This window comes from Nicotiana sylvestris, chromosome 4 (genome assembly GCF_000393655.2).
Source record: "Nicotiana sylvestris chromosome 4, ASM39365v2, whole genome shotgun sequence".
NCBI lineage: Eukaryota > Viridiplantae > Streptophyta > Magnoliopsida > Solanales > Solanaceae > Nicotiana > Nicotiana sylvestris.
This window is the reverse complement of record NC_091060.1, coordinates 28,805,231-28,877,319: the sequence shown is the minus strand read 5'-3', so window position 1 is coordinate 28,877,319 and position 72,089 is coordinate 28,805,231. Positions and strand designations below refer to the sequence as shown.

Here is a 72,089-nt window from a genome sequence, read left to right as displayed (position 1 = left end):
CAAATTGGGAAGACAAGTAATTATCAACCGGAGTGTGTTTTCTCTGAAGAATTCTTGAGTCAACTAAGCACAGGCCTCAGCGAGAGGCTCGGATTCGCCATTCCCGTAAAGAATAATCTTTAATTCTCGGATTGACTTGCTTAACTCCATCATCTGCAGATATGCAGTTAAGAAGAAAAAGTGTATAACAAACACTATAATAAACATAATCAAGAAAAAGCATAACTCATACAAAAGTGTACTGCCATATATCTATCTCAAATCATAAAAATAGGGGCATTGTCACTGATGATTCAACACACAACTCCAGATCACATATTTGAGAAATCGCCTGAGTTCAATTACCAATTCTACTGCATATCACATAAAACTCTTATCCACCACTTCCATTGTTCACTTAGCAATTGGTGTTATCAACAAATTCACAGAATTAAAAAATAAATTCTGATAACAAGAAAATGAACCAGATCCAAATTGGGTTTACTAAAGCTATCCCATTTGTGAAATTTTTTCCAAAGCAAGCTAATTCAAACAATTGAACCAAACCAATCAACTATGAATTCCCTATATCTGTTCCACTCTATTCAGATCTCTAATTCATAAGCTAAGCTAATTCAGAAGTCTCACCCCATCAATCAATCAATCAATCAATCATCAACTATTCACAATTCCAAACTAGTTAGGACAGAAAACACAAATCCTTATATATTTTCACTCTGTTCGAGTCCGATTTTTCTTCCGATACAAGATAAGAAAGGTAACATTTTTCAGTAAGAATCAATTAACTGCATCTCAAACCAAACTAGTTGAGCTCTACTATATGAATCCTTTGTATCCATTCCACTCCATAGTCCATTCACATCATTAATCCACAACTAAGCCATTCAAAAGTATCAGCCTAAAAATCAATCAATCATGTCAAGTATGCATCAATTCCAAACTAGTTATCTGGCCCTTTTTCTTTTTCTTTTTTTTCAAAAATAAGAATAAACATCAACCTTTTCAGGTCACTAATTCACAAACTAAGCCAATTTAAAAATCTCAACCCAACAATCAGGCAATCATCAACTAGACCTCAATTCCAAACTAGTCTGAATCGAAGATGCAAATAACTATATATGAGATCATGAGAATGAGATGAGACTTACAAAACTTACAAAAGTAGTGAAGTTAACCGGTGAAGATGAGATGAGACTCGAGCTCGAATGTCGACTGGTCGTAACTCGACTCGCACACTGATATCCTAGAGTTGCAGTAGATTCTCGTCTTCTTCTTCTCGTTCTCGATGATATCTCCTAAGTCCTAAGCACCGCGAACGCCCACGGCCCACCCCTACCGCGAAGGCTGAACTGAAGCAGTAAGCAAACCCTAATGCTAATACCCTATGTCAAACTCGAATTCTCGATGAGTCTGAGAGTCTGAGTGTTGGGAGTTGGGTAATTGGGTTTGGGGCGCAGGCGCGCAGCTGGGCCTGGGTGTGGGCGTGTGGGCTGTGGCCCAAAATCAAATAAAATAGGTAATTCATAATTGTGTTTGGAGCTTTGGGGTTTGTCCTGTATAATATATTAGCAAATTTCGGTATTTTGGTATACCGAAATAATTCACTTATAAAACCGAAAACCGAACTGAAATACCGAAATTCACGTACCGAATTAGACCGAAATACCGAAAAAACCGAAACCAAAATACCAAATTAATTTGGTTCGGTTCGGAATTCGGTTTTTCGGTTTTTTTGCCCACCCCTAACTGCATGAGGCTAATCCCTGCCTCCCTATTTGCTTGAGTCTAATCCTTGCCTTCATAGCTGTATGAGGCTAATCCCATCCTCCCTATTTTCATGAGTCTAATCCTTGACTCCATACCTGTATGAGGCTAATCTCTACCTCGCTACCTAGATGAGGCTAATCCCTTCCTCCATCCTGCATGAGGCTAATACCTGCCTCCATATTTGCATGAGTCTAATCCCTACCTCCATCCTACATGAGGTTAATCCCTGCCTTCATCCTGCGTGAGGCTAATTCCTGTCTCCCTACCTACATGAGGCTAATCTCTGCCTCCCTATTTGCATGAGGCTAATTCCTACCTTTCTATTTGCATCAGGACTAAGAACTGTCCCTTTTTGCACAAATTTTGCTTTATTTCTAGCACTATCTATTTGCTCTTATGTCGGGCTAAACTTAGCCCTCCATTTTGTAAGACTGAGCCTTGTCTTGTTAACACCATATTATTGCATATCATGGACTGAAATATTGCCAATCTATTCAAAGGCGTCATAGTCTAAAAGCATCATCCTCATAGACAGAAAACACTATGCCATGGCCTGAGGATCTCTCGAACTTGCATATCATTATTCAAAGGCGTCATGGTTTGGAGGCACCATCTTCATGGCCCAAGAACATCATTTCATGGCCTAAAAATCCCTCACTAAGAAATTCATGGCCCAGGAAGACATGGTCCAAGGACATCATCCTTAACTCTCCAAAGACAACCTTCATGGTCCAAAGGAAATCTGCATCACGTTTAAATTTTCGCAAATACATGTTTGTAGAATCTTTTATCTATAGGTAACTAGTAAGCAACCGCTATCCTAGCAGGAGTGATCTTGCTCCAGTTCCTTCAAACTGTCCTAAGCCTTAACCGCTCACCATAGCCGCTTCTGCATCGCATGTCTGTTTTTGCAACAATTTCATCTACATATTCTGCAGATGAATCCAGAACCACACACGGCCTGATTCTTGTAAAACCAGGGATATGTAGGCAACCCAAAGACTAGAGTCCGGCCTCTGTCTTTCAAAACATCTCGCCCGATCAAAATTGACCATCATTTCTTTACCCGAAAATTCTTTCATCCTTTTCGGGTAAAGAGGGGCAGCTGCAACCTAATTTTTTCTACATATTTTTATAGACATATATACTTTCAAAATAGCATATATATGCAAATATAAGCATGCACATGGTTTTTATAAAAAAAATTTAATAATTTTAAAGGCTTTAAATTGATTTATTTCTTCCCCTTTTACTTATAAAATTTCCAATAATTATCCTTCAAATTATTGTTGTGGTAATTTAGCCATCTAAATCATATATTTATGCCAAAATATTGCCTAAATATATTTGTACATTTTTTTTATAATTGCATTTATATTTTTAAAGCCAATTTGCATATAATTGCAATATTATTAATGTACAATTACATTTTATATGCATAAAATAATCTTCTATATTTTTAAAATGTTAAATATCTATTTTAAATCATTTTAGTACACGAATTTATTTTTTATAAATCACGTATTATTTATTATAAATTATATAGGGTTAAATTGGTTATTTAAAACTTAGCCAAATTTTATTTCAATTTTAGCTTCAATTAAACCCAATACCCCAGCCCAATTTTGGATTACAATACCCGGCCTAGGCCCTAATTACACTTACCCGACCCAAAACCCATCAGATCCTGGCCGTTGATCTAAAAGATCAACGACCCTCGTTCATTCTTTTTTTTTTTTTTAATTCTAAACGACTCCTAACCCTAACCATTTCTCTACACACCGCCGCCCTAAGATCCTCTCTGCTCTCAAAACACTCTCAACCTAACCCTAATCTTCAACCGCCGACCTCCCATCTCCAGCCATCTTCGGTGACCTCTCATCGTCTCTTAAGCCTCCAATGGCTCCTCTCATGCCATGCTTGCCTTCTCTAAGGTCTTCAAGGGCCCAGGCCATGCCGACTTGCATCTAGGGTTCGTCACCCACCTGTTCTTGGCTACTCCAGTGTGATTTCAAGCAAAATCATGTTGTATTTGCTACGATCCTTGGGTTTCTGGATAGGTTTCTTCGTATCTATATGGGTTCTTTCGAAACCCTAGTTTCTTTTTTATACCTCCTAGATTTGTATAGATCTAGGACGATTTGAGTTCATCTTGACCGTTCAATACTTGCCTCTCTCTCATCGAATCAATATTATTTTACTTTTGTGCTTGCTAGAGTTATGTGTCGAACTTTGGTTATCTTTGTCTTACTTTATTTATATGCTAAACACTGACTCATGACTCTCTATTTGATTGATTCTGAGTTTCCTGTTTCTTTGCTTGATTTGAAAACTTTCCTTTAGACCTTCGATTGTTCCTGTTTAAATCTGGCTTATTTGCTTATTCATGGGAACCTATGTTATTCTTCTTAAATCAGTATTATTTTGAGTCCTTGATTCACTGATTTGATATATGCTGATTCTCGATTATTTCCATATTTTGCAACCTCATTTAGTTTTCTTACCTTATTTGGTTAACCGTGTTATTTGCTGATTCTCTCATTCTAGCCTTATTTTCTACATGTTTTCAAACTATAATTACCCTGCTCTTTCATTAACACAACACACGAACACATTGGTTCAAAACTCTCTCTCTCATACTCAAAGCTTTCTATTCTCTTTTGTGTTACTTACTACTGTTCTAAGTTAGCCGGCTGCAAGCCAAGGAGAACTATTGGGTTCTCTTTCACTTTGTGTTTACTATCTCTTTACTAGTATGTTCTAATTTTAATTCAAGTCCCAAAACAATATGCTTCTCTTACTACTTCAATTTGTCATGTTTCTAATATGCTTCTATCTATGGTTTTGTTGTTCAACCTGCAACTAACATGTCTACTTCACTGCATGCTTTTAATATGCTTTTACTGTATGCTTCTGAATATACCCCCTTAGGATTAGCCTCCTCATGAATCCTTTTCTAGTATACCCCAATGTGACTATGTTTCTCTGATTTCTGGCATGCACCTTCCTGTGTAAAGTAGTTGGCTATCCTAAGTCTGTTTGATTCTGTAATAACTCTGAAGTTCATGCTGCACCTTAAAATCTCTTGAACCCCTTTCAAGGCTTTTCTGATTCTATACCCATGTCCATCTGTGCTTACTATGTGCCCTATACTTACCCCAAAACCCCCCATTACCCCTGAGTGAATGTGTGTACCTGTTTGATTCCATGTATTGAAGTACTGATGAACCTCTTCTGATTCTGTATTTGGTTTGTTGATTGTTGATCACCTTACCCTTTTCAAAATTATCTTATTTAATAACTCCCTATATTGTTTTTTTACAAAACTATTTCAAGCAAATCTCTTTTAACATTGTTTTCCTACTGAAACCCTTTCAAACTATGTCAAGCAATATTACACTACTCCTAAGTCCCTAGGTTCTGCCCCCTCTAATGTGTGTACTGCCTTGGGATCCTTTTGAGATCCCTCTAAACTCTGGCACATTAAGGCTGGCCCTTCCACACTGCACTTACTCAATTTGGTTACAAAGTCTAGGTGTGAGCACTGCCCGGGATCTTTGAGATCCTTAGGGAACTCTGATGTACCTAGACAATGATATTGTCTATGAAATTGGCATTTGAGGCTATTGGAGGTTTGGGAAATCACTTGGGCCTGCTTAGGCTCCCTATAGTTGTCACGACCCGGATTTCCCATCCTCGGGAGTCGTGATGGCGCCTACTAATGTAAGCTAGGCAAGCCAATTCTTAGTTGCTACTTCATTAACAAATTACTTCTTTTGACAATTATCAGTAATATCATGAAAACAACGGAATTAAATAAATATGCGGAAGACGTAAATTAAAGAAACTGAACAATAATGCGGAAATCAACATATGCCTCTACCCAAGAACTTGTGTCATATTACTCATGAACTTCTAAGAGTACTAAATACAACCGTTTGAAAGAAAAATATAAACTGTTTGTCTCGGAAACATGAGATAACAGACTGAAATAAGAGATAGAGGAGACGTCGGGCTTGCGGACGCCTGCAAGGCTACCTCGGTGTCTCACTGGACTGAAGGCTGGCTCCCGCGCTACTGCTGCTGTCCAAGACTTAGATCTGTGCAAAAGAGCACAGAGTGTAGTATCAACACAACTGACCCCATGTGCTGGTAAGTGTCCAGCCTAACCTCGGCGAAGCAGTGACGAGGCTAAGACCAGACTCCAAATAAACCTGTGCAGTTCATATATATATACAGCGGGAAAAATATACAGGAATAACCAGTCAATACGGGTAGGGGAAACATGCTGCGGGGGTGAATATAGTTCCGAATAGAAAGACATCAAGTAAGGAAGGAAACAACATAACTAGAATATCAAAAAGGAAGCAGAAATCAACAATTTGCATGGCATCACCCTTCGTGCTTTTACTCTCGTTCTCACCAAAACAATACACGGCATCACCCTTCGTGCTTTACGCTCTTCCTCACCCAAACAACAATCACAAGGCAAATAGGGTAAGGAAATCTAATACCTTGAAATAATCAAATAACAGCAAGTAATAAAAGAAACAACATAACTCGGATATCAACAAGGAAATCAGAAATCAGAAAATGCACGGCATCACCCTTCGTGCTTTTACTCTCTTTCCTTACCATATAATCAATAAAATCGGCACGGAATGGTACATCGTGCGGCACAACATCACCCTTCGTACTTTAAACTCTTTCCTCACAATGTCATCAATAAATATTGGTACGGAATGGTACTTCGTACGACACGACATCACCCTTCGTGCTTTACACTCTTTTCTCACAATAGCAAACAATGCACGACATCACCCTTCGTGCTTTATCTCTCTTCCTCGCCCAAACAACAATCACAACCAAGGGGCAAGGGATTAAACAAATAATAATAATAGAAATCCTGGCAAGGGAATACAATTAAACAGCTAAGTCTCGGCAAGGGAGATATTCAACAAAAGCAACAAGCATCCCGGCAAGGGAACAATTCAATAACTCTTTCTCTTTCTTTCACTTCTTACTTTATAACTCACTTTACCACTTGAGCCAATGCTCCAAAGGGTTTCATTTATCTCATATACTTTCACAATTCGTATTACCACTCGAGCCAATGCTTCTCGAAGTTCAAAGATCACAATTTCTTTCACATGTTTTTTACAACATATAGAAATCATCATTTAGGCACGAAAGATACAACAAGATTAGAATGTCCGCAACATAAAGACTCACGGTCATGCTAGACACCAACGTATAGATACTCGTCATCATGCCTATACGTTGTACTCGACAGTTAGCACGTAGCAAATAAGACTCAACTCCTAATCCCTCAAGCTAAGGTTAGACCAAACACTTACCTCGAAGTTTTGAACACCACTCAAGCCTCAATTATAGCTTTACCCCCTTGATTCCACCACCAATCCACTCGAATCTAGTCACAAGTTACTTAATTACATCAATAAGTGCTAAATGAATCAACCCCAATGCATGCAAATGAGTTTTCCCAAAGTTTTACTCAAAAAGTCAAAAATCACCCCCGGGCCCACGTTGTCGAAACCCGAGGTTCGGACCAAAACCCAATTACCCATTTCCCCACGAATCCAAATGTATAATTTGTTTTGAAATCGGACCTCAAATTGAGGTCCAAATCTCCAATTTTGGAAAACCTAGGTTCTACCCAAAACACCCAATTTCCCCCATGAAAATCTTTGATTTTAAGTTGAAACCATGTTAAAAGATGTTAATGATTGAAGAAAACTAGTTAAAAATGACGTACAATTTATTTGGAGAAGAAAGGTTGTTTGAAAAATCGCCTCTTATGTTTTGGGGTTTTGAAAAGTGAAAAATAACTAAAAATACCGTTTATTTGTACCCCTCTCAGACCCTCACCGTAGACCGCATAAAAAGGATCGCGACTGCGGAGCTCCACCGCAGACTGCATTAAATGGACTGCGGCCGCACATGCCTCCCTGAAGACCTGCAGTTCAGCACCCTATACGGACCGCACAAAGGCGACTGCGGCCGCACAGCCTCCACCGAGAACGCCCCGCACAAAGGCGACTGCGACTGCGCTGGCCCCTCCGCGGTCGCACGCGATTTCTCGCGGACTGCACTAAAGGGTTCAGAGACCTGCAACTTCCTGAACCTGCAACTTTTACAAGGCAAAAACCATTCCGAAACACTCCCGAGCCCTCGGGGCTCCTAACCAAACACATGCACTAACTCAACAACATCATACGAACTTATCCGTGCGATCAAATCGCCAAACTAACCTCAAAAACAATGAATCAAACCTCAAAATCAAGAGTTTTTCCAAAAACTTCATCAAGTTCAAATTTAAGATTTCAAATCCGAAACACATCAATCGACGTCCGATTTTTAACCAGACTTTACAAAAACCTCTTAAATCACATATAAGACCTGTACCGAGCGCCGGAACCAAAATACGGGCCAGATACCAACACGTTCTAATCAATTTTCATTTCAATTTTTCGTGACAATTTCAGAAAAACAATTTTACTCGAACATTCATTTCTCGGGCTTGGGACCTCGAAATTCGATTCCGGGCATACGCCCAAGTCCCATATTTTCCTACGGACCCTCCGGGATCGACAAATCACGGGTCCGGGTACGTTTACCCAAAATATTGACCAAAGTCAAATTTATTCATTTTAACATCAAAACTTAGCATTTTTCACAAAATTTCATATTTAAGCTTTTCGGCTACGCTTCCGGACTACGCATGCAAATCGAAGCGACTCTAAATGAGGTTTTCAAGGCCTCGGAAGCACATAATGGGTAAGAAAATAGGTGATGACTCTTTGGGTCGTCACAATAATGTAACTTCTTCTTTTTATTTTATCTATTTATGTAATTCATTCATCTGGTTTGTAATAATTTGTAAACGAATATTAGGGTGATTAGTGAAAAAGTCTGGGTAGTTACATATTTGTGGGGTAATATGGGCAGAAACCATGCCTATAGGATTTGATATTTGCTATGTTTGCCTTACCATGTTAGAAATCATGCCTATAAGTTTCAAGTGGTTCCGATAATAGAAATCATGTCTATAGGTTTTAAAATCAACTTTCACAAGTAGATACCATGTCTATAGAATGTGATCCAGTTCAACTTCTATTATTACGAGTAATTATATTTGTTTTCATTAAATATCATGCCTACAAGTTTCTAACATCAACTCTTAACAACTACATATCATGCTTATAGGGAACAACATAAAAAATTCTTCCTATAAATCTAAAATCAGTTTAGCTTAAATAAGTCAGTTCAATTCATGTTAGTTTACTTTGAAACTGGTCTAATAAGTGGTTTGTTTTCCTTAAATGATTTCTTTCGAGTACTGCCCTAATTTACTATTAGAAAGCATGCCTATAGGAATTTAAGAGCATGTTTTTAAAATCTTCCTACTGTTTTACTATCAAACGTAATTATCATGCTATTGGGATACCATTATTCAGCGTTTAGGAAAGCCTATAGGGCGAGTTTAAATTCCGCAACTCCGAAACTATATTTCTACTACTTGAAGTTGTTTAGATTTAGCAGGTCTAATCAGTAGGCAAGTTAAATAGGATCCTTCACATATTGGCCTAATTCAGTACTTTATAACCTCTGCTCACTTAGATGTCATGTTCTAGGATTTGTTTTCTTAAGTGTTTGAATGTTGTTTGAAGACATGCACTTATGTGATATGCTTGAGGAGGTAACTGTGAGCCTCTAACTTGCTTTATATGCAGTCCTAAATTGTTCTTACCTGTCGCCTAGAATTTTCTCCTTTTAAGCACCTTAGGGATTGTCTAGAACTGCTCAGCTTTAGAGGTCCTAAAATACCTCCTAGACCACAAGGACGGGACGGGAAGTGCACGCGTAGGACATTGTCACAGTTATTAGAATGCTTTAGGCTATGACCAAGGGGGGGACTTAGGTAGAATGGGATATGATGACTACGCGCTAATATCACGTGTAGCCCCTCATTGGGGAGTGTTTACCGGGCATTGCGTGGGGTGATCCTGTAGGCTAACCAACCTAGGACCCCTCTTCCCAAATCCACTTTGCTTAAAGACTTTACCTTTTTATGCACACAACTTGTTCAAATTCTGTGTCTTATTATTTGAGTCATATAATGCCCAATATGCTTTATTTATTTGTTTCAACTACTTATCTGTTAAAGGACTAACTCATAAATATAAGTTTGGCCGGGATCCACAGTTGTGGACCAAGAGGGGTGCCTAACACCTTCCCCTCAAGGTTATTTCGAGCCCTTACCTTAAATCTCTGGTAATGTAAACCAATCCAAGAGTTAATCGCTCTAGATGCCCTAACGCACCATAATTCATTAGGTGGCGATTCTTCAAAATACCCAATTTCCAAAAAGAAATGAGTTATTACCCCTCATAAATGTCAAAAACCCGGACCTTTTCCTCCCCGTAAAAGGGGAGGGAGAAAAAGGGGGTGCACTAATTATTATTTGCTCAGTGGTCGAAGGCAGAAGAGGCCTAGGGTCTGAGCTCCTTGGACCGGAAACAACAATGGGGGCTGAAAAGAGATAATCATCATTCTCTACCAGGTCCATCTCACCCCAAAGTGCCTGGGTGAGATTTAGAAAAACAACACAAACATAAAGTAACGCTAATTATATACATTTATTTCTTCAAAGAGATTTGGAGCTCAAAACAAAATGGTACGGCCATGAGATTTTTCAGATCAAACGATAAAAGAACTGTTATGAAGATTACAATATGATAGTAAGAGTAGCATGTAATTTTATCATAATAATTTCCTTTGATTAGAAATATCCAAACATGGATAACTGCAGAGTCTTTAACAATTCCCCCACCAAATAACACTATAAAAGTTTAATGGCACCCCCTGCTCCCCATCTCAATTTATTTGACAATTTTTCTGTCTTAAGATTCAAATTATAAGAACTTTAACTAACATTGTAAAATATATTTTGTTATCAAATTGGCATGCGAAGAATTGCACTTTATAGTACTTTTGCATAGATTTTGAACATGCAAACATTAAGTTTAATTCTTGAGTTAATCTATTTCTATATAGCTTCAAAGATTAGTGAAATTGAATATCGAAAAGCAAAAAGTATCACATAAATTGGAATAGAAGAGTAGAATATTTGCACCAAAATTAGCAGCTCCTCAAACTATTCAAAAATTAATGGAAACATCAAACCATTCACCATCAAAGAAACAAGAGATGAGAACTTCTCATATTTTCAATAAAAATGCCCCTAAACACTAGGATAGTCTGCCAACACCAAGACACTATAAAGGGTACTTAACAGCCAAACAATAATGGATGGAGTGAAGCAAATTGGTCTTCAAAACATAGCGAGGAAGTTACTTACCAGTATTATGTGTTAAAACAATAGTATTTTCCAATGAAGGAAAATATGCATGTTTAGTGGAAGAATATTAATATTACATGGGTGTGGCACAATTGCACGAACATCGTCTTTCCCTCCATTCTAATTCTAAGATTAAAACAATTGCTGTCCAAGCAGACACGTATCACGTCTTATAAGATCCCCACCTCAACTCTATCTTCCTCAATTGCTGTTCAACACATTTTGTTATGAGGAGCTGTAGCGGAGTCACAATGTACGCGTGCACAAAATGCATGGCAGTTAGATGACGACTCTATTAAGTTAATTTGTTAGGAGTAGTTATTCAGTCAGTTAATTAGCTAGCTAATGCTTCTTGTATAAATACAAGTTCTTAAGTAATAGTAAGAGATAGACAATTATCATTTCTCTCCCAAATATTCTCTCTCTAAACTGCTGCAGAAGTTTCCTCCATTGGAGAGCTTGATAATTTCTCAGATATTAATCACTTTTATCATGGTATCAGAGCATCCGATACAGGCGACGGACGCGAATTGACTGCTTCTTTCTCCTACTGCTCCGGTTTTTAATTTCTTTTAATTTTGCGTGAATTGTCCTGAACAACAATGGCGGATTTGACGATTCCATACAGTCATCCACTCTATCTAGGTCCATCAGATACTCCCACGCTGTATTGATTCCGGTGAAGCTTACCGGATCTAAAAATTACGGGCTTTGGAGTAGGTCGATGAAGATAACTCTTTTGGGGAAGAGAAAGTTAGGGTTTGTGACCGGTGATTGCAAAAAGGAGTCATGTGAGGATGATTTACATGAGCAGTGGGAGACCTGCAATGCTATTGTCCTCTCATGGCTCATGAATACGATTTCAACAGAGCTTCTCAATGGTATTGAGTATGCATCGAACGCTCATCTCGTTTGGGAGGATCTCAAGGAGCGATTTGACAAAATCAATCGAATTAGGAATTTTCAGTTGCACAGGGCCATTTTGACTCTTTCTCAAGGTACTAGTTCTATTTCAGTCGACTTCACGCGACTGAAGACACTTTGGGTTGAATATGATGCTATGGTTCCATCTCCAAATTGTGGATGTGCTAAGTCCAAAGACTATGTTGATCACTTGCATCAACAGAAGTTACTGCAATTTCTCAGTGGTTTAAATGATTCTTATTATCAAGCCAGAAGACAAATTCTTTTGAAGACTAATGTTCCATCGATCAATCAAGCATATGCCATGATCATTGAGGATGAAACTCATAACTCACCAAATCTATCTGGTGTGAGTGAGAAGAATGATCCACTAGCCATGCAGGTCAATCGAGGTCAAGGTTACAAAAGCAAGAAACCCTTCATGAAATGTGATCACTTTGGGATGAAAGGACATCTTAAGGAAAATTGCTACAAAATAATTGGGTATCCTGATGATTTTAAGAATAAGAAAAGGCAGGGTCATGGTGCTTCTGGAGGACAATTTGGCTATGGCACTTCACAGCCTTTGACTGCCTCTAATAATGTGTCTTGGAGTGTTGACATTCAGCCTCAAGGTCAAGCCAGTACTGGTACTGAAGGGAGGTCTTCATCTTGAGGGGCAGGACATTACTTTACAGATGATCAATACAAGCAAATTCTGAATTTGCTGAACAAGGATCCTAGTGAAAGTCAAGCAAACTTGGCAGGTATTGTTACTTGCTTCATGTTAAAATTACCTAAAACTGAGTGGATTGTGGACACTGGTGCTTCTCATCACATAGAATCCAATAGATCCTTTCTTAATGATGGTCCTAGTGTAGAGACATCACATAGAGATATAGTATACCTACCAAATGGTGACAAGGTTGATATTTCCTGCACTGGTCATGCTCCTGTATTTGAAAATGAAGATGTTAAAAATGTGCTCCTTGTCCCTGACTTCAAGTTTAACCTCCTATCAGTCTCAAAACTGACAAGAGAACTATCCCGCTATGCCACATTTTTTCCTGACTTTTACGTGTTTCAGGATCACTACAATGGTAGGATGAAGGGGATTGTAGAGAAAGAGGAGGCTTGTACATTTTTAAAGGAAAGCGTGGCAGAAATAAAGACAAGGAACATAGAGTAGCAGCTGCTGTTTGTAAAGAGGATTGCAAACTATAGCACATGAGGTTTGGACATCCTTCTTCTCTAGCTATGCAACACATTGATGTAGTAAAAAAATTATATTGATGCTTCTACATTGAATAATTGTCCTGTTTGTCCTTTAGCAAAGCAGACTAGATTGTTCTTTCCTACTAGTATTTCAAGAGCTAAGTCACCCTTCTTTCTTGTTCATATGGATCTTTGGGGACCTTATAGAACTGCTACTTTTGATAACAAATTCTATTTTTTGACTGTTGTAGATGATTATAGTCGATATACATGGATTTATCTCTTACAACTTAAATCTGAATCTATAGTAGCTATCAAAAACATTCCGTCCATGGTAAAGATCCACTGTGGTGTCATGGTCAAGATTTTGAGGTCAGATAATGGAATCGAATTTTTTAATTCACAGTGTGTAACACTCTTCTTCAGGACCTAGGGATAATTCATCAGAATAGTTGCAGTTACACACCACAACAGAATGGCATTGTTGAGAGAGCACATGCATATTTTAGATATAGTAAGAGCGTTGAGATTCCAGTCTCATATGCCTATTAGATATTGGGGTTTTTATGTTAATACAGCAGTATACTTATTCAATAGACTACCATCTTCAGCTATTAAGGGTAAAAGTCCCTTTGAGATGTTACATAAACACTTGCTATCCTTATCTCATCTGAAGGTAATAGGTTGCTTATGCATGCACCTGTGGTTCCTAAAGGGGATAAGTTTGCAGAAAGAGTAAAGGCAGCTGTCCTCATAGGATATTCTGAAACACAGAAGGGATACATCTTAATGGAATTGTCCTCTAAACAAATCTTTGTCAGCAGAGATGTGGTATTTAAGGAGACAGAGTTCCCTTTTGCCAAGACACAAGGTGCACTTCAGACTTTAGCTGATGATATGAAGCAGCAATCCAATGATTCTCCATTATCATTTACTTGTGCTCCTCAGCCAGTACACAGGGATAGTAATCCACAAATGCAAATCAAGGTATTGAATAGTTGTTACCTGCATCTGAGCCAAGTTCTGAGACCAATCAAGAAGCTCAACCAGGGGAAGAATTGGAAGATATTGATGGAGCCTCTCAAAATATCCCGAACTTGAGATTAGAAAATCTGGAAGGGAGTCTAAACAACCTATATGGATGAGGGACTATGTGACAACCAGTAAAACAACTCGCCAGTACCCATTATCAAACACTTTGTCTTATAACAGGACATCTCCAAGTTATTATAGCTATCTTGCAAAGTTCTCTACATTAGTGAAACCTCAGAGTTTCAAATACGCAATAAAGGATGAGAGGTGCATGAAGCCATGAAACAGGAGGTTAATGCTCTTGAAGATAATCACACATGGAAGATTGTAGACCTGCCAAAAGGGAAGAATGTTGTGGGATCTAAATGAGTATACAAGATTAAATATCAGGTGAATGATGAAGTTGAAAGGTTTAAGGTAAGGTTGGTTGCTAAGGAATACAGTTAGCAAAAAGGACTCGACTATCATGACACTTTCTCGCATGTGGCAAAGATGGTGACTGTCAGATCCACCATTGCTTTAGCAGTATCAAAGGGCTGTACATTGTACCAAATGGACGTCTACAATACCTTTTTACAAGGTGATCTTTGCGAAGATGTATACATGGAGCTGCATGAAGGTTTTAGAAGACAGGGGAGCATAAAGTTTGCAAGCTGCTCAACTCTTTATATGGACTCAAACAAGCATCGAGGCAATGTAATATTAAATTGACTAATGCATTATTGGAAGCTGGTTTTGTTCATAGTAACCATGACTATTCTCTATTTACATTGAGAAGACATGAATGGATAGTGATTATACTTGTATATGTTGATGATCTACTCATCACTGGTAGTAATGAAGAGCTGATTACTGAAGCTAAAGGTGTGTTACATCGGAAGTTCAAGTTGAAAGACTTGGGTGAACTCAAATACTTCTTAGGGATTGAGGTATTACGGTCCAAAGCTGGAATTATTCTGAACCAAAAGAAGTACATTCTTGAACTGATATCAAATATGGGGCTGAGTAGGTCTCGAACTGCTATTACTCCCTTGGAACCAAATCTAAGGTTAACTACAGTGGAATATGATTATGCTACTGGGGCTACATGGGATGAATTACTACAGGATGTTGGGAAGCTAATGTATGTCACAGTCACCAGACCTGATCTATGTTATATAGTACAAACGCTAAGCCAATTTATGCAGAAACCTAAGAAGTCTCACTGGGAATCAGCAATTAGAGTAATCCGATACTTAAAGAATACACCGGGTCAAGGCGATTGGCTGAGAGCTGATTCTACTCAAGAGTTAACTTGTTGGTATGACTCCGATTGGGCGGCTTGCCCAAATACCAAGAGATCTGTAACAGGGTATGTGATCAAATTTGGAGAATCTCTGATTTCATGGAAAAAAAACAACAAACTGTATCAAGAAGTTCCGTTGAAGCTGAGTACCGGAGCATGGCCTCAGTTGTGGCAGAAGTTACATGGCTTCTTGGTTTGTTCAGAGAACTGGGTGTGGACATCAGGAGACCCGTGGCAATCTTGAGTGATAGTAAAGCTGTGATGCAAATAACTGCCAATCCCATATTTCACGAGCGTACGAAACACATTGAAATCGATTCTCACTTCATTAGAGACAAGATTAAATCTGGCATGGTGAAGACTTCATATGTTCATACAAAGGATCAGTCGGCAGACTTGCTGACCAAAGGCTTAGGACAGGTTCAACATGCTCATCTGTTAGGCAAGTTGGGTGTACTTAACATTATGCACCCAACTTGGGGGAAGTGTTATGAGGAGCTGTAGTGGAGTCACAATGTACACGTGCACAAGATGCATGACAGTTAGATGACCGCTGTATTAAGTTAATCTGTTAGGAGTAGTTATTCAGCCAGTTAATTAGCTAGCTAATGCTTCTTGTATAAATACAAGTTCTTCAGTAATAAGAGATAGACAATTATCATTTCTCTCCCAAATATTCTCTCTCTAAACTGCTGCAGAAGTTTCCTCCATTGGAGAGCTTGATATTTCTCAGATATTAATCACTTTTATCACATTTCGAGGAGAACCAGCCAGTTCCAATCAAAAATAATAAAATTATGACAGCTTAGTGCAAATATTATATCACAAACATTAACAACATAAAAATAAAGACAAGAAATCCTCATAATCATTTTCAGTCATACAATGCCATTATCTTTGTTACATTCGACAACATTATAAAAGTAGTATTTAACAATAACTAATAATTCTAAATTCCACACTAATTAAACAAAATATGCATACATTGTGGAGTTGGCACATAATGAGTGAATACTTAGTCCTACTACCTAAGAAAAGAAAATTGGAGGGAGGAGAAACAACCCTCAATAGAGAGAAAAGAAATTGATGAAGAAAGGATGACACTTGATGAAATTTGAATAATATATTTCATCCCGACTTATCTTATTTGCAAGCTTCAACCATCAAACGTTACGGTCGGTGGTATATAATTCCATTCTCAATCAAAGGTCTCGAGTTTGAGTCACGAAATTAGTATTGCCATTGGCAGGGAGCGGTTTACCCCTAAAGTGGAACTTTCTGACATGAATCTAATTAGTCGAGCCCAAAGTGAGTACCAAATAGGAGACGGAAACCCCCCCCCCCAAAAAAAAAAAAAAAAAAAAAAAAAACATAGCTCAACTATTGCTTATGGTTTGGCCGGCAAAATTGTTAATGGATCCTTTCAAATTTTTATTGCCGTCTAAACTGTCCATCTTCTACATAAGGCAACATTTATCATTATATAAAACGGTATTTTAATAAAGGGAATTTTTCATAAAGCACCATCTTTTTGGTCTAATTAGTCATTTATAGATACCTTTTGCTAATTACGTGTTATAGATACCTTTTATGTTTTTATACAATGTATTTCATGTATTTAAGCTGTTGTATTCATTAATACAACAAAAAATATAGGCGTAAAATCTGGAATTCCAGCTAAGTTTGACATGTATTTAGCTGTATTCAAGCGACATTAACATTAAATACAGTAACATATTAACGCTAAAAACGGAAGGAAATAAAATCACATGATATTCTCCTAATTTAACTCAACGAACTAAAACGATCCCTCATTAATCTGTATTTGAAAGATACATAATAAAGATTATAGCTGAATAAAGAGAAATACATATGAATAATACAGTTGAATACAACAAAATACACCTTAATTCATCTGAATAAAACACTTGAATACAACAAAAATACAACTAAATAAACTCTTGAATGCAACAAAATACAACTAACTTCTGTTGAATAAAATAGATGAATATAACTAACTACAACTGAATACAGTTGTATAAAATACTTGAATACAATTAACTACTACTGAATAAAATAGTTAAATACAACTGATTAAACCTGAATACAAGTGAATACAGCTGAAGAATACATTCGAATACAACTGAATACAAATAGGCGATTTGGGCGATCTAGAGAGAGAAACAGCCCTATGGCTTCGCCGGCCGGTGGCCAGCCATTAATTCCGGCTTGTCAGCCCCCTAACACATCTACAAAAACTCCAGCCTTGGAAGTTCTGGTGCAAGAAATCACAGCCGCTGCTACTCGGCCTCGTATCCTCATTCCTATTTGAGGCCCAGGCTCTCAGAGGTGGTTCAAAATGCTTACTAGCCACATCAGGCGGTAATGCATCATCCTCTCCGGGGAGAACAACTAGGCCTTGTTCTCTAAGAGAAGAAGGCTCATTGTAGCAGGTACTCGAGAGGGAATCCACAAGTTGCCGCTCTTCTTTAGCAGCACCAAGATCTTCAGGTGACATAGCGGAAATCCCCTTAATTCGCTCCTGGAGTATTTGCTTGAATTTTTCATCATCTTCACTTGACAAGCCATCTGCACGTTGGTGACGCGGAGCAGAAAATTAAGAATTTGGGTGGGAGAAGAGTTAAGAAACTAGGGTTTGTGGGAGAAGAGAATCTGGTTATATGCAAACAGAGAGAGATTGTATTGGGGTTTGCAGATACGCGGTAATTATGTGAGAGAAAATACTAAAAAGGAGAGAGAAAAATAATATTTAGCATATATGGTGCCTTAATTGTAGGATGTAACTATATTTAGATTTTTTGCTATAAATGATAAAGGTATTTATAGGATGTAATATTTTAAAATGGTATTTATTTAAAATAAATAGGGTACTAAGGTTTTCTATAGGGTGTAAAAATTCCTTTAATAAATTCAAATTATATACAAGCCTCATACTGCGAAAACAACTAAAGTAAATTCCGGTAACGTAAATTTTCGTTCCTTTACATGTAGAAGGGTAGTGCACTAGTAATAGAAATTATAACTGGAAATGAAATAAGAAATACCTTGTATAATTTTATTAAAATATTCGGGAACATATTCAAATATCCAAGAAGATAAGTGTCATTAGTACATATCTGTTTTTCCCTTGACATGTCAAGATGAAATAACTTGGATTCCAAATTGACAAATGATTCTTTTTCCACATAATTAAGTCTTTCCCACACTCATTAATTATATGTGAAAAATTAATCATTTGTCTATAATAATCCCAAGATCTATGCAAGGTAAATTATTAAAGATTTTGCAAATTTTCATTTAGTAATTTTCAGTTTACCAAAAAAGAATGAAAGTTTTTTCTATAAACAAATACTCTTACCAATTAAGTACTAAAGTTGAGCATTTTAAGTTTAGTATCAAGACATTCACACAAGAAGGCCAAAAATGCAAGAAGTGAGGTTGAACAATTGTGACAAGGCTATGCCAGTAATTGGCATGGGAACTGCTTCGTCATTTCCGCCGGCGGAGTCGGCGGAGACAGTGAAATCTACCCTATTGGAAGCCATTAAAGCCGGCTACCGCCACTTCGACACGGCATTTATTTATCCATCGGAAAACCCTCTAGGAGAAGCCATTGTTGAGGCTCTTCATCTTGGTATCATCAAGTCGAGGGATGAGCTTTTCATCACTACTAAATTATGGTCCACTTTTGCTCAACGTGATCAAGTTGTTCCTGCTTGTAAACTCAGTCTTCAGTAAGTGATACTTCCTTTATACTACCAATTTATGTGATGATATACTATTTGGGAAGTTAGAAAGAGGTTGTTCTTTGACCCCGTTTTTTTATAAATATTTTGGATTATTAGCTATTACTGACTTGTAGTATTTTTTTAATGTAGTTTTCATAAATTTAATTTATTTCCAAAAACTTAAAAAACTTATGTCACAATTCACAAATGAACTTTTCGTACGTCATATGTCTACTTTTGCCGAAACATTAATGTCCTGTCGTTTGGATAGACAGAGATAAAATTGTTTGAGCCAATATTCTTTTTAGAAGGGCAGAATAAAAAAATATGATTAACAAAAAAGTGTAACTGTGAGTTATACATGGCGGTAAACTCAGTGACATCAGGTATAGTTTATGTTGTGTGGACTGTTTAAAATGTTGCCATACATATGTCAGATCTTCCAATATTATTTTTGGAGGATCCGACACGCAGGGCGGATCTACCATGTAAAATATGGTTCAAGTGAACCCGTGGTCCTCGGGTTAAAGTATAGATACGATGTACATAATTTGACAAAAATAGATATATATACTTGATGGAATCCATGGTCAAAAGAGATCAAGTGGTGCATTGGTTTTGGTCTCTAATTTCCAATAGACTAAGGTTAGAGGATCAAATCCCCTACTAACCTTTTTGGTTTAATTTCTTTTTAAAAAGTAAGGGTGAACCCATCCTCCGAAAATCGTGGATCCGCCTCTGCCGACACGCACCCGATAACAAGACGTGACTTTTTTGACATGCTTAATTTGCATTGGTTCAAGAATTTATTTGTTCAGCTGTTATGCGGCGCATTTCTGGAGTGTCTTGGAAGAGCGACGAAAGACAAAACAACCAATGTCTGTCGTCGGTGTCAAACCATTAGAGTTACAAACCAATTCAACAAAATTAAACAGTTTCTACAAAAAGAATGAATTGAATTAAATTTTACTAGGTCATTTGGTACATGAGATAAGAATAATAATTCCGAAATTTTTTTTGGGTGATATTTATTTCATATTTGGTTATAGGTATTAGCTACTCTAATGATAAATTTTACACTAAAATGGTGAAACTAAACTATCCTATATAGGAAGCGGGATAGCTAACCCATAGAATATCTGGCGACATCCTACCATTATATCAATTATAAGAGAGCTTCGTGGTACCAAGAGTTGACAAGTATTGAATTTATAGTTTTTAAGCAAACATTTAAATCTGTTCCAAAATCTTGTCGAAGTAATTCTAAACTTTTTACTTTTTTTGTGCAGAAATTTGCAATTGGAATATGTGGATATGTATCTAATTCACATGCCACTGAGAATAAGTGAAACAATACAAACACTCCCAGTGCCTAAAGAAATCATTCACCCATTGGATATCAAAGGTGTGTGGGAAGGAATGGAAGAATGCAAGAGTCTTGGCCTCACAAAGGGAATTGGTGTTAGTAATTTCTCTTGCAAAAAGCTTGAGGAACTCCTTTCCATTGCTAAAATTCCTCCTGCTATCAATCAAGTGAGTCTTTTTCCAATCTTTTCAGCTCCCCAAAATAAAAATAACCCATTTTTTAAATTTCATTTTTTAAGGTTTTGATCGTTTGTCTATTGGAAACATTTTCTCTATCTGTACAAGGTAGGGGTAAGGCTGCGTGCACATTAATCTACTTGTAAGATTACACTGGATATGTTATTGTTGTTCTTGTGGTGGTTGTTGTTTAAGGTTTTGGAATGTCCATTAAGAAAATCACCTAATAATAGTTGTAATTTTATAAAGAAATATTTGACTAAAATTACCTTATCTCTTCGAAATTTCTTCTTGGAGTAGTCAGAGTAGGAAATATTGAAAAATAATTAATGTCTTTTTGATTTTTTAATGTGGTAAAATCATTTTTTTCTCTTTCTATATTGACGGAGAAACAAATCACCTAATAATAGTTGTAATTTTGTAAGAAATGTTTGACCAAATTACCTTATCTCTTCTAAATACCTTGTTGGAGTAGTCAAAATAAGGAAATGTAGAAGAATAATTAATGTCTTTTTGATTTTTTAATGTGTTAAAATCAAATGTTTTTTTAACTAAAATGACGGATAAAAAGGATCAAATGGAGTAAATTGACTGAACCAACCAACTCCAAGGGGCAGGTGTTAAGCAATCTGTATTGCTGTAAAATCAATAAAACAATAAATTTTTTGAAAAACAGAAAGTTAATAGAACTAGAACGTCAAAATATTGTGTGTCGTTAAATAAATTATTCTCCTCAAGTACTCGAGGTTATGGAATATATCCTCCCAGGATAGAACGATTTAACTCACCAATGTATTGGTACCCAAAACCCCAGTGATCGGCGAACCACTCAATGGTCGTAAAACACACTGGAAAATATTGTGCAGAAGAAGAAGAAGAAGATAATCAGAAAATTTAGTAAGTAAAAATTCTGGGATTGAAGGAATATTTATAGCCCATTTGACACTGTTTCTAAAAAGGTTTACAAGCCTTTTAGAATCGCTATAGCTGTTGGAACAGGTGGGGAAATATTACTGGAAAAACAAACGGATTTTAAAATAATCCAGGAAAGAAAACGGACCGGGTTGCGGGTCATGGGTTATTCCGGATTGAATTTTCGTTAATTAATTAATTAAATTATTGAAAAGAATTGTCAAAAAAGATTAATCAATAAATCTTTGACCGAAGCCGAGCAATGACGACGGCGCGAGGCTTGCCTTCTTCTTAACTCTTTAAGAGCTAAAAGATGAGCTTCTCTATATATACACAAATATTTTCTTTCCTTCTACCAATGAGGGACAAAGTGCATTAATAAAGTGGACTAATTCAAAATTTCACTTTCCTCCATTTCTTTTCCCACCATTTTCCATTTACACCTCTTTTATTATTAAAGCGTAATGGCTTCCTGGCCACTTAAACTTGTATCGGTTTGTAAAGCCGATACATGAACTTATATTTTTTTCATTTGAACACTTCAATTTGACGAAATGAATACTAATAAACACATTTGACCATTGACCAAGCCTACGTGAAAGTGACACAGCTGACATGGCTAAATTGTATGCAAATCACACTGTCAAAGCGCGTGAATAATTTTATTTTTATTAAAACAATATTAGAAATAGAATAAAATATAAATAAGAAAGGGAAAAAAAAGATCTAACTCTCTCCCCTTGTCTTTTCCCCTCTCCTCCCACCTCTCTCATCTTCCCAAGCAACTCCCCCGTCCTGTAAACGTTTATTTTCTATCCTACTCCCCCTCCTTCCCCGTTTGTTTTTCTCTTTCTCTTCCCTATTCACTAAATGGCTCATGCACAAGGATGGCAAGCACAAATCTAAAAATAGTCCAAATTGTTATGCGATGATTTACTAGAAAAAGAAATGTAAGACCGGATATTTGATTCATTAGCATCATTATCATCTGATTCTTCTTGGCCGTCACTGAGCTCTTTCAGATCGGACTGGAGCTGTTTTGGGGAAATCTAGGGTTTGCAGGTGGGGCTTAGCAAAGAAGCCGTCAATATGAGGAGGGCAGGGTTTGGAATCAAAGTCGAGTAGTTCTCGGGAGGGACTATCCCTGTCCCATTATATATTGGTGAGGTTTGGAGTTTGGACGAAGCTTTCTTATAGGAGGAAGAAGATGATGGTGGTTGAAAATGGCTAAGGTTTAGAGTTGTTGGATAGGCTCTGTATGGTGGAGAAAAAAGAGAACGAAAAAGAAATTAAAAATTTTAAAGATTAATTTTTTTCTAATAATATAGGACCCACAAATCCACATGTCATATAATAAAAACCAAACATGTGACATGACATTCATGTCAGAGCGATTGGTGAACATGTTCAACAGAAAGTGTTTATTAGTATTCATTCCGTCAAGTTGAAGTGTTCAAATGGAAAAAATATAAGTTCATATATCGGCTTTACAAACCGATACAAGTTTAAGTGGCCAGGAAGTCATTTCGCCTATTATTAATAACAAAACCCAACAACAGGTGCACATTTTATATTTGGACGTACTCATTGTATTCAACTCGAAATATTTACACAAGTAAATATTTTAAATATTTGTGTATTTATTTTAAGTATGCAACCATTAATGCCACAAAGGAAAACTTGGTGGAATGCTACTTCATATCCATTGACAAAAAACTCTTGAATCCGTCTATGCTCGGTTCGTGTTTTAATTCTTTGCTTTTGAAAATGTCAGATTTTACTCTATTACTTTTCAAACCTGATTTTGAAAATTCTTTTTTGGAGCCGAGGGACTATCAGAAATAATACTTCTATCTTGTTTAATCAAAAAATAAAATTTTAGTCAAAGCTAGAATTTAGAAGAATACGGGTGATTGATAATCAAAAGAGTGTATAAAAGGAAGTAATTTAGGTAGCAAGAGAGTAATCAAGAGAAAAACAAGTAAACCAAAGTTTATATCAATAGTCTTTCGTGTCCTTACAATTGATCAGATATCTCCCTTTTATAGATATCTTGGAGATATACGTTTTGCCCATATCATAATGAGGTTATTATGAGTAATTAAAGACATTGAATGCTACGTTACATAATCATTATATTCAATACAAATTCTCTAACGTATTCCACATTTAATGCCTATTAAATGTCGTATCTGCACTCTTTTCTATTGTCAGATTCATTCCTTTTGATTCTCGGATATAAATGACTTAGATAGGTACTGGCGCTGGGTTATTTGTATACCTGCCCGTGCCTCTTCCTCTCCCATTTGCTCGTATCTGTTGCAACTCGTGCCTCTTGGCTAGTTGTAATTCTTTGATCATTTGACCAGTCTACGTGTCGAAATACGTCACCTTTTTACTTAAATACAATTTTTTCCAATACAGATAGTCCCCCCACTTTCCATTTATTCATCAGTTGAATATTTGGGAAGTGGATTTCATTAAAAGAGAATTTTTGTCACCATTAATGCTATGACAAAATTGACGCTTCAATTGTCGCTTCCATTTAATGCTCCGTACATGTGTCATTTTTCCATTGGTTCTGCAGTTTTGCAGCCCTTTTCAAGGCTTTTTACGGCTCCACTATTCATGAAGTGCCAGTTATCATTATTATGGTCCTTCCATCACTGCACTTTTACCTTGGCGGTGGCGTATTAATATAAATTTAACTTCTTGTCTTGTCTTTTACCACATAAAGCTTATTGAACACTTAATTCCTCAAATCTCAGTTCACTTCTTCCTCACATTATTCTTCTTCGCCATGTCTTCACCAAACCCTAACCCTAGGAGAGTTCCCATTGTTGATACCTTCCCTAATGTCTGCATTAGACATAGAAGGGGAGGTAGGCTTCGTAGCTTAGGGTTTACTCACGGTGGTGGTTCGTCTATACATTCTCCTAGTTCTGGTCCTTCTTCTAGAACCAGAGGTTACCTTTCTCACAAATCTTCTTCTAGGGATAAAGACCCTTCTGAACCATTACGTGAGCCTTTAGTAGAGGAGATAGTCCCTACAGACCTATCTTTTTACCATGATAGGGAATCTCTTAGAAACCATGTTTCCGCTTTAGATTGTGCTGACGCTTACCCCACTCAAATTACAGAAGTTTTGACTCCTGTAGTTCGTAAAGATTGTCATTGGAGTAATGATTTTCCCATTATTATCCCTAATCCAAATCAGAGAATTACTTCTTACTTGACTGGGTTCTCTTTTGTTTATACATACCCTTTCACGTTAGGGTTCAAACCGGCTATTGACCCAGTCATTCTTGAATTTTGCCCTTTTTTTAATGTCTGTTTGGGTCAAATTGGCCCAATCATATGGAGGGCTGTTGCCTGTTTGAGGCATTTAACCAATATGGCTGACGTTTCCTTTACTTTCTCTCACCTGATTCATCTTTACTCCCCTAGATTTTTTCATAATGGTGTTTTTACCCTAGTGGCCATGAGTCAGAGAGTTTTAGTGAGCCCTGAAGATGACAAGGACTGTGGCTGGTACGCCCGAGTTGTTGCTGCCCCCACTGTTGGTTTAGTGGGTGAGAATAATGTTCCCTTCCCTCAGAAGTGGAATTTTGCACGTAAGTCTTTTATCCATCTCGTTCCTTTTTTCCTTCAAGTTTATCAACTTCTCTAATTTTGCTCTCTTTTTTTTAGCAACCATGGGAGTGGTGGAGGATATTTCCAATTTCTGTGGTTGGGTAGATAAATTGCTGAAGACCGCACCAATAGATGGTAGGTCTTGGAAAACACTTTCTAACCGTTACGGTTGGAAAGTAAAGACTCATGGTAAGAGTTTTTATTTCATCTTTCACGCATGTATATATTTTTCTTTATTGTTCTAACTTCCATCCTTCTTTTTACCAGGATTTGCTATTCGAGGAGTTACTGCTGAATCAGTTGCGGACTCTCGTGTCTCTTCGGGAACCCGTACTCCTTCGGGAACCCATATATCTTTAGAAAGAGCCCGAGAAATAGTCTTGAGTTCTTCTTCTGCAAAAAGGAAAACTATTGAAGAAGAAGACTCTAAAGAAGAGGAAGATGGGGGTTCCCTGGTGACGAGGCCACGAGCTAGGAGACACATCGTCTCTGATGACGAAGCTGAAGTTTCCCCTCGTCTTTCTGTTCCTCTTATCGAACCTGTTGAAACCCAGTAATAATTCCTGACGATGACGTCACTCCCCATGATACTCATGAGTCTGTTGATCAACTTTTCTTCAGTGATTTTGGTAGTGGAAGTTTAAGGCCTGTTTTAGATGAAATACCCTTATCTTCTTTTTCAACTCCCATGCCCGTGATTCCTTCCTTACCAGCCCCAGCTGTTTCTGTTCCTTCTTCTATTGTTTTATCTTCCTCTACCACTCCTCCTTCGACAATTCCCCCTCCTGTCGTTCACCATACGGAAGTGGGCTCTTCAAGTAGAAGTGCCGCTATGAGGAGGGTAACCATTGAAGTTCCTGCTGATAGCAGCCTTTTGAGGAAGTCAGGTCAGGCAGATGTATGGCTGTAACCTTTAATCGGTCCAATAGAAAAAGCAAAGTTGGAGAGCCATAGTTCCCTGACTCTAATGAATGATATCGAGCATGCCACTTTGAAGGTATTTTCCTTTTCTCCCTTCTTTACTTTGTAATTTTTTTTTATCTTTGGGATTCTTATATTCTTATTTCCCTTCCTTTTTTAGGCCAATCTTATCGGCACAGAAATGATAAACAGAATCCCTCTCTTGGAGAAGGTAGCACGTGATTCTCAATTGGAGGCGATCAATTGGAACGAACAATTTGAGAGTGCACAAATTGATATGGAAGATTTACAAGAAAGCAAGAGTACCTTAGAGCAGCAGGTGCGGGCTTTAACTTCAGAGTTAGCGGTTGCAAAAGCTTCCTCAAGCCAAGTAGAAAAAGACAAAGAACATCTCGAATCTTCCTTCTCAGAGCAACTATTTAAGGCCAGCGAAGAGAACAGAGAGTTGAAGGCTCTTTTGAGTCAAAAAGAAGTTTATGCTGGGGAGCTCGTGCAAAGCTTAACTCAAGCACAAGAAGACCTTCGAGTCTCGGCTGATAAGGTTCGTGCTTTAGAGAGCTAACATGCCTATCTTCAAGCTTCTTACAACTCCGCCTTAGCTGAAAATGAAGAGCTAAAGAATGAGATTGCTGATTGGGAAAAGGATTATGAGACCCTTGAAGAAAAATCTGCTGTTGAGGTAAGTTGGGCATTTTTGAATTCACATCGAGATACCCTAATTGAAGTTGGCCGAGAAAACTTCAACCTGGAGTCAGAGTTAGCTAAGATAAATGAAACCATTGAAAAACTCGGCAAACTCAGGACTTCCCTTCTCCCATGGTTGAAGCTCCCGTGAATGTTGAAGCTGATACAGGTATCCCAACTCTTTCAAGCCCAATCGAGCCTATTGCTACAAGCCAAGTTGAAACCGCATCTGTTGATGCACCTGCCCAAATTGAGCCCGCTGCTATTGATGTTCCTGCTTCAGTTCCACAAACTTTTCAGTGACCAGTTTTAATCATTTGAATGATTTTGTTTTTGTTTTTATTTTGGAAAATTGTAATCATACCATTAGCTTCATTTGAGGGTTGATTTTGGAAATGCAAGTCCCCAAGTCTTTTATGGGGCAATCTGTATAAACAATTTCATAGCTTTATGACTAAGTTCGAACATAGTCTTAGATTATTTACATATTAAGAAGTTTTTCATGTTATTATCTTAAACTTCTGTTTGCTTTATTCTTGCCTTTATTTTTAAGGACTTACAGAATAATTTACATTTTTGTTTTTCTAAAATGCTTCTGTTAACCTCATGACTAATTAATTTAAACATGAGTTTTATAAAAGAGGGCCCTTTTATATTGCGATACTTAATGAAGAAGACGTCTCAACTTCATAATGGTATTGTCATACGATAAAAGAAATAGGAACACACATGTTTCTTTGAAATAACTTTGACAAGTTTTGAATAATACTTTACATGTATTTGAATTACATCTATAACTTTCTCGTAACTATTTTTCTTGTAACAGATTTTTTCAAAAGAAGAATAATAGACACGGGGTTTTTCCTTATAACCCGTTTTAGTACATAGCCTTTACCCTAACTATAGTGAGGTTTTTCTTTGGCCTTAGCTCGTGGCTCCATCTCGTGACTTTTACTCTGCACTTGACTCTTTTAGGCTTGATTTTTTTCTTAATCTTCTTTGCCTTCTTTATACACATATCTGTGTATATTATGTAGTCCCCCAAGTGTTTGAGTATTGAAGTATGAAGCCTCGAGCACTTGATAGTTTCTCTCATTTGATCCTTTTCCTAAAAAGGAAAAACATATGGGACTCGGAGGTGCGATTTTAGATGAAGACTGGTTAACCCTTATGAATTTCTATAAGAATAATTGTAACACTAGGCCAGGAATTTTAGGTTATTCCGTATGCCTTACAGGTCGTGACTTATCATTTAGTACGAGTTAGCTTTTTGCCTATCATCTAAAATCATTAGTAAAATTTTAACAATTCAAAAATTAAATTTAAAATGGTGATACCTGACCGTGGGTATTCCTTAGAAATAGTATCTCTTCACAATGAACAACATTCCAATATGAAGGTAGTATCTTGCCATCCATTGTCTCCAACTCATATGCTCCCTTTCCTGCAATATCACGAACTCTATAGGGTCCTTCCCATGTTGGACTTAATTTACCCGCGTTAGCTGTCTTTGTAGATTGAAAAACCACTTTAAGCACGAAGTCCCCCACTTTGAAGAATTTGAGGCGTGCTTTTCGGTTGTAATATCGTTCTATGACTTGCTTTTGTGCTGCCATTCTTATTAATGCAGTTTCTCTCCTCCCCTCGAGTAAATCTAGATTGACCCGCATCTCCTCGTCATTAGATTCTTGTGTCACCTGTGTGAACCGCATACTTGGTTTCCCTATCTCAACTGGGATTAAAGCCTCAGCTCCATAAACCAATGCAAATGGTGTTTCTCCTGTACTTGTTTTTGCAGTTGTGCAATATGCCCATAAAACTCCAGGTAACACTTTAGGCCAGTTACCTTTTGATTTCTCTAATCATTTCTTTAAATTATTGATAATAACCTTGTTCGTTGATTCTTCTTGCTTATTACCCTCCGGATGATAAGGTGTTGACGTAATCATTTTAATTTGCCAACTTTGAAAGAATTCTGTGATTTGAGCTCCAATAAATTGAGGGCCATTATCACACACGATCTCCTTTGGTACACCGAATCGGCATATGATATTCCGCCAAATAAAATCTTTGACTTCCTTTTCTCGCACCTGTTTAAATGCTCCTGCCTCCACCCATTTAGTAAAATAATCAGTGAGTACGAGCAGAAACTTTACCTGTCCTTTTGCTTGTTTTAATGGACCCACAATATCCATTCCCCATTTTATAAATGGCCATGGCGCAATGACCGGGTGTAATAACTCCGCAGGTCTATGCATATTGTTACCATACCTTTGACATTTATCACATTTGGCCAAGAAACATTCTGCTTCTTCTTCCATTTTAGGCCAGTAATAACCTACCCTAATTAAGGTTCTTACCAATGACCTTCCTCCTACGTGATTCCCGCAATGTCTCTCGTGTATTTCTTTCATTAAATACTCTGTTTGCGAAGGTCCGAGGCATCTTGCTAAGGGACCACCGAACATTTTACGATATAAATTGCCTTGCTTTAAGCAGTACCGAGCAGCCTTCTTTCGAAGCACATGAGCTTTATTCTTATCAAGGGACGGTACCATACTGCAAAAAAAGCAACAATCTCGTTCCTCCAATCCCAAGTTAAATTATTAAAATTTACCTCATTCTTATCAAGATCGAGAACTGAATGAAACAAATGTATAACTGAGGAGTTTTCATCGCTTGCCACATTAGCTACAGATGCGAGATTAGCTAGGGCATCCGCTTTAACATTTTCATCCCTTGGTATTTGTATAACTTTCCAGGTTTGAAATTGCTTTATCAATTCCCGTACTTTTTCTAAGTATTGTTGCATCCTTGCTTCCCTAGCTGTATAAGTACCCAACATTTGATTAACCACGAGTTGCGAATCGCTCTTAATTATAATCTGATTTATGCCAAGTTCTCGTGCCAATTCTAGACCTGCAATCATAGCCTCATACTCCACTTCATTGTTAGTTATGGAGTGACATTTAATATCTTGTCGAATGGTCTCACCCGTAGGTGGTACCAAGAAAATCCCTAAACCTGCACCTTTTACATTAGATGAGCCATCAATGAATAAAGTCCAAGTTCCCGGGTTAGCTCCATTAAATATCTGTATTTGTTTTCTACTTTTAATTGCATCCCTTGGCTAAAATCAGCCACGAAATCAGCTAACACTTGTGATTTTATAGCAGTTCTGGGTTGGTATGTGATTTCGTATTTACTTAACCCTATTTCCCACTTAGCTAACCTACCTGATAGCTCATGCTTATGTAATATATTACGTAAAGGGTAGGCAGTTACTACGGCGATATGATGACATTGAAAGTAAGGTTTTAACTTTCTAAATGCCATGATTAATGCAAGTGCAAGTTTTTCTAACTGAGAATACCGCGTCTGCGCATCTAACAAAGATTTATCTAACATAGTAGATAGAGGATTGTTTACCTTGTTCTTCTCGGACCAAAACAACGCTTACCGCAACTTCCGAAACAGCAAGGTAAATGAGTAGTCTTTCCCTAGCCTTTGGTTTTGCCAACAAAGGTGGATTTGATAAGTACGTTTTCAAATTCCTGAGTGCCTGTTGACATTCCTCATTCCATTCGAAATGATCCTGCTTCTTAAAGGTTGAGAAGAATTTAAAACACTTCTCTGATGATTTAGAAATGAATCTTTCCAAGGCTGCAATTCTCCCTGTTAATCTTTGAACTTCTTTCTTGTTTGAAAGTATATCAGGGATTTCTTCAATGGCCTTGATCTGTGCAGGATTCACTTCAATACCACGGTTAGAAACAAGAAAACCCAAAAACTTGCCTGATGCAACGCCAAACACACATTTTTTGGGATTTAACTTCATATTAAATTTGCGCAAAATTGAAAATGTGTCAGATAAGTTTGATATGTGATCTTTTGAATACTGAGTTATAACAAGCATATCATCTATATATACCTCCATAGTCTTTCCTAAATGCTCTTGAAACATTTTGGTAACTAACCTCTGTTACGTTGCACCTGCATTCTGTAGACCAAAAGGCATTACTTTATAACAGTAAGTCCCCCTGTCTGTTATGAATGAAGTTTTTTCTTCATCTCCCGGATCCATTTTAATCTGATTATAACCTAAATATGCATCTAAAAAACTTAATAGTTCGTGACCTGCAGTTGCATCAATCAATTGATCTATGTGTGGTAGTGGAAAAGAATCTTTAGGGCATGCTTTATTAAGATCTGTGTAATCTATACAAATCCGCCACATACCGTTCTTCTTTGGAACTACAACAGTGTTGGCTAACCAGTTAGGATATTTTACCTCACGAATGGAACCAATTTTTAGTAATTTTTGGACTTCTTCTTGAATTACCTGATTCTTGAAAGTCCCTTGCTTTCTTTTCTTTTGCTTGACATGAGGGTATGATGGATCTTCATTTAGTTTATGAGTCATCACCTACGGTGGTATTCCTGTCATGTCAGAATGGGACCAAGCAAAGCAGTCCACGTTAGTTTTCAAAAGTTCAATTAATTTACCTCTCTTACCTTGGCTAAGATTGGCTCCAACATAAACTTTTTTATCAGGCCACTGAGCAAATAACACGACAGACTCTAATTCCTCTATTGTTGTTTTGATATTTTCATTCTCTTCTGGTTCTTGAATGGTATCAGGCCTTGAATCTACATCTGTTTGCCCTTGTTCAGTTGAGGTTTGTGTTGTGGTGAACTCAACTGCCTTCTGTGATTGCTATTTACCTTCATTTCTCGTGCTTGTATCTGCAATAGAGTTGATAGACCTGGTTGTATGTTGATCTCCACGAATTTGACAGATTCCCCATGGCGATTGAAATTTAATAACTTGATGCAAGGTTGAAGGAACAACATCCATTTCATGGATCCATGGTCTCCCAAGAATCATGTTGTAAGCCATCTCCATATCTACCACCTGGAACTTTGTATCTTTAACGACTCCTTCAGTGAATGTGGTGAGTGTTACCTCTCCTTCCGTGAGGACACTAGAATTATCAAATCCAGATAGAGTATGCGCCTTTGGTATCAATTTATCTTCAGCTTGCATCTCACGTAATACTCTTAGTAAAATAATGTTCAGGGAACTACCTGGATCAATCAAAACTCGTTTCACATTAGTATCATGTATAATTAAAGATATTACCAATGCATCGTTATGAGGGGTTAATACGCCATCTGCATCTACGTCATTGAATGTAATGTTGTCTTCCTCTAAAATATGCCGCACCCGTTTCCCTTGGGTAATTGTTACTTTGGAAATTTTGTTAGCTACAATATATGATATACCATTGACGTTTTCACCCCCACTTATAACATTGACAGTTCTTTTGGGAGAAGGTGGTTTTGGAGGCTCCTGCCTGTTCTTCATGTAAGCTTGCTTGTCTTTCTAACTGAACAACTCAGTAAGAAATCCTTGTTTTAATAAATGATCAACTTCACTTTGTAAAAATCTGCAATCTGCTGTTTTATGTCCGTGGTCATTATGAAACTCGCACCAATGGTCAGGGTTGCGCCTGTTTAGATTCGATCTCATTTCCTTTGGCCATCGAACCTTATCTCCCATGCTTCTCAAAATAGCTACGAGCTTGGAGGTGCTGACGTTAAAGTTGTACCCACCGAATCTTACTTTTAAATTTCTATCATCATCTCGTGACTCATAGTTGTTTCACTCGTTCCTAAATATTGATGAAGAACCTGATTCTCTGTTTCTTGATCTGTGATCGTACCTTTGATTATCCTGCTTTGACCGCGAGTCCTTTCCCGCAGGTCCCATGTAAGGCTCGTACCTGTTTTTATCGAATCTTTTTTCGGTCTTCGCGCGTCACGTACTTACCTTTTCTTCTTTTTGAAATCGTGGAACAATATCTTCCTCAATCCTCAGCTTCGTGCTATACCTGTTATAAACATCATTCCATGTTGTAGCCGGGAATTCTCGAAGGCTTTCCTTGAGTTTCCTCGTAGCTTCCGAGCTTTTTTCATTCAAATTACTTGTGAAAGATATAGCTACCCAATTGTCAGTTACACGTGGCAATGTCATTCTTTCACATTGAAATCTGTGCACGAATTCTCTAAGCAGTTCTGAGTCCCCTTGCTTGATTTTGAAAATATCCTCCATTCTTTTCTCTACTTTTTGAGCTCTCGAGTGTGCTTTGATGAAAGAATCTGCAAGCTCAGCAAAAGAATTTATAGAATTTTAGGTCAAAAGAGAATACCATGTTAGCTCTCCTTTGGTGAGCATTTCACCAAATTTTTTGACTAATACTGATTCAATCTCCTGCTTAGTCAAATCGTTGCCTTTTACACCCGTTGTGAATGCAGTTACATGATCTCATGGGTCTGTTGTTCCATCATATTTTGGAATATCAAGCATTTTGAACTTTTTTGGAATTGGGAGTGGAGCAGCACTTGGCTTCCAAAGTTGTTGCGAATATCTATCCATATCTACCCCTTTGATTATGGGCGGCACTACAGGTATCTACTCCATGCGCTCACTTTGTTCCTTGAGCTGTTTCTGCAAGGTTAGTACTAAATTTTGTAAATCTGAATTAACTAAATTACCTGGTTCTCCATCTTGCGATTCACTGGAGGTTCCACCGCTGCCTGAATTAATAAGCCCGGAATGAGGGTTCTCTAGAGTGTTGTTATTTGGAGTAGGTGTGGGTGGTGCAACAGGTGACTGACTAACCAAGGCCTGAACAACTTTATTGACCTGTGCGGTAATAAGTTTTTTGCAAAGCCTCATACATAGCTTCAACATTTTCGAATTGAGCCTGTCCATCTGTATGAGTTCCCTCAGGAGTGCCTTCACGAGATCGCCGAGGAGAGCCTTGTAGAGAAATAATCAGTGCGTTATTATCCTGAGGATCTCTCTGAAGTTGTTGGTTTATTTGGTTTTCTTGGTTTCCTTGAATGTTGTCATTGTTGTTCGACATAGTTGATGCAACAAGGAACGTTAAGCGAAAAGAAAATAGATTATCAGATTCCCGGTAACGGAACCAATTTGTTTAACCAAAAAATGAAATTTTAGTCAAAGCTAAAATTTAGAAGAACACGGGTTATTGATAATCAAAAGAGTGTATAAAAGGAAGTAATTTAGGTAGCAAGAGAGTAATCAAGAGAAAAACAAGTAAACCAAAGTTTATATCAATAGTCTTTCGTGTCCTTACAATTGATCAGATATCTCCCTTTTATAGATATCTTGGAGATATACGATTTGCCCATATCATAATGAGGCTATTATGAGTAATTAAAGACATTGAATGCTACGTTACATAATCATTACATTCAATACAAATTCTCTAACATTTTCCACATTTAATGCCTATTAAATGTCGTATCTGCACTCTTTTCTATTGTCAGATTCATTCTTTTTGATTCTCGGACATAAATGACTTAGATAGGTACGAGCGCTGGGTTATTTGTATACCTGCCCGTGCCTCTTCCTCTGCCATTTGCTCGTATCTGTTTCAACTCGTGCCTCTTGGCTAGTTGTAATTCTTTGATCATTTGACCAGTTTACGTGTTTCGACACGTCACCTTTATACTTAAAGACAATTTTTCCCAATACATACCTCACATAAAATAGGGGTAAAGTCTCTGTACACCCCACTCTTTCTAGACCCTACTTATGACATCACACTAGGTATATTATTGTTATTATTGCTGCTTTGGAAACGTCACTAAATCTGTTTTTTTGGCAATTTATTTTAATTAGAAGTAAATTAGCAATGTTTATTATATAGATGCCTTTGTTTTCTTGTATTTTGGAAAGGTGGAGATGAACCCAATGTGGCAACAAAAGCAACTGAGGGAATTTTGCAAGGCAAAGGGAATACAAATCACTGCTTATTCTCCCTTGGGTTCAAATAATACAGTATGGGGTGATAACAGAGTTGTGGAATGTGATGTTTTAACTGAAATTGCCAAATCCAAAGGAAAAACCACTGCTCAGGTTTCTTAATTTCTCTTGTTTTCTTATGTTTTCATTTTCTTGTCTAGGTTTCTTATCGAACACTCTCTCGATACTCTTCCTTTTGTCTCCAATTCTATGCCTTAATTTTTTTCGGTCATAAAACAAGTTTTCATAAATAAAAAATGGCATTAAATCATGTTCATTACGCGTAGAACTTGTACTATAAAAGAGATTTTAGGGTGCGTTTGGTACGAAGGAAAATATTTTTCGGAAAATGTTTTTCAATTTTCACATGTTTGGTTGGTTTAAATGTTTTGGAAAATATTTCCTTATGAACTCATTTTCCTCCAATTAGAGAAAAATGTTTTCCTTATCAAGTGAAGGGAAAATATTTTCCAAAACTCTTCTCAACCTTCCCCACCCTCACCAACCCACCCCACCCCCTCTCTAAATTTTTTTTTTTTGTTAATGAAATTTCAGTTTTTCCTTTACCACCCACCCTACTACTACTCCCCCCTCCCCGGCAAAAAAAAATATTTTTTTTACCTTAATTTTTTTTTTTTTTTTTTTTTTTGCAATTTCAAATTTCTGTTTTTTCGTTTTTCTTCACCACCCACCCCAACCCTCCTCCCCCACCCGCACAATTTTTTTTACTTTTTTTTTACTTTTTTTTTGTAATATAAATTTTTGTTTTTTTTTTTCGTTTTACTGCCTCCCCCCTCCGAAAAAAAATATTTTTTAAATATATTTTTCAGTTTTAATTTTTTTTATTTATCGTTAAAGGCTCAAAATTTTACAAGTTCCAAAATTATGAGTTCGGAGGTTTATGTGTTTGGAAGTTTACGTGTTTAGAAATTATAAAGGTTACGGGTTCGAAATTCCGTGGTTTTGAAAGTTTAGCGATTCGAAAGTTTATGAAATTTCTGAGTCCGGAAGGTTGTTGGTTTGAAAGTTTATGACTTCATGTTTATTATATCTAAATTATTTATGAATACTCTTGAGAAGTCATTTTCCTTAATTAGCGTACCAAACACCGAAAAATGAATAAGATTACTACTACTTGTTTTTCAAGAAATCCGTTATATCAAACACACCCTTAATGTTCAACTATTTCCCGATTTTCATGATCCAACCAAGAAATGTTTGGACTGATTATGCATATTCCTAATTCTAAATGGCCTTAGTTCAGCTGCTGGCGAGATCGAGTTTTTTTCCTAGGTATAACCACATCATACTCATATTAGGATTTGAGCTTTATATCTTCAAACTCGCAACATCATACTCATATTAGGATTTGAGCTTTATATCTTCAAACTCGCAATTTTACCACGTTCCAACAAATTTAATGTGTTCAAAATTTATTGTTGGTACAGATTTAATAATTATTTTTGGGCAAAAATATAAGGTATGAGCGAAAGTAATGGGTTTAGCTAAACCCATAGCTTCTACACTGAATACACCTCTGACCATACTGGTTGTGTAAAATATTTTTACACTAGTGGTACAATATAATCTTATTTTCACGTAATATAGATAACTACCAGTATTTATTTTTTAAATGATCTAATAATATAAAAATTAACTGAATTTGTGCAGGTAGCATTGAGGTGGGTTTATGAGCAAGGGGTGAGTCTTGTTACAAAGAGTTTCAACAAGGAGAGAATGAAAGAGAACCTTCAAATATTTGATTGGTCACTTTCTCGAGAAGAGTTGAAGAAAATAAGTGAGCTTCCACAGCGTAGAGGTTTTAGCATGGCCTCTCTTTATGGACCTCATGATATTTTCCTGCAATTAGACGCAGAGATCTAATTGTTGTCTTGGCGAATTAATTACATTTCAAGATTCATAAAGTTACAATAAACTCATTTATTAATTTCTTGAGAGTTGAGACAATGAAAATATTGGTTTAAATTTCTTTATTATAAAAATTAAGTGATCAGTCGCTGCTCATGAATTTTCAATGATCAAGTTCTACTCATCCTGAGACCCTTGAGTCCAAGTACATTGTCTATATTACATCTTTTGGAATGCGATCTTTTTTAGATTCTTCGTAATTGGAGGATATCCACCACAAGTGGGAAAGAAGTAAATTAATACATTAAAAATTAAATGAAAGAATGCGTCACGACCCATATTCACGATCCACGATGGACACCTAAAGAGTTTCTACACGTAATCAAATCATGCCTCGTGGGGCAAGTTTTCAAATTACTATGATGCATGAATAAAGTATCTCATTAAAAAAGATATTTATAAACCAAATAGTAGCAAATATAAACGTCACATCTTTGTTTACCTCAAAAACATAAATAACAATTAAACTTATTTGTGGGTTTAAAGATATGTGATTTAGTTCAATACTAACTAATAACCAAAAAATTTAACATATAAATAAAAGAAGTAAGTTGAATCACACCAGTGTTTAAGTAAGTCTCGACCTCGAGTTGTGATGGCCTCGAGGTTGGTTAACAAGAATAGTAAAATAAAGACAATGAAGCTAAGAGACAATTCTGATGAAATATGAACAATAAAGTAAGAGAGTATATTCTTTGCTAATTATTGATGATCATTACAAATGATTGAGGTCCCCTTTATATAGTAGGGGAAACCTAAATAAGGTACATTTCTATTTATAGTAAAGAATCTTATTGGGACAACTGTCTAACCGCCTAGTACGGATTCGTACTAACTCGTACAAATCTATTTCGGAGTTTACGCTACGATCTTGGGGATGTGGCGAGAATCTTGCTCTTTCTGTTACAAACCCATAATGACATCATCTCGGGTTTAGCCATAGTCGGCTTCGGTGCTCATCGTGTACTTCGATCTTCGAGCCTTATGTTCTGCCATCGGGCTCGAACTTGGCCCATATTGAGCATGTTCCTCGATGTAAGCCCTCGAGCCCACAAAATCGAGGACACATAATTTTAGCGTATACAGATAGTCCCCGCATTTCTTAGAGTAAAATAATAAGAAACGATTTGAACCTCGATTTTCTAGAGTCCTTGATGATGACGTCATTCCCGTGACGTAGGCGCTCGAAGTGACCAAACGTCCCGTCGGTCCACTTCCCCAAAATATTAAATGCTTATCCAGAGGTGGTTGGCCACTTGCGTCGTTGAACCGTCGCCGCTCGCCTATACATGCACGGTTTTATTTCGGAGAAAGCTTTACTTTAATCTTCAAACCTCCTCCAAACTTCTTTTATATCTCCTTCTCTTCATATTTTTTATCTCATTGCCCGCTACTCCCATTCCGTTTAGTGTCAAAAAATACCAGACTCCGCCTATCTCCATTTCTTCTAACTCGAAACATTGACAAAAACTTCAAAGACAGTTCCTCAAAAGGAGAAAGCTTCATCCTCCTCTTCCCTACCGGTCAAACTTGTGGCGTCGGCCCTCCACGAGATTATCCCCGGCCCCTGCGTTATAAAGAAAGACTTCAACATTGAAAATCCCCTCGCAATCCCTAGCCGATGCGAGCATGTGTCCCGATATATCAGTTCGATAACGAAGAAGCATCTCAAAGCCATGAAGAAAGACTGTGGCTAGGAGGACGAAGTCGTGGTACAAATCCTGACCCTGAGGAAAGCATTGCTACTCAAGTGGAGGGGTTCTTAAGTATTTACACTTACCCCTTCACATTGGGTCCTCTTGATCCAGTTGTGATTGACTTCTGCAAAAGATATCAAGTCACCCTCGGCAAAATCCACCCCTCTTTCTGGCGTATCGTGATTATGCTCCGCTATTTCTCTAGCAAGGCCGAAGGATTAGAGTTTACCCTCAATCACCTCATTTGATTATATCAACCTCAGCTCTTCCAAGGGTTGATCAAGCTCCAATGTCGATCGAGCAAAGCCTTCTTCACTAGTAATGACGAGGATAAGGACTGAGGCTGGATGAGCCGGTTCGTCCGAGTGAGGACCTCGAATGTCATCCCCAAGGGAAAAATGTCGTTCCCAGAGAAATAGAACCCCAATCGTAAGTAATGTTTTTCCCCAGTATCTTTTTATATTCCGTTTCCACGTTTTGTAATGCCTTTAATGTTTTTGCAGGTGTTGCTTGGATGCCCCATTCGATCCTTGACCTTGAGCACTGAGTTCGGAAAATGGCTACCACCTCCTTGTACGACAAGCGCAAATGGCGTGATTTGTCGAGGGGCAAATGGGAAGCCAAACACCATGGTTAGTTCTTCTCCCAGGTCTTTGACGCTTTCCCTTTTACTGAAGGTGTTGTCTTACTGATCCCTATTTTTCATTTATGCAGGCATTGGAGATGTCTCCGAAATGAGGCCAGCCCCGCCCAAGGAAGAGACTGAGTCCCCGATTCTAAAATCGAGGAAAGATAATAAAAGGAAAAAGGCTTCGAAACCCGAAGACCCCTAATATATGAATGCCCCTGCTCGAAGGCCTAAGAGGAAACTCATTCAAGTAGACATATATCCGTCAACTGAATGACGAAGAAGGGGACGAGGCGAAGAACCAAAGTTGGTGACCCTAACCAGGAAATCAACTGAGGCCATCAAGCTCTCGGAACCGGAAACCCTGCCTCGTGAAGAGGAGGCTCCGAAGAAAAATGCAGGCAAGGCCCGCAAATCACCTAAGATCAAAATTATTCCCCCGCCTTCAACAAGTACATCAAAGGGGGTAAGTACCGAGACATCCGAGGCTTAACAAAACGCCCTGAGTGACTTGCTCGGGGCCATGACAATTGGTTACTCCCCTTCTCTACCATCTTATATTGAGAAGGCCATAAAGGAAGCTCAATCTCTATGAACACCCGATTCGAGCAGAGTCCTTGGTGAAGAAGACCCTTTTCGGGATTGCTTTACTAGGGTCGATGATGCCACCGACCTCAATGATGCATCTCCCTCTTTGAAGAGGCTCATCGTCTCTTCTCTCGGTAAGCATTAGCTTTTACTTGTTGCAATTATTTCTTCTCCTTCTACACTAACTGATATCTCTTTTTTCCATTTAGGCCATTACCAAGTTTAGGCCGAGCTGAGCCAATGTGAGGCCAAGCTCAAGATATCCTCGGATGAAGGGAAGGCCCTGAGGCTCCTTTGCAGCCAAAAGGAGGAGGAGCTCAAAGACCTTCGAGCGGACTTGCTAAAGCTTGTTAAAATGAGGCCCCATTAGATAAGCAGGTAACCGTCATTTTGCAAGGGTATGGTCTACTTGACCGAACTGTGGAGGCTAACATTTCAATGTCTCAGTTTTAGCAAAAATTAGACATGATCAGGCAGCTTCAATGGGAGGTCAACCAAGTTAAGGCCGACTGCAACTAGTGAAAGGAGAACATGGATCGGCTTGCTGCTAAAAAAGATGTTGCTCTGGCCAACCTGGCCTCAGCTGAGACCCAGCTCAGGGGAATCAAAGTAAAAAATTTGGCCCAGGCCAACAAGATCGATGAGCTCGAGGCCAAACTTGTCGCAGCCGGGGCTGAGGTTACTGAAGTCAGGGCCGAGGTCGAGAAGACGAAGGCCACGACTGATAAGACCGTTCATGTGTATCTAAAGGATGCCGAGGATGCTCAAATGGAACCAAAGGAATCCTCCAACCGGGAAAAATGAATAATTGATTTGGCCAAGTGCCAATCCCGGAGGGAGAACCTCGAAGAGATTCATGCTCGAGGCTTCGACCTCACCGAGGAGATAGACCAAGAAAAAGCACTCGAGGCCGATGCCAAGTTACTCATATCCTCCTCCGACGATGACGACGATGAAAGCAACCAAAATGGGTCCGATAATGAAGCTGGGCCCGATGAGGAAGATGCTCCCAAGGGAGAGACCAGCCCTGGGCATAGATAGGATTTTTCCTTTCTTCTTGTATTGGACTTTTTTCTAAGACCTTTCATCGGCCCCTTATATATATCTTTTTGCCAATATATAAAAGAAGAATTTCCTTGATTGTTTTCTCGATATTTCCTGCCTTGTAAAATTCTTGCAATGACTTCATCCTTTTTGACTGTGTGTTTGAGATTTTTTCTTCAATATTTCCATGACCGAGTTCGAGTAAGTTCAAGCTTTTGGGCATAAATCTTTACAGGCTCGTGCCAGATAATGGTGAGTCCCCGAGCCATTATTTGTTTGGGCTTGGATAATCAAACCCTTGGGTTCGAATTGAGTGAGAGCGAGGTCTCAAACCCTATTTGTATCGACCTTTTAGGCTCTTTTATTTTGGCCCTTAGGCTCTTTTATATTGTTTCTTAGGATCTTTTAGGTCGGCCCTTAGGCTCTTTAAATTGGGCCAATTCAGCCTTTAAAACGGCTATAATATTTCCCTCTTTTCGGTTAAAAGACTTACTGAAAATTTCATCATGCCTTAGCATGTGTTTTTTGTACCTGTTAGGTGTTTCACGGGTTCAATCGATCAGAACCCAATTTTTTCAAAATCCGTTTGTGTTAGGATAGTTTGACACCTCTTGAGGCTTTCCACAAGGCTGATATTATCGAAGCCTTTAAATTATTCGAGGGCTGATTTTATCGAAGCCATTTTTACTTACTTTGCCGAGGGTAGCCTTATTTAACCAGTTTTTCAAAGTATTTGAGGGCCTTTAACTTATGGCGGAAGTCGGACGTCTCCGAGCTACATTATTATGTCCGTAGCCTTTTTATATAACCGTAGTCTTTAATATGGTCGTAGCCTTCGGGTGTGTCTCTTGGACTTGTTTCCCAATAACCTTTTGAACTTGTCCGAAAGGTTAGTCCCCGAGTTTGAGGGCCTTTGCCTTTGCATCGAGGGATGCCTTTTTGAGGTCTTATAAATTCAAGTTTGGATATTCAAATATGTTGACTTTCGATGATAGTCCCCGAGTATTCGAGGTGTATTTGTGTTTTGACTCTTGAGCCATTTCTTGCAGTATGATGTACGTATAGTTGCAAATTTCTTTAAGACACAAAGTGTTTTTATATAGAAAGAATGCTTCTTTGAATAGTTGATACATTCGTACATGTTTTGCCATCGGGGTTTGATGGACACGGTTTATCTGACCGTTTGGCCCAATACAAAGTTTTCCTACCGATGCCCTATTTGGCGTGAAGTATTTTCCTCGGATAACCTCCGAGGGTGATGCCTGATAAGTTAGGATTTTAACATGTTTTATTCTTTGATCATGTATTGTTACAAAATAGTCCTAAAAGGATCACAAGTTATGCTTGATTGCAGGTTTGATCGACAAAGTGACGAAATGTCAAAGATCGGCTCAAAAAGGAGTGAAACCTGCTCAAGTATCAAAAACCAAGAAATCTAAGGAAAGAAGGCCTAGTACGGACCGCGCAAAGTTGAATGCGGTCGCACTAGGTGGTTCAAAGAGTTGGTAAACCAGGCTAGAGGTAACGCGGCTGCGGTACACATATCACGGTCCGCAGTGAAGGCTCCGCGGCCGCACTGCTCTTTTGTGCGGTCCGCGGTCATGAGATTCAAAGAGATGAAAGTTTGCAAAGCCAATGCCATACGGTCCACGGTCGTGATTGCGCGGACCGCGCCAGCTCCCTCCGCGGCCGCGGTCCATTCTACGTGGTCCGCGGAGTCCAAGTTTAGAGAAGCAAAAGTCAAAGTCAAAGAGCCCAGCGCGGCCGCGGTCCATTTAGTGCGGCCCGCATTGACCCCGCAGGGGTATTTTGTCCAGTTTTTCCAGCCTAGTATAAATAGAACATTTTACCATTTTTTGGTCATCTTTTGTATTCAGATGTGAGCTGCCCTCCTCAGAACGATATTCGTAGCCATATTTGGCACTTTTACTTTACATTTACGATAGATTCTTGTAGTTTAATTTTAGAAATTAATTAATATGTTTAGTTCTTCATTTATTTCTTCAATTTCTTTGTCTAGCATGAGTAGCTAAACCCATTAGCTAGGGTTGTGGCTCAACCCTAGTATGGGTAATTGATGGGTGTTGCCATCTAGTGTTAGATTGACTATGGGTGTTTGCTATTTGGGTTGATTTTATGTTTTAATCTAGAATTGGTGGTTGCAAACACTGATTCAAGCTTTGTGGGTTTAACTCTTCTTGAGAAAGAGAGTCTATGACCCCAAAATTGACCCAACAAGGAATTGGGATGGACTCATGAGAAATGATAGTCCCAATTAATGGGTTAAACCTCGAGAGAGTAATTACCTTACTTGAACTCTAGTTGCTTGGTCTAATTTGCCTACCCATTTGGTCTCGAGAGAGTCAATTGGGCGAAATCACTCTCTCTACTGAGAGGTGTGAGAGTGAGTAAATTGTGCAACGATTATAGCATAAGCCCCAATTATGTCAATCGAACCTTAGTAACATCTACCCGTCAATTAGCCACCTAGGTAGTGTCATGACCCTAGTGCCCTTCTTCCCATTAGATACAACTTAGCAATATTCTCGTAGCATAATTTAGTGTTAATCAGTAGTTTTATAAAAATAGTTATAATTCGAAAATCCAAAAATGTTTCAAGTGATATTAGGAGTACAAACACATCTCTAGGCTAGACAGACAATCCAACTCCATTACTAGCTCCCTGAGAAAATCGATCCCGACCCTTATATCGGGTAAAAGCTATTGCGACCCGCTCTTCCTACCTTAGTGTAGCGTCATGTTGTCAGCGATCACATTTTGGCGCCGTTTCTGGGGAGCTTACGGTGTTGACTATCTGTTTATTTAGTTTTGTGTTTAGTGCCATTAGATGGGAGAAATTTTGAGTGAAATTCGACTTGAGAAGTGATTATAGGCTCTCCTTGATCCAAATAATAGTCGAACAATTCCATAGCCTACCAATGATATAATCCCTAGTTAACCCTTTTGAGCCTTAAACCTTTTTCTTTTAAGAACCAATGCTACAAGCCTATACCCATTCTAAATTATACCCTCTCTTGGCACCCAAATTGTCCCTTGAGTAATGACAAAAGTCTAAGTTTAGGGGGGAGAGACAAGAAAGGAAACAAAGTGGTAAGAGGTACAAAAGTAAAAAGGAAAGGAAGGCGATGAAAAAGAAAGAAAAGAAAAAGACAAAAAGAAAGACCAATGTGCAAAGAATAAAACAGGATTCAAGAAAAACAAAAGTGAAAAAGGTGTGGAAAAAATAGAAAAAGGAGAAACGCTTTGAATTGCATAAGAAAGAATGATAATATGTCTCTTTAACCCCTTGAAAAGAAGTGAAATACTCGAAGAGTCAAAGAGAATTGTGCCAAAATGAATCAAAAGAAGTGGTTAAGGGAAGATGGAACCCATATAGACCAACAACATTTCCTACCCTGAACCAAAAGCCTTCACATTGACTCCACAAAAGCCCTATATGATCTTGAGTTGGATGACACTCGCATTAGTGGATAATTACATGAGGGTCAAGCATATGGTACTTAGAGCCGGACTTGTGACCTTTCCTTGAGAGAGACGAGTGAATTCCCATTAACCTTGGTTTGTGTGCTTATACTCCAAAAGGTGATGTTTGCTTAGGGAGAGTTGAGGATGTGTGAGTTTGGGTTCCACAGCGACCAAAGTAATTGAGAGAGTTCTTTGATGTAATGAGTCAATTCTTGATGCTTTTGTGTCACACTTGATCCATAGTTTTTCAAAGTTTAAATTTTGCTAATGATCCATTCGTATTGAGGGCAATTGTTAGTCCTAATTGATGCTTGTTGAGGTTACTTTAGGACAGCTAGAATTACTTGGATTTTCCTTTAAGGGGTGAGTCTTATTTTTTTTGCTTGAGGACAAGCAAAGGTTTAAGTTTGGGGGAGTTGATAAGTTAGGATTTTAACATGTTTTATGTCCCTACTTGCCTATGCTTTGATCATATATTGTTACAAAATAGTCCTAAAAGGCTCACAAGTTGTGCTTGATTGCAGGTTTGATCGACAAAGTGACGAAATGTCAAAGATCGGCTCAAAAAGGAGTGAAACCTGCTCAAGTATCAAAGACCAAGAAATCTAAGGAAAGAAGGCCTAGTGCGGACCGCACAAAGTTAAATGCGGCCGCACTAGGTGGTTCAGAGAGTTGGTAAACCAGGCTAGAGGCAACGCGGCCGCGGTACACATCTCACGGTCAGCGGTGAAGGCTTTGTAGTCACACTATTCTTTTGTGCGGTCCGCGGTCATGAGATCCAGAGAGATGGAAGTTTGCAAAGCCAATGCTATGCGGTCCGCGGTCGTGATTGCGCAGACTGCGCCAGCTCCCTCTGCGGCCGCGGTCCATTCTACGCGGTCCGCGGAGTCCAAGTTCAGAGAAGCAAAAGTCAAAGTCAAAGAGCCCAGTGCGGCCGCGGTCCATTTAGTGCGGCCCGCACTGACCCCGCAGGGGTATTTTTGTCCAGTTTTTCCAGCCTAGTATAAATAGAACATTTTACCATTTTTTGTCATCTTTTGTATTCAGACGTGAGCTGCGCTCCTGAGAACGATATTTTTGGCACTTTTGCTTTATATTACGATAGATTCTTGTAGTTTAATTTTTGCAATTAATTAATATATTTAGTTCTTCATCTATTTCTTCAATTTCTTTGTCTAACATGAGTAGCTAAACCCATTATCTAGGGTTGTGGCTCAACCCTAGTGTGGATAATTGATGAGTGTTGCCATCTAGTGTTAGATTGACTATGGGTGTTTGCTATTTGGGTTGATTTTATGTTTTACTCTAGAATTGGTGGTTGCAAACACTGATTCAGGTTTGTGGGTTTAACTCTTCTTGAGAAAGAGAGTCTATGACCCCAAAATTGGCCCAACAAGGAATTAGGATGGACTCATGAGAAATGATAGTCCTAATTAACGGGTTAAACCTCAAGAGAGTAATTACCCTACTTGAAACCCTAGTTGCTTGGTCTAATTTGCCTACCCATTTGGTCTCGAGAGAGTCAATTGGACAAAATCACTCTATCTACTGTGAGGTGTGAGAGTGGGTAAAATTATGCAACGGTTATAGCATAAGCCCCAATTATGTCAATCGAACCTTAGTAACATCTACCCATCAATTAGCTACCTAGGTAGTGTCACGACCCTAGTGCCCTTCTTCCCATTAGATACAACTTAGCAATATTCTCAGAGCATAATTTAGTGTTAATCAATAGTTTTATAAAAATAGTTATAATTCGAAAACCCAAAAATGTTTGAAGTGACATTAGGAGTACAAACACATCTCTAGGCTAGACAGACAATCCAACTCCATTAGTAGCTCCCTGAGGAAATCGATCCCGACTCTCATATGGGGTAAAAGCTATTGCGATCCGCTCTTCCTACCTTAGTGTAGCATCGAGTTGGAAGCGATCAATGCCCCCCCAGTATTCGAGGTTGATTAAAAAGAAGCCTTGGATACTATTGAATTCTCCCTTGGTAGCACATAATTATTGCCTCGTTAAAACCTTCGCTGGAAAAATCCATTTGGGATAAAACTCGATCTAAGGGAAAAAGAGTGCAGCACGTGCTTTAAAACCTAAGGTCTTCGTGTATAAAGGTGCCCTTGACGTCTTCGATCAAACATCTGTAATGATTTAGTCTCAAATACAAATGGAAAAAAGGAGAAAGTCATACCTTAGCAATAATACCGTTTGAGTAGTGATATATTCCAGTTGTTTGGCAATTGTTCACCTCCCATCATGCCAAGTTTGTAAGATTCTTTTACCGATAACTCCGATGACTTGGTGCGGTCCTTCCCAATTCAGGCCTAGTTTCCCTTCATTCGGGTCTCGAGTATTGAGAGTGACTTTTTGTAGAACTAGTTCCCGATTCTGAAGTGTCGAAGATTATTCCTTCTATTATAGTATCTCTCGATTCTTTGTTTCTGCGCCGCCATCCGAACAAGTGCAACTTCTCATTTTTCATCTAGTAGCTCGAGGCTAGTATTCATAGCCTCGTGATTCGACTCCTCCGATGCATTCCAAAATCTGGCACTGGGTTCCCCGACCTCAACTGGAATCAAGGCCTCAGAGCCGTATATTAAGGAGAACGGGCCTGCCCTCGTGCTGGACTTCGATGTTGTTCGATATTCCCAATTAAACTTAGGTAGAACTTCTCTCCATTTTCCTTTTGCATCGTCTAACGTCTTGTTTAAGTTTTGAATAATAGTTTTGTTTGTTGACTCGGCCTGTCCCTTCCCACTCGGGTGGTACGGTGTTGATAAGATCCTTTTTATTTTGTGTGCTTTGAGGAACCCCGTTACCTTGTTGCCAACGAACTCCCTCCCGTTGTCATATATGATTTCGGCAGGTATCCCGAATCGACACATGATGTGATCTCATATAAAGTCAATAACTTCCTTTTCTCTGACCTTCTCGAAGGTCTGTGCTTCCAGCCATTTAGAAAAGTAATCAGTCATAAATAAAATGAATTTAGCTTTACCTGGGGCTGTTGGTAGAGGTCCAACGATGTCCATTCCCCATTTCTCTCATAGATGGTGAGGATACGTACAACTGGATCGGATGACCAAACACTCGCACCCCCTGCTAGAGCCACGAGAGGCTGAGGCTGGGGTGGAGGCTGAGGATGTCCACGAGGTGCGGCTAGAGCACCCGCACGAGCTGCTATAGAGGAACCACTAGTAGCTCCAGTTGGAGGGCAAGCACCTGAGACGCCTGTTACTTCACCAGCCCTCCAGGAGACTCTAGCCCAGTTTCTAAGCATGTTCAGCACTTTGCCTCAGGCATGATTGATCCCACTTGATCCTACCATATCTTAGGTGGGGGAGGAGCACAGACTTCCACCGCCCATACCCTAGAGTAGCGGGTCCAGGTTGACCAGGTTCTAGAGGTCATACCGATATAGCTGGTAGCTCTAGTTCATCTCGAGTTAGGGCAACAGTTTTTTAGGCGGAGCAGCTCATGCGTAAGAGGTACAAGAAGTACCACCCTCCTACTTTCAATGTCTTGGCATCAGAGGATGCCTAGGTGTTTCTTGAGGATTGCCACCATATCCTCCATATGGGTGTTGCGGAGACTAGTAGGGTTTCCTTCACTACGTTCCACCATAGAGGAGTGGCCTATCAGTGGTGGCGTGCATATGAGTTAGATAGTCTGGACGAGGCAGCTTCACTCACTTGGACTTAGTTCTCGAATATGTTCTTGGGGGATTATGTTTCCTAGAGTCCTCGAGATGCATAGAGAACAGAGTTTGAGCAGTTGTAATAGGATCCTATGACCGTGTCAGGTTATGCAATCTGATTTAGTGATTTTGCTAGGCATGCACCAGCCTTGGTTGCTACTATTTTTAGAGCGGGTTCATCGATTTATTGAGGGGCTCAACCCTAGTATCAAATTTAGCATGGCCTGAGAGTTAGAGATTGACATTACATACCAGCAGGTAGTGTGGATTGCTAGGAGATTAGAAGGTATGCTGATTCGTGAGAGAGAGGAGAGAAAGGACAAGAGGTCTAGAGTGTCTTACACATATAATGGTACTCGTTCCCCAACTGTAGATCATTTTGGTATGGGCTATGTGGGTCGCCCCGTTCATTTAGCACTTCCAGCCGCCATGGTGTTTCGGCAACTCCTACGCCCTAGGATCATTATTATGCACCGCTAGTGACTAGTGTGCCTCCTACACGGGGAGCTTTCAGTGGTCAATCCAGTCGATCAGGCCTGAGCCAGTCGCAGTATCCATGTCCCCGAGAGCTTGTTTTGAGTGTTGTGACACTCGTCATGTGTTAAGGTATTGCCCCAGACTTAGGAGGGGTGCACCTCCATAGATATCTCAAGTATAGCGTGCTCCACCGAGTCCTTAGGCTATGGTTACAACACCACCTACCACCCCACCTGCACACCCAGCTAGAGGTGGAGGTTTCCCTAGAGGGGGAGGCCAGGCCAAATATTATGCCCTTCCTGCTATGACAGGGGTAGTTGCATATGATTTTGTTATCACACGTGTTCCGGTTTGTCATAGAGATGCATCAGTCTTATTTGATCCAAGCTCCACTTTTTCCGATGTGTCATCTTATTTCACTTCGTATTTGGGTATATCCAGTGATTCTCGGAGTACACCTATCTATGTGTCTGTGGGTGATTCTATTGTTGTTGATCGTGTTTATCGGTCGTGTTTAATTGTTCTTAGTTGTTTTGAGACTATAGTTGATTTATTATTGCTTAGTATAGTGGATTTTGATGTTAATTTGGGCATGGACTGGTTGTCGCCCTATCACGCTACCCTGATTGTCATTCTAAGATGGTGATGCTGGCTTTGCTAGGTCTACCACGATTAGAGTGGAAAGGTAACTTAGATTATGTTTGTAACAGAGTTATCTCATTTCTAAAGGCTCAACAGATGGTTGAGAAGGTTTGTGATGCGTATCTGGATTATGTGGGAGATGTCAGTATTGATACTCCTACCGTTGAGTCAGTTTTGGTAGTGAAGGAATTTCTAGATATATTTCCAACTAATCTCCCAAGCATGCTGCCTGATAGGGATATCGACTTTGGCATTGACTTGTTACCGGGCACTCAGCCTATATCTATTCCTCCATATCGTATGGCTCCTCCTGAGTTGAAAGAGTTGAAGGAGCAGTTACATGAGTTACTTTATAAGGGTTTCATTCAGCCCAGCGTGTTGCCTTGGGGTGCTCCAATCTTGTTTGTGAAAAATACATATGGTTCCATGCACACGTGTATTGATTACCGCAAGTTGAATAGAGTTACAGTGAAGCACAGGTATTTGTTGCCTTGTATTGATGACCTATTTGATCAGTTATAGGGTGCTAGAGTGTTTTACAAGATTAACTTGTGTTCAAGCTATCACCAGTTGAAGATTTGGGAGCCAGATATTCCAAAGACTGCTTTTAGGACTCAGTATGGCCACTACGAGTTCCTTGTGATGTCATTTGGGCTGACCAACTCCCCAACAACATTCATGCACTTGACACACAGTGTATTAAGACCCTATCTTGAATCTTTCGACATTGTGTTAATTGACGACATTCTGGTGTACTCCCAGATCTAGTTGGAATTATCATGAGCAAGAGTTAAGGAATGTGCTCTAGACTTTGAGGGAGTAGAAGTTATACGCAAAATTTTCAAAGTGCGAGTTCTAGTTAGAACTAGTGGCATTCTTGGCCATGTAGTATCAAGTGAGGGGATCAAGGTAGATCCGAAGAAGATTGATGCAGTGTAGAGATGGCCTAGACCATCCTCAGTTATGGAGATTCAGAGCTTTCTTCGCTTGGCGGGTTCTTACAGTCGATTCGTTAAGGGTTTCTTGTCTATTGCAACACTTATGACCATATTGACCTAGAAGGGTGCTCTGTTCACGTGGATCGATGACAGTGACGAGAGATTTCAAAAGCTCAAGACAACTTTGACTACGACCCCAGTTTTAGTATTGCCTACAAGTTCGAGATCCTATATAGGGTATTGTGATGCGTCGAGCCTTTGCCTTGGTGTAGTGTGTTGATGCAGGACATTAGTGTGATTACCTACATGTCTAGATAGCTGAAGGTGCATGAGAAGAACTATTATGTCCATGACCTCGAGTTAGCATCTATTGTTCATGCCTTGAAGATCAGGTGAAACTATTTGTATAGTGTTCCTTGTGAGGTCTTCACCGATCACCATATTCTACAGCATCTGTTTAAACAAAAAAGGATCATAACTTGCAGTAGTGGAGATGGTTGGAGCTGCTTAAGGATTATGACATCACCATTCTCTATCATCCCGGTAAGGCCTTAAGTTGCAAGGCGGAGAGTTTGGGTAGTTTAGCATATCTACCAGTAGTAGAGAAGCCTTTAGCCTTTGATGTTCAGGCCTTGGCCAACCAGTTTGTCAGGTTGGATATTTCTGAGCCGAATAGAGTGTTGGCGTATGTGGTTTATCAATCTTCTCTCTATGATCGTATTAGAGAGCATCAGTGTGATGAACCCCATCTGCTTGTCCTTAAGGACACGATTCAACACGGTGATGCCAAGAAAGTCACTATTGGAGATGATGGTGTATTACAGATGCATGGAAGGATATGTGTGCCCCATGCAGATGGTTTGTGTAAGTTGGTTCATTAGGAGGCTCATAGTTTATGGTACTCCGTCCATCCAGGTGCTGCAAATGTATCAGGATTTGAGGCAGCACTATTGGTGGAGGTGGATGAAGAAGAACGTAGTGGAATATGTGGCTTAATACTTAAATTATCAGCATGTGAAGTATGAGCATCATTGACCTGGTGGATTGCTTCAGAAGTTAGAGATTCTAGATTGGAAATGGGAGCGGATCACCATGGATTTTGTTGTTGGACTCCCAAGGACTCAGAGGAAGTTCGATGCAGTTTGGGTAATTTTGCATAGATTGACCATTTCAGCTCATTTCATTCCTGTAGTTACTACTTTCTCTTCGGAGCAACTAGCTTAGGTTTACATTCGTGAGATTATAACACGTCATGGAGTTCCAGTATCTATCATCTCTGATCGGGGTACGCAGTTTACATCGTGGTAGTGAAGAGCTGTACATCATGAGTTGGGTACTCGAGTGTAGTTGAGTACAACATTTCACCCTCAAACGGACATGCAATCCGACCTCACTATTCATATACTGGAGGATATGATTTATGCGTGTGAGATGGATTTTGGGGGCGCTTGGAATCTGTTCTTGCCACTCTAGGAGTTTGCCTACAACAAGAGTTATTAGGTGAGCACTCAAATGGCCCGGTATGAGGCTTTGTATAGTGCCAGTCTCCAATGGGTTGGTTCGAACCGGACGAGGCTGGGCTATTGGATACAGACATGGTTTAGGATGCCTTGGAAAAAGGTTAAATTGATTCAGGACCGACTTCGTACATCCTAGTGTAGGTAGAAGAGTTATGCAGATCGGAAGGATCGCGACATTGCATTCATGGTTGGGGAGCGGGTCTTGCTCCAGGTTTTGACCACAGAGGGTGTTATGAGGTTCAGAAAGAAGGGTAAGCTGATCCTTAGGTATATTGGGCCTTTTGAGATTCTTGAGAGGATTGAAGAAGTGGCTTACAGACTTGCACTACCACCTAGTCTCTCTGCAATTCATCTAGTGTTCCATGTTTCCATGCTCCGGAAGTATCTCGGCGATCCGTCTCATGTGTTAGACTTCATCTTAGTCCAGTTGGACAAGGATCTATAAGTAGAGGAGCCACTTGCCATTTTTGACAGGTAGGTTCGTAAGTTGATATCAAAGAACATCACTTCAATGAAGGTTCAGTGGAGGGGTCACCCGGTTGAGAAGGCGATCCGGGAGACCGAGCATGATATTCACCGTTGTTATCCTCATCTTTTCACCACTTCAGGTATGTCTTTGTACTCATTCAAGGAAGAATGTTTGTTTTAAGGGGGGGGGGGTGATGTAGCGACTCGACCGGTCATTTTGAGAGTATTAGTCCTAAACCCCTAGTTAGTGCTTCCTGTATCCCATTATATGGCTATGTGGCTCGCTGGGAGGTTTGGTTTTTGGTTTTGGAGTCATATGGGAAGCATAGTCCCTAATATGGAAGTTTAAGTTGTAGGAATTGACCGTAGTTTGAAGTGTGTGAAGATGACTCCGGAAGGGGGTTCCCACGGTTCCAATAACTCCATCACGTGATTTTGGTCTTAGGAACGTGTTCGGATAGGTCTGTAGGTCATTTTAACATCAATTGGCGAAAGTTGGAAAATTGGTTATATTTTGAAATGTTTGACCGAGAGTAGACTTTTTGATATCAGGGCCGGATTTTGATTCCTGAAGTTGAAGTAGGTCTATAATGTCAATTATGACTTGTATGCAAATTTGAGGTCAATCGGACTTAATTTGATAGGTTTCAACGTCAAATGTAGAAGTTAGAAGTTTTAAAGTTCATTAGGCTTTAATCAATGCGCAGTTTGTGTTTTTAGCATTGTTCGATGTGATTTAAAGGCTCAACTAAGTTCATATGATATTTTAGGACTGGTTGGTATATCTGGTTGAGGTCCCGAGGACTTCAGGTGGATTCCGAGTGTTTAACGGACAAAAATTAGACTTGGAGCATTGTTGATATCCAATTTTCCCTCATATTTTTAAAACATATATATACTTTCAAAATAGTTTATTTTGCATCATCATTTAGCTTATAAACCTATACAAGCATTTTTTTTTAATTTTCCGTAATTTTGAAAGGCTTTAAGTTAATTTCTTTCTGCATTTTTATTGTATAAATATTCAATAATTATCCTTCAAAATATTTTTATGATGTTATAATCATCCAAACATATAATTTACACCAACATGAATGTTTTTAAATATTTTGACTTCATTTTTTGATAATTACATTTGCATTTTTAGGCTAATTGCATATTTTTGCAATAATAGCCTATATTCATGTATAATTACATTATGTATGCAAAAAAATAACTTTTTATATTTTTATAACGTTAAGTTATTATTTTTAATCTTTTTAGTCGACAAACAATATTTTTGTTATTTATTAATTACTTTTATAAATTATTTTTGCTAAATATTGTGTATTTAAAAACTAGCCTAAATTCCTAAACATTTTCAGACCAAGCAATGACCCAAAACACCTAATACACTAGCCCAATGACCCCATCCCAAAACCAATAACCCCATTACCCAACCCGGTCGCAACCCACCTAACTGAACCCGACTCAACCCCTTTTAATCGTGGTTGTTGATCTCAGAGATCAACGACCCATATCTATTCCCTACCTTTTAATTACCTACCCAGAAACCCTAGCCTATAATCCCTCTAAACCGCCGCCCCTAAATCCTCTCATCTCCCTCTCTCTCTCTCTCTGAATAGCGCTAGCCGCCTCCCCCTTAATCCCCTTTCCTAATCCCATTTATAATGGGATTTTACCATTATTTGCTTATCATATCTGGGTTCCTTTGGTACTGATTACTCAATTTTGGTATTACTTTGTATTTGCCTAATTTTGGCAAATACCTCCTCTATATCGGACGAGAATCGACTCAATCTTAAGGATTTGTGCGATATTCCGTCCATATACGCGTGATGAACTGGATCCTTCATACCAGTTGTCCGATTTCGAGTTTAGAAACCCTAACTAGGGTTTTCAGACTGATACTTTTCCTTTTCTGTTATTTTACTGACTTGCATGCGATATTTCTCCCTTTTCTTCGTCCGTGTTTACTTGATTTCTTTCCTTACATGTGTTTAATCAATTATTTTCCTTGTAAGTGGATCCGATTTTACTGCTATATAAACCCTTCCCCATTCCCCTTTAAGAGAGAATGAAATCGTAAAAAACTTTAATAAAAACTAAAGTTATTGCTCCTTGTTCTCTAATTCTCATGTTCTATACTCTGGTTCTTGGCCGACTAAAAGCCAAGGCTACTGAAATTCCGGGTTCTTGTCCTCCGTTAATATTTAGAATACTGTGGACTCTTGTTCTTTCTTGTTTTTCACTTAACTGGTGAGTTACTGGACTTCGTAGTTTCATACCTATGTATTTGTGATTTGCATATGCTTTCATTCCTGAAGTTTTACTTAATGTATTCTTCTGGGTTGTTTTGTGTGTTATTCTGTTTGTTCTACTTCAATTTTAGCTTTCTTTAACTCTTATCTTTATATTGACAGTTTAAAGCATGCCTAAACCTGATTAGAGTAAATTAGATTCCTTTCAAGCTTATATAACCTATGTGTTGCAACTTACTGATATTTAGGACCTTTGCACTTTAGCATCTCTTTGTTGTTTAATTTTGCTCTCAATCCTATTATTGGAACATGCTTTACTTACATAATTCGTACCTCTTTAATAGACTAGTTGATTGTGTTCAAAAGCATGAATGTATACATTCACTATATGGCACAAGTCTGTCTCCTATCCTATTCTGAATTTGCTGTGATGATATTTTGCCTATATAGCTTGTTTGATCATGTTCCTTATTAGTATGCTTCTATCATGTCTTGACTTCCCAGTAGTTGCAATGATCTGTTCTCATCCTGTCTAAATTCTGTTGCCAATTAATATGATTCTCTCTTGTAACACTAGGACCTATACTTAGCATAATTTGAACCTTTTCCTTACTATGAGGCTGTGTACACCAATCCTACAAACTTGTTCTGTTAATGTGTGACTACTTATGCACTAGGTGTTGAACTTGTTCTTCTAAATCTTTGCTTAGTTTGTTCTTAAAACCTAAAACCTGTTCGATTATCTTCTCTATGTGCTCAAATTGACTATGTTTGTATCACTCAGTATTGTCCCTCAACCTTAGTTTACTCTCTTTCACTTGTTACCTGGGTTCTTTTGAGTTCTCATTCTTTGGCGGCTAAATGCCAAGGCTACCTAGGCTCTATCATTGACCTCCTTACTGTGAGCATTGCTCAGGGTTCAATTGAGACATTTGTGAACTCTGACACACTAGTGTCTAAGGTTCCTTGGCACTTCGTCCTAACTACTCTATTCTGCCCCTTTCTACCTACTGAATAAGCCAATTGGCTTGTGTAAATGGTTGTTTTTCTGGATCCTGTGATCAACTATGGCTATTGGATTTTGGTTATTTTGTGTTGGGATTGATTGTGACTTCAGGGCTATGGTGAAATCTGTGTGGATACGAAATTGAAGGCCTGGCTGGGCTTGGTATACTTTGGGCTTGTCTTAAGCCCTCTATAGTTATTTTGTAACTTTGTAGTTTATTTCATTCATTGGGCATGTAATAATTCTATAATAATAATAATAATAATAATAATAATAATAATAATAATAATAATAATAATAATAATAATTTGGATGTTGGTAAAATTGGGAAAAAGGGTCTATTCTAATATTTGCATGCTACGGGTAGAAATCTTGCCTATATGTATTTAATTTGTTCAGCATGTTCTGCTCCTATGTGTTTGTTAGATAACCTACCTATAGGACATGAGCGTTTAATTCGTTCAATATATTCTGCTTCTATATGTTTGTACATATCATGCGTATAGGAAATAAAACGACCATTCTTTTAATTTGCATAACTGCAACATATTCATCAGATTCTATGACTATACGATTATGTTCTACAATTCTTCATCTAAAAATCATGCCTATATGTCTTTAATTGATCAATTTGCTATTGTTATTATAATGCTCACCTAGAAGACATGCCTATAGGAGTTAAGTATAAAAAAATCAGTTTCAATCGTTGATCATTAGAAATCCTGCCTATAGGACATTACCACTCGCTTTAAAGTGTTAATATTGAACTTTCAGACACTGTTTCGTTGCTTAGCTATGCCATCATTAGAAAGCATGCCCATAGGATCAAACTAAGTAATTCTAAGTATTTCAAATGGTTATCACTTCCAGTTACTCCATAAATCACCCACAGATCATGTCTATAGGTTTAATCACGTATAATTTGTAATGCCAATAATCAACATGCAATACCAGATTTCCCTAAATTGTATATTTGTTTAGAGCTGTCACAACTCTTTTTTTACACCTCGAGGGGTATATAAGGGAGTTTTTCCAATTAAAGTGACATTATTCGAAATTGGATTATTTAATTTATCAGAGTCGCCACTTGGAATAGTTTATTTTGTGTCCCAAGTCACCGGTTTATTTTAAATCCCAAATCGAGAAAATTTCGACTTTATTCAAAAGTCTACGAACTAGAATTCTAGATGAGGAATTCCGTTAACCCGGAAGAAGGTGTTAGGCATTCCCGGATTTCGTAATTCTAGCACGGTCTCTTAGTGATTTATACTTGGCTTAAATTGTTTAACTACTCATTTTTAAGACTTATGCTTTTATTCCTTTAACCGCTTTTAGTTGCTTGATTATTCGTAACGAAGGAATTGAGTTACGTGTACATATACTCATGGCGCGTCAAAAATCATGTCACTCGAACATGTCCACCATTAATAACACGTTGTTACTTATTAAGAAAGTTTGGTTGAAATTGCACGAACGCATCCCTCGATTTATTTTAGAATCATAATTATGTCACGCGAGCGTGTACACAATCACAATTAGAGCTTAAAACGCGCCTAAAAGCATTCTACAAATATTTTTAGATTTGAGATTCACTGTAAAATCATGACTTATGGGAAAATAATCGATGTAAATAAAGACTTGATCATCATAGTCAGTCTTAGATTTTAAGCGTGATTGAATCAATCCATTGCTTGCATTCGTTTCAATTCAAGAGTTCATAATTAGGAATTACACTAAAGCTATAAGTTTAAGTCGACCTTTTAACATCTGCTAAAGACGGATTCTTTTAATCAACCACAAATTGGTCGTCTTATAGGCCTGGTCTCGCGTGCTTGAAGCTTTATATAATGGGTGTTTTGGCCTATTAAATTAAAGCCCCAATTTATCATGATACTCATTCAATCATCCAAAAGCAACTATAAATAAAACTAAGAATACTAAAACACTAAAATAGACAACAAAACATGATATAAGAACAAAAATAAAATAGTTTTAAAATAATTTATAACAAGACAAATGAGTAACCTTATTGGATTTCCTGTGATACAGTACTAAACAACACATAACAATTTGAAGTGAAGTCTACTTTTAGCTATAATTCTCAATGTCAATTCTTAATTGTAGATTCATACAAATGCCATGGATTAGGAGGTGAGTTCCCTTAATTATTAATAAAGGAAATAGTTCTCAACAGAACAAGTCAATCAAAATTTATTAAAAGAAGGGCAATGAAAGGATTTTGAAATCTGGAAATGAAGACCGTAAATGACATAAAACTCAATAAAGAAAACCATAAAGAATAGCAAACATACTGGATTCACATCATTACTGAAACGTTACATATATGAAACGACTGGACATCTACGACCATGTTGGACGCTGTACCTCCAGGGCTTCGACTGGACAGAAAAAACCTCAAACGGAAGCCTCGAACGACAACTCGATCATTCGAAACTCAAACGACATATCAACAACCAGCTCGGAATAAATAGAAACAGAGCTTCGCTCGAAACATCAACTATGTGATACATCAAAGCTCAAATCTGGCTCGAAGAACTCAACTAAACTCCATAGAGATAGGAGGATTTTTTCTTATTTTTGAGGAAAGAAGAAAGGAGCGGCGTAGGTGTGTATATCTCCAAAAATGAGAGAATCAGCCTCTCTATGAGAATGAGAGCTTGAATTTCTAAGAGTTTCAAAAGAAGGCCACCGTCACTGGTCTTTTCCAATTCAGAAAGAGAGATCTGAGGGTGGGGAAAAATGACCGCCATTTCTTTTTTTTTTTTTTTTTTTGGCAATCCGCTAGGCAAGCGCCTAGGGGTAGTTTTTTATTAATAAAAGAAAAGAAAATACAACAAATAGGAAAATTACAAATAAGGGGGACAATAGCACCGGTATTGTTACCCATATGCCTTGGCTATATAATCACTCATCTGCGCCTCACACTGCCTTATGATGACAGCCTCATGTAGAGGATTCATGGTGTAGCCGTCGGCAACGTCTCACGAGGGCATATAATCTCATAGCCATGTGGATATTTTTCCAAAGGCATAGGACCAAGGCAACACAAACCGGGCTAAACCTTAACTTACTAATCCTATTAAGGCAAATAAAAAGCCTCGCTTACTAACAAGCATGTAAAAAGAAAGAACTGGAAAGTACCAAATATTTAATGATCATCACAGAGTTTATAACATATTCTGTGATGATATTACAAATGAGTATACTAACATAATGGTAGAATAAAATGAAGATGGAATTAAATTGTTGTCCCTTCTTGCCCAAACTTGTAAATTCTTCAATTTGTAATTCTTTGTCATCACTGTCCCAACTCTTCAAAATGTTTTCAAAATTCATGACTTCTTTTTTGAGCGGTTGGATCTCGTGGATATAGTTGGGGCAACCTGCTTTTGTTTGGCAACTCTCATTGGAAGTCGCCTAACATTTAAAAAATCACTGACCTTGTCGTCCCAACTATTTTTCCTTGTATGTGTCTTCTTACCTTTGCCGCTATGCATAGGTGATAAATCTCCTTTTCTTGCGTCCTCTGCTCTGCATTGTTGTATCATTGCATCTTCCTCTCCTTCTTCATACAAGTCTCTCCCCAAGTGTACTGGTTGTGGATCATTTTGTTCAAACCCAAGTGACACCAATGTGTTTCCATCCTGATTTTTGGCCACTATTGCCTTGCTTTGATTTTATTCAGTGAGTTGCATATTTTTTCTGCTTCTACTCATGCGTCCAGTGCTACCCACAGTAAGATTTAAAGAGTTAATTGGATTGGAACTTACCATTGCATCCAATAACTTCCTCTCCTCTAATGAAATAGCAGGATTGGTTGTCACAATCTGCTGCTGCCCCATCGTTTGAATCACTGTAGTGGATTGCTTCGATTCTACAGTTTGAACCAATCTTCCAGCATGACCGCCGTTTCTTTTTGTGTAGTCTAGCTCTTTTTTCTTTTTCTTTTTTTTGATTTTTAGAGTTAGGTATTATCTTATAGAGGTAGGAATTAGGTTAGGTCAAATGAGGTATGGATATGGTCTCAATATTTTGGGCTTGAAGGAATTTGGGTCATGAATTTGGGTTAATTAACTTTGGGGTAAAAAGACTAAATCAAAATCTTTTTTTTCCATTTTGTTTGACTTTATAATCTAATAAAATCCTAAATTAATCCTAAATCGATCTAATTTATAAACGTTAATATTGTTTATTTATTAAAACAACTAATTAACTTAAAACTAAATAAAAACACTACTTTCTAAGACTAAAAACTAAATGTGTAAAAGTGACTATTTCTTGTGATTTTTTCTTTAATAATGCAATTAACTCAATGTAATTAATTTCTAAATGCAAATTGAACCTAAGATGACATAAAATTAAAATGTGTTAATTTTTATGATTTTTTCATGATTTTAAAATATTAAAAATGCATGAAATGCAACTAAATAAAGAAAACTTCTAAAATCTCTTAAAAATCATTTTTGGTTTATTTTTGGGAGTTATTTTCATGTAGGGAAAAAAATTAGGTGCTCACAATCACGTCTATAAGATTGCATCTTGCATCTGAAACTGCCTGCACGAGGTCACCTAGAAACCATGTCTATAGGGCTTAATGGCTTTAATTTGGCTCAATTCTGAAACAGTCTAACACCTACTGTGAGAATTTGTTCGCGTGTTGTCTAAAGTGTGGAGGTTAACTTGAGCCCTTAATTGGTTTTACATGAAGTCCAACTTGTTTTGTATATTGCCTAGTTTTATAATTTTTGAGCAGCCTAAGTTATGTTTAGAACTATCCAAAATAGAGGTCCAAACGCCTCCTGGGCCATAGGCATGAGACGGGTAATGCACGCATAAGATACAATTTAGAATCAATTAGTGCGCTCTAGGTAACAAACTTAAAGATAGTTATTGGGTAGCAGAAGATGATAGGCTGTGCCCGCTGAATAATACAAGTAACAGCCCACCTCGAGGGAGTTACGAAGTATTATTTATATTGCACGGGGTGATTATTTTGGCTAATAAACTTAGGACCCCCCATCCTGTCTTCAAACCAAGTGTTTGTCCTTGATAATAAAACTACCCAAACTTCTTATTTCTCTCTATTTGCATTTATCTAACTAATTTATACAATTCGAGTTCAGCCGGACCCACAGATGTGAACTTGAAAGAGTTCCTAACACCTTCACTTCGAGGTAATTTGAGTCCTTACTTGATCTTTAGTGATGCAAACTGATTAAACTAGAGTTATTTGAAAATAAGTTCCCTAACGCACCTCAAACCTGTTAGGTGGCGACTCTCTCTTTTAACACCTTCCTTAAAAGAGCTGTCACGTGTCGAAACCTGAGTTTGAGAGAAAATGGGGTGTGACAAGCATAGCTGAAGCTTTGTTGTGCCTGGTGCAATTGCACCTGCGCATTTTGGGACACAAGTACGACACCGTAGAAGTGGCCTTCGATTTGTAAAAGCGAACTTGGTACTCCGTAGCTGAGCCTGCAGATGCGGTCATGGCTCTGCATAAGCGAGCTCTAAGAAGGTGAGAAGGTGGGCGCAGATGCAAAGGATGCGCAAGTACGATGGGGAGTTGCGCATTTGCGGTTGCGCAGATGCAAGGGTGAAGACCACAAAAGCGGAGGACCAGCCCCAGAGGTTCACCACATAAGCGGAATTTTGGTCGCTTCCATGACACCGCAGGTGCGGTTTAGTGACCGCAAAAGCGGAAGTGCTGGACAAAAAGTTAAATAAAAGAGTTCGTGGGTTTTACTTTATTTCAAACATTTTGAGCTCAGGTTTGGCGATTTTTTAGAGAATGTTTGAGGGATTTCTTGAGGTAATTCCCTTGTGCTTATTTTTGAGCAATAATCTTATTTTCCCATTGATTTCCTACCTAGTTAGTGTGTATTTAAGGTGGAAATTGGGAGTTTGAGGCTAAGGATTTGAAGATTTCAATTTGAAGTTTTGAGTGGCAATTTGGTGTCGGATTTTGGTAAAATTTGTATGGTTTGCCTAGTGGTCGAATGGGTGTTCGTAATTTGTGACTTTTAACCGATTCCGAGACATGGCCTGTGTCGACTTTTTCGGCCAAATTTTCAATTGTTTGCTAAAATGGTAATTTCGTTATTTAAATTAGTTTTGTTGTAGTTATATTTATAGTATGAAATTGTTTTTTCTAGATTCGAACCAACCGGAGTTGGAAAATCGAGGGAAAGGCATACTACTCGACTTATTGAGCAAGATATGTGGTAAGTGACTTGTCTAGCCCTGTATGGGGGAAATCCCTTTGGGATTTGGTACTGTTGTAATAAATTGTGATATGTGAGTGCCATGTACGCGAGGTAACGAGTGCGTACACACTCTAAATGTGAAAATTCTGGTTCTTGCTGAGTAGTCTTCTTTTAAATTCCTCAACTAAGTTGCCTTAGCATATGGAGTAATCATATTTAGCCTAGTATTGCATGTCTACGTGCCTTAACTCTTACTTGAAATTTCGGTGCAACATGCTCAGTTGATTTACCTGCTTTCCTCGATTTGGATTAAATTATTAACTGTAAGATTTCTTGCTGAAAATGTATTCTTCATTTGGTTATCTACTGCACAATTATTTTTAGGATTACGAGGCGGTTCCTCAGGAGATCCCCCTGTTTGCATATTTACTTTTGGGACTAGGAGGCGATTCCTTACGAGAACCCCCCTGCTATTGCATATTTACCATTGGGACTACAAAGCGATTCCTCGGGAGATCCCCTTGCTATTGCATATTTACTTTTGGGATTACGAGGCGGTACCACGGGAGCCCCCTTATTGTTTACCTCTATTTGATGTGTTGTTATCTTTCCGTAAATTTTCTTTGTTCACTTCTCAGTCATTTCATTATACTATTATATCTTCTACCTTATTTCCTATTATTTTTAGTAGGGCTTGACCTGACCTCGTCACTACTCTACAGAGGTTATGCTTGGAACTTACTCATGCTACTCTTCTGCACATCTTTTTATCCATATCCAGGTTCTTCCTATCAGGCCAGATACTAGCGAGATATCCGTACGTGGAGATTTCAAGGTACATCTGTCGGCATCCGCAGACCTCGAAGTCCCCCTCTATCATTATCATGTTGTTTTCCTTATTTTTAGTAGACTCTGATGTATAGAGACACTTACTATTTCACTTAGAAGCTTGTGAGTTGTTTATACCGGGTTTTTGGTATTTGTAATTATTAAATTTGTAGTTTTTAATTATTTCAGCTGTTAAGGATTGAGTTTCAAATTTTATATTTAATTATTCCACAAATTGTTAGTCTTACCTAGTCTTATATACTAGATGCCATCACAATACCATACGGAGGGAAATTGGGGTCGTGATACTATCATCTATTATCCCCACACATTTTTTAAAGTTATTTTTTTCTCCTCAACAATCTCTACCTGTCATTCAATCAACTCATCCTTTCGTTTTGCCCCGGGATCCTCCAACTCATGCCCACTCCTCAAGGATACTGGATTTACTGTCTCTTTTGGATTTCTCTCAATATCAATAGGGAGAGTTCTTGGAACCCTCTCAGGCAATAGATTAGCCAGTTTCCTAGCCTGTCTTTCCAAGATTCTAATGGCTGTGCCCTGTTGTCTAATAACTGCGCCATGGGTTTCAAGCCTCTCATTTGTCTTAATAATAAAGGCCTTCATCAGATATTCCATGCTATACTGATTAGATTTTGGAGGATGATATTGTTGCCTCTACTAATTTTGAAAATTTAGAGCTCCCTGTCCCTGTGGTCTAGAGTTATTTTGCTGCCATGTGTTTGCACTACCACATGGTGAACTCCAAAAGAAACCTCGGTGCCTCTGTCCCATATAGTTAAAATTATTGCAACTTTCGTAGTTGCCTCTATCTAAGCTCCCCACAACATTTATTTAAGTTGAAGATTGACACTCATGTGTAGGGTGTCCCATTCCACAAAAGTCACATAGTTCTTGCTACTCACTTTGTACCTTGTCCAATGTTAACTTTCTTATCTCTCTGGCCATGTTGTCTAGTTTGGCTTGTACTGATGTGTTAGAATCTACTTGATGAACCCAACTAATATTCTTCTATCATTTCTCTCAGCAGGCCTTTGGTTAGCATTTCAGAAAGCTGATCAAGAGTTGCCGCAATCTCGTTAGGAGTCTTCTTTATGAAAGGACCTCTAACTGCAATGTTCAGAGTCCGTCGTGAGGGGGGTCACAATCCATCCCAAAAGTTCTAGAGTTGCATCCATAATTCAATCCCATTATGCTAACAATTCCTCACTATCTCCTTAAATCTTTCCCAAGCCTTGAAGATTGTTTCAATGTCCGTATTGGCAGCATTTGTGAATTTTCCTTCTTAATTTCACTATTTTGGTAGTTGAGAAGTATTTATCAAGAAACTTTTTAATCATATATTCCCATGTCCTGATCGACTCTGTTGGTAAGCTACGAAGCTAGTGGTTTGCGTCATCCTCTAGTGAAAAGGGTAATTCCCTTAAATATACTGGATCTTTTGACACTCCGTTAAACTGGAGGGTGTTCATGATTTCCTCAACATCCATCAAGTGAGTGCTAGGATCGTCATTCACCTTCCCTCTAAAGATATAGTTATTCTAGGTAGTTGAAGCAAGCCCTGCTTTAACTCAAAACTATTTGCTGCCACTGGTTAAGGTCTGACACTAGAGAGTCTTTGATTGTAGGATGGTATGGCATAATCACCCAAAATAGTTTGCCGTTTCGAGTAGTCTACATATGGTTTGACCCGTTTAGAGCTATTTAAGAAGTTGAAGTTCATAAGTTGATTCAATTTCTAGTAGTCTATGTATAATTTGGCGTGTTTGATGTTGTTTTATGTGTTTCGAGGGTTCGAACAGGTCAGTATTATTGTTATGGACTTGTTGGTGCATTTGGATAGCGTCCGGGAGGGCTCGGGTGTGTTTCGGACCGCTTATACCTGTCACACCTCCATTTACACCCGAGGGCATATATAAGGGAGTTTTTCCAATTTAAGTGCAATAATCGAAATGAAATTATTTTATTTATTTCAGAGTTGCCACTTGGAATAGTTATTATGGTGTCCCAAGTCACTATATTATTTTAGAATCCCAAATTGAGGAAAATTTTGACTTAATTTAAAAGTCTATGAAACCAAAAAATCTAGGTAAGGAATTCTGTTATACCGGGAGAAATTGTTAGGCATTTCCGAATTCCGTGGTTCTAGCACGGTCGCTTAAACTATTAATAATTGGCCTAATTATCTGATTTACTACATGTTTTAAACCTAGTGCATTTTTAGCTTTTGACTATTTATGGAAATATTTAGGAACAAGTTACGATTGTCGTACACTTGTTTATTTGATACACATTACGAATCGTGTCACGAGAACCGTACCCACGATCTACAACATATTTAATTTATTAACGTTATTTGAAGTTGTGGCCGGATCACATTAATGTACCCCCGGATTTGAAAATTATATATCATAACTACGTCACGGGAACCGTACCCGTAGCTATGATAATTTTATTATAAACGCGCCTAAAGCAAACTACAAATGTTCAAAGTATTTTCTACACTAGTTATGAATGTTCCAAGTATTTTTCACGCTAGTTTTGGTATTAGTGTAAGGACCATTGATTATGGGATTCATTTGTGGATGGCATGCCTCAAATTATTCAAAAGATTGCTAATTGTATACATGTTTGGTGTAGATGTATTACGCCTTTAATCATTTTTGGATAAGGAAATTGGGCTAGTAGTAACCCATTGGGTTATTTGGTCAAGGAAAAATTCAGTGTTGAGGCTGCTTGGGCTCAAAATTTAGCCCAGAAATAAAGAAACTCAAAGGTCTTGCCAAGTCCGATTTTTTACCATGGATGGCTCATATTGGGCTAACATTAGTCGAGACCAGTCACAAATATTTACTAGCTGGGCCTGTCCTACCTTTACGTCTTAAGCTAACAAGATTTACACAACATACACATTTGTCCAAAATTATAAATCAAGCCACTTTTATGTAAGGAAAATCAGAAAACTGAGATTTTAACATTTATGACACTACATGTGATTTGCAAGACAGAAAAAGAAATAAGTTCATACTATAGTTCACAAGGTAAGCTTTATAACTGAGCCAAGCTATTGGGTTTAATGCCCAGGACCAATGGCCTAGGCCCAGACTCGTTTGAGATTGTTTTTCCCAATTGGGCTCATTTGCGAGTCTGGCTCAACTTGAATCGCAGAAACATGCCTTTTAACTTTAAAGATCTGGCCCATAGCCTTAGCCATTGCAACATTATGCTTACACTAATACAGAAGCAATGCTATAACAAATAATGTAAAGACAATTTTGACAATCAGAAGAATTTACATTGGAATACCTAATACATGAATTGCTACAAACCACTAATTTATTAAATTATCAAATAATTCAATTACAATGTTTGAGAAAGTAGACAACCTAGTGAATTTTTACCCTTTTTTGGATATCACTGATCCATCCATGGCCTGATTCACCACCTGGAGCCACCAATTTATGCATAATAGTAACAGCCCCAATTGCAGCTTTTGGCTTTAGAAAAAACACATCCTGATTTGGCCAACTAAGAAATTTCAACTTATACAAACGATGTAAAAACCTATTAAACCACGTCTGATTGACCTAATATTTTGCACACACGTCACAAATGACATTATAGACCTACTCTAACTTTCGAAATCAGAATCTGGACCCGGTATCAAAATGTCCACCCCCGATCAAACATTCAAAAAATCAAACCTTCACCATTTCAAGCCTGCTTCAACTACAGACCTACGAATAAAAATCCAGACACGCTCCTAAGTCCAAAATCACTCTATGGAGCTAACAAAACCATCAAAACTCTATGTTGGAGTCGTTTTCACATAAGTCAACATCCAGTCAACCTTTCAACTTAAGCTTCCAAACTTGAGACTAAGGGTCTCAATTCATTTGGAAATCCCTCCGGACCCGAATCGATTAACCTGGCAAGTCACATTTCAATTATAAAGTACAAAGTGAGTAGTAAATGGGGAATAAGTCTCAAAATGACCGGTCGAGTCGTTACATCCTCCCCCTCTTAAACGAATGTTCCTCCTCTAACAGGTCAAGAAATATATCTCGAGTCTCAAATAGGTGTGGATATCTGCTCTACATCTCCTGCTCGGTCTCCCAAGCAGCCTCCTAAATTGGCTGACCTCTCCACTGGACATTCAATCAAGCTATACCCTTTGACCTCAACTTTCGAACCTGCCGATCAAAAATGGCCACCGACTCCAAATCATAAGTCAATTCATACCGAATCGTGCTGAAATCCAAAACATGAAATGGATCGCCGACATACTTCTGGAGCATAGAAACATGAAATACTGGATACACATTCGATAAACTTGGTGGCATGGCAAGCTTGTAAGCCACCTCCCCAATCCTACAAAGCACCTCAAATGGCCCAACATACCGAGGGCTCAACTTGCCCTTCTTTCTGAATCTCATAACACCTCTCATGGGTGAAACCTTGAGCAGGACCTTATCCCCAACCATGCAGGAAACATCACGAACCTTCCTATCGGCATAATGCTTTTGTCTAGACTGCATCGTGCGAAGCCGCTCCTGAATCCGTTTAACCTTGTCCAAAGCATCCTGAACCAAGTCAGTACCCAATATCATAAACTCACCCAGCTCAAACCTAACCCACCAGAGATCTACACCGTCGCCCAAACAAGGCCTCATACAGAGCCATATGAATACTTGACAGGTAGTTATTGTTTTAGGCAAACTCCGCAAGCGGCAAAAACTCATCGCATGAACCCCCAAAGTCAATGATATAAGCGCATAACATGTCCTCCAATATCTGAATAGTGCGCTTGGACTGTCTGTCCATCTAAGGGTGAAATGATGTACTCAGCTAAACTGGGTGCCAACCTCTCGCTGCACGACTCTCCAAAATTACGATGTAAACTGCGTGCCCCGATCTGAAATGATGGACACAGGCACACCGTGAAGGTTCACAATCTCCTAGATGTAAATCTTAGCCAACCGCTCTAAAGAATACGTAGTACCAACTGGAATGAAGTGCGCAGACTTGGTCAGTCAATCCATAATCGGCCAAATAGCATCGAGCTTCCTCGAAGTCGGTGGGAGGCCGACTACAAAATCAATGTGATACTCTCCCACTTCCACTCTGGAATCTATAGTCTCCGAAGCAATCCACCCGGTCTTTGATGCTCATACTTCACTTGCTTATAGTTAAGGCACCGAGCTACAAACCTAACTATATCCTTCTACATCCTCCTCCACCAATAATGTTGCCTTAAGTCCTGGTACATCTTTGTGGCACTCGAATAAATGGAATACCGCAAACTATGGGCCTCCTCAAGAATCAACTCATGTATCCCATCCACATTAGGCACACAAATCCGGCCCTGCATTCTCAATACCCCCATCATCCCTAATAGTCACATCTCTGGCATCACCGTGATGAACCGTGTTTTGAAGGACAAGTAAATAAGGATCATCATACTGGCTCTTTCTGATGCGATCATACAAGAAAGACCGTGAAACCACACAAGCTAGGACTCAACTGGGCTCCGAAATATCTAATCTTATGAACTGGTTGGCCAAGGCCTAAACATTAACTACAAGAGGTCTCTCACCAATAGGAATGAATACAAGGCTACCCGTACTCAATGCCTTTCTACTCAAGGCTTAAGCCACTATAATGGACTTCCCAAGGTGATTTAAAATGGTGATATTGTAGTCTTTTAGCAGCTCCAACCATCTCATCCACCTCATATTTGAATACTTTTTTTTGAACAAGTGCTGGAGAATTCGATAATCCGTAAATACCTTGCAAGACACACTGAAATGCCTCCAAATCTTCAATGCATGTACCATGGTAGCCAACTCCAAATCATGAACGAGGTAGTTCTTATCATGGGGCTTCAACTAGCGCGAAGCATAAGACTACCCTCTTGCATCAAGATACACCCGATACCAATCCAAGAAGCAAATAAATATATTGTATAAGAGCTTGAAGCTGAAGGCAAAACTAGATCTGGAGCTATGGTCAAGACAGTCTTGAGCTTCTGAAAGCTCTCCTCACACTCATCCGACCACCTGAAAATAGCACCCTTCTTTGTCAGTTTGGTCAAAGGCAATGCAATAGACGAAAAACCCTCCACAAAGCGACGATAATAATCAGCTAAGCCAAGAAAGCTCTGAATCTCCGTAGCTGAGGATAGTTTGGGCCAACTTAAAACAGCCTCTATTTTTTTTGGATCCACTTGAATACCCTCACTTGACACCACGTGCCCCAAGAATGACACTGAACGGAGCCAAAACTCACACTTGGAAAACTTAGCATAAAGTTTCTCCTCCGTCAACAGTTGCAACACAATCATCAAATGCTGGGTATTATCCTCCTAGCTATGAGAGTACACCAGGATATCATCAATGAATACTATGACAAATGATTCGAGATAAGGCTCAAACACACTGTTCATCAGGTGCATCAACGTTGTTGGGGCGTTGGTCAGCCCAAAAGACTTCACAAGGAACTCATAATGACCATAGTGGGTCCTGAAACTGTCATTAGAATCTACGAGTCCCTAACCTTCAATCGGTGATACCAAGACCTCAAATCAATATTGGAGTACACCCTCGCTCGCTGAAGCTGGTCAAACAGATCATCAATACGCATCAAAGGATATTTGTTCTTGATTGCAACTTTATTCAACAACCTATAATCAATGCACATCCTCATAGTACCATCTTTCTTCTTAATGAACAGGATCAGTGCAACCCGATAACATACTAGGCCTAATAAACCCCTTATCAAGGAGTTGGTGAAGTTGTTCCTTCAATTCCTTCAACGTAGCTGGTACCATATGATACGGTGGAATAGAAATAGGCTGAATGCCCAGCACTAAGTCAATACCAAACTCAATATCCCTGTTAGGTGGCATGCCCAATAGGTCTACAGGAAACAAAGCCAGAAGATATCGCCCCATTGGGACAGAATCAATAGTAGGATTATCAGCACCAACATCCCTCACAAAGGCCAAATAAGATAAATAACCGTTCCCAATCACCCACTGGGCCTTCAAGTATGAGATCACTCTAGTTGACATAGTCTAGAGAACCTCTCCACTCAATCCTTGGCAACCTCGTCATCACGTAACGATCTTAGCGTGACAATCCAAAATAGCATGACATGGAGACAACTAATCCATACCCAAAATCATGTTGAAGTCCACCGTTTTAAGCAATAAGAGATAAACTCTACCCTTCAATCCCCCAATAGACACTACACACTACCAATATACACGTTCTATAACAATAGTATGCGCACATGCATAGATACATGAATAGATAAAATTAAGGACTCACGGGACATATCCAAATAATGAGGAAAATACGATGAGACTTACGAATAAGTGGAACTAGGGTCAACTAATACAGAAGCATCTCTGTGGCATACTGCAACAATACCTATGATCAGCGTATCTGAAGCAACAACATCTGGTCTTGCAGGAATAACATAGAATCGGGCCTGGCCGCCACTTGAACAACCTCCCCCTCTAGGGCGGACTCTAGCTGCCTGGACCCCACCCCGAGCAGGTTGAATGTGTGCTGTAACTAATGGTGCTGGAGCCATTGGCCGAGAAATCTACCATGGAGCTCCACTAAACAACCTAGGGCAATCTCTCTTGATCAAAGTCTCCTCACTCGAAACAACCCCTCCTCGTACAGAACTGCTGCTCCTAATAACCCGAGGAAGTACTTGTAGAAACTTGAGCGAAAGAGGCATGGTAAGAACTCTATGCTAGTAGTGCACTGAATGAAGACCGGTCTGAGCGAGCACTATAAGAACCGTTGCTATCTCATGCACCACGATGCGCTCGATGAGCCATCTGAGCGGGCCTATAAGGACGACCCCTACTATGGTAGGACTACCCCTAGAAGGTACACCATCAAAACCTCCCAAACCGCGAGGCCTCTTGGCCTCTCTCTCAACATGATCCTAGCTACAGACCATCTTTATCTGCCAAGAAATGTCAACCACCTCGTCAAAAGTAGCACCAGATACCCTCTCCCGAGTCATAAGAAACCACGACTGATATGTGACGCCATCAATGAACCTATTGATACTCTTCCTATCAGTGGGAACCAACCAAACTGCGTGACGAGCCAACTTTGAATACATCATCTCGTACTGGGTCACAGACCTACCATCCTAACAAAGCTGCTCAAACTATTTGCTCCATGCGAGACTCGACACAAACTACTCCTAGAAGAGAATGTAGAACTCGCGCCATGTAAGTTTTGCTGCACCAACTGGCCTACGCCTCTCATAGACCTCCCACAATCTAAAAGCAGCCTCAGTAAACTAAAAAGTAGTGAACAAGACCCCACTGACCTCCAAAATACCTATTATGTGAAGAATTTATTGGCATCTGTCTAAAAAGTCCTGGGTATCCTTAGGCTCAACCCCACTGAACTTTGGAGGTTGGAGCCTCCCAAATCTCTCAAGTCTCCCTTGCTCATCATCGGTCATAACAGGACCCACCTAGGCCTGAGTAGATGCAACGAGCTAGGCTAGTAGAACCCCCGGTATCTGAAGTCCACGCATCACCAGCTCTAGAGTACAGGCAGCGGGAGTCTGAGTACCTCCCCCAGCCCGAAAAGTAGTTGATGCAGACAGAACATAGACCTCCTGAGCAAGACTGGTGCACACAGTCAGAACCCAAGTCAAAGCTTCCTAAACCCTGGAATCACAATGGGCACAGCTTGTGCCTGAGCTGGCCACTGACTCATCCACAACTCGAACTTGCTCATGAAGGGTGTAACTGGCGGATCTCGAGGTGCTTCTCTAGCTGCTGTACGAGTTGCATCTCTGCCCCTACCGTGACCTCGGCCCCTCGCAGCCCTAGCTGGTGGTACTAGTGGTTGTCCATCCTACCTACTGATCCGCAAGACTCTACTAAATCTGCTCATGATTCGTGAGACCTATGCATCCTAGGCTCTGATACCAACTTGTCATGACCCAAATCCTAACTTGCCGTGATGACACCTAAAGTGGTACTAGGAAAGCCGACATTTACAAAATTACTCCAAAATATTTACAGAAAATAGATTTTAAAGTAGTTTAAATAAGAAAGCTCCTCATAAACATAATAGAAATCCCAAACACACAATGCGAAAATTCCCAATATCGGGGTGTCACTGAGTACATTAGCATCTAAATTGTACAAGCTTGGAAAATATTGTCTAACATAATATGAAACAGAATGCAATAAGTGGAAAGATAGGGAAGGAGAGACAAGGTCGGCTAAAACTCCGAGCAGTTACCTCAAAATCTCCTAAGGGTCAGCTGCACACTGAATCAACACCCACCGTGGCCGAAAAAACCTGAATCTGCAAATGAAGTGTAGGGTGTAGCATGAGTACAACCAACTCAGTAATTAATAATACTGAATAAAGAACTGAAAGTAGTGACGAGCTTTATAATTTTTTGGTTCAGTTCCAGTAATCTTAGCATAGGAAAGTAGGAATGCTTTCCAGTTTGACAATTTAAGTTCAATGAGTTACTTCATGACAAGTTTAAGTGAAACAGAGTGTAATATCTTTCACAAACTTTCAAGACAGTGGTTCATAGTAGCTAAGTGCAACAATAATGAAGTCAAATGCATCCTCTCAGAACAACACTCACTCAGCCCATCCCATTCACTTAGCACTCGGCACTCGACACTTAACACTCACACTCAGTTGGTACCTGCGCTCACTAGGGGTGTGCGTAGACTCCGAAGGGGCTCCTCCCTCCCAAA

General features: G+C 38.8%; 2 protein-coding genes across 5 annotated transcripts; both read left to right on the top strand.

Annotated features, from left to right (window-relative positions):
• The first annotated feature begins 11,374 nt into the window (after positions 1-11,374).
• Positions 11,375-16,258, top strand: LOC104245175 (uncharacterized). 4 transcript variants are annotated; one of them, XM_009800742.2, is made up of 3 exons: positions 11,375-12,819; positions 13,140-13,284; positions 13,944-16,258. In XM_009800742.2, the coding sequence occupies exon 1, from the start codon at positions 11,874-11,876 to the stop codon at positions 12,726-12,728; it is 855 nt and encodes a 284-aa protein (XP_009799044.1). In that variant the 5' UTR covers positions 11,375-11,873; the 3' UTR covers positions 12,729-12,819; positions 13,140-13,284; positions 13,944-16,258. The 4 variants fall into 4 exon arrangements, with proteins under 4 accessions (XP_009799044.1, XP_009799043.1, XP_070027960.1 ...); XM_009800741.2 differs by having other exon boundaries at positions 13,694-16,258; XM_070171859.1 differs by having other exon boundaries at positions 13,519-16,258.
• A 2,770-nt stretch (positions 16,259-19,028) lies between these two features.
• Positions 19,029-36,746, top strand: LOC104245176 (D-galacturonate reductase-like). The gene is made up of 4 exons (XM_009800743.2): positions 19,029-19,339; positions 20,623-20,866; positions 34,797-34,976; positions 36,534-36,746. The coding sequence occupies exons 1-4, from the start codon at positions 19,029-19,031 to the stop codon at positions 36,744-36,746; spliced, it is 948 nt and encodes a 315-aa protein (XP_009799045.1).
• The last annotated feature ends 35,343 nt before the right edge of the window (positions 36,747-72,089 follow it).

Bases quoted from the DNA above. Each gene is read 5' to 3' on its own strand.
- LOC104245175 (XM_009800742.2), top strand. From the start codon at position 11,874: ATGAAGATAACTCTTTTGGGGAAGAGAAAGTTAGGGTTTGTGACCGGT.
- LOC104245176 (XM_009800743.2), top strand. From the start codon at position 19,029: ATGCAAGAAGTGAGGTTGAACAATTGTGACAAGGCTATGCCAGTAATT. The intron at 19,340-20,622 runs GTAAGTGATACT...TTTTTTGTGCAG, and splicing joins GCTTGTAAACTCAGTCTTCA to AAATTTGCAATTGGAATATG. The intron at 34,977-36,533 runs GTTTCTTAATTT...GAATTTGTGCAG, and splicing joins AAGGAAAAACCACTGCTCAG to GTAGCATTGAGGTGGGTTTA.